We start from the raw sequence: 60,948 nt of genomic DNA on the forward strand, positions 1-60,948 counted from the left end.
TAGGGTGGCTCATCTGCCTCATGAGTGGGTTCCAGTGAGTATGGGGGTGCCCTGCACAGGGACAAAGGGTTAGAATGAATGCTGCGTTCTGTGAGAGTACCATGAAAGGGAGGAGAGGGTCAACAGGCTTCGTGGAGGCTGCGTGTAGTCAAATAGGTTTCAGGCTGAGGCTGCAGAAGTGGTCACGAGAGAGGATGGGATGGTAAGCCCATTGTTGTTTCTTACAATCGGGGAACACAGGGACAAGAGTGTGATCAGTGCCCAGAGCTCCTGGGAAGAGACCAATACTGTGTATGTCAGGTGGAATAACAGGAAGTTAAAGAAAAGTGACATTTGGTACTCAGTTTACCATGAGATGACTCAGCTGTTAAAGGCCAGGCTCACAACCAAAAATATGAAATTAATTCAAATAAATTATTAAAAAAAAAAAAAAAAAAAGAGCTGAGGGAAGAGGCCATTTGTTAGGGGTCACAGGACCTGGACGTAGCTCCAGCAGCTTTGCTGTGTCCCTTGGTAGGGCATAATCTCTGTAATGTCAGAGAGCCTTTGCTTGACTTAGGTTAGCATGTGAACTACTAAAGAAAACAACAACCAAAGGGACCTGTCCATGCCACCCAGTGGTAAAATGTGTGGCTTCCCATTGTGAGCCAGGGTCCTCAGGAAAATAAAAGACGGAAACCAAACACAGTGCTTTTGAGCCTTTGGGGTATCAGGAGCCTGCCCAGTACTTCAGCACAGTAAGAAATGGTGGCAGGTGACTCCTATAGCACCCACTCCCACTCCAGTAACAGGAAGGAGGTCCCCAGGGCTGGGAGCCTCCCCAGCTACTTCCCTGAAGGGCGGGCAGCCGGGTGCCTACAGGGTGGTAGGGTGACTGGTATTCTGTTGATGTTAACATTTGGGCTTTGGAGTGTTCTAGAAGCTTCAGTTCTTGGGGGCTATGGAGGTACCAGATACACAGCAGGAGGTAAAGGACTCCCTTATTCAAGCCTCCCCAAAGCCTGGACACACACACACACACACACACACACACACACACGTGTGCAGGCATGATCTGGGAGGTGTGTGACTCTTCCCCCACTGATCCTGACTGAGCAGCTAGCTTGAGTCACAGCACAGAGAAGAGAATGTACTTCCAAAAGTCCCCAGGATGAGCATGGAGCTGCTAGGAAGGACTGTGTCCTTCCTGCTGTCCTGACAGTTTCTGGTGGATGATCCAGGCTCTCTCCATCTTGTGCTATGGGACTATGGGACTCTGCAAAGTCCTGGCTTTTTTTGGTCAAAGGGTGGCTGTCATCTACAGGTGACACAAAGCCAATGCTTATGTATTCTACACATGTAGACACTCATGGATATGTGTGAATGCCACTAGCAAATGGCAGCATAAACATTAAAAGTCCATTCAAGCTCAGCGATGTAGTGGCACAGACCTTTAGTCCCAGCACTCTGGAGACAGAGGCAGGCAGATCTGAGTTTGAGGCCAGCCTAGTCTATAGAGTGAGTTCCAGGACAGCCTGGACACTCAGTGATCAGCACACTGGCTGCCCCTGCAGAGAACCCAGTTCAGTTCCCCACACAGCAGCTCACAACCGCTAGTTCTGGGGGATTCAACACCCCCTTCCAGCCCCTGCAGTTAATGCATACACATGGTGTACAGACACACTCAGGTGACACACCCACACACATGAAATGAACCAATTCAATTTTAAGAAAAAGACCCTACTGCTAAGGACATCACCTGTCACGGCCTTGATGATGCAGCTGTCTTTTAGCCATTTCTGCTCCTGAAAGTGATTCCTCACCTACATTCCTGGAGTACCCTATAAAACTCATGGCTTACCACACCAGACTATGGTGGTGTCCATGCCTTTGTCTGCCATTAGCTCCCTATCTGTGGTGAGATGCTTCTCCTCTGGTTAGGAATAGAGCTTCACAAACTACCACCTAAGCTACAAGCTACCAAACCTTACTATGTAGCCCAGGCTGGCCTTGAACTCAACAACCTCTGTCCTCAGCCTCCTAAGGCCTGGAAAGGTGGGGGGGGGGGCTGCCTGGACACCTAGTATCTTTTTTTTTTAAATAAATTATGTTTGGCTATTGGATCTTCTTTGGCTTTTAGAATATCAGGTGGAGTCTGGTCATGTAGCCTAGTCTAGCCCTTAGCGTCTTAGCCCAAGAGATTGTCCTGCCCTGTTCCCACAGCAGCTAGGACAAAAGACTCCCTGCACTTTCCCCAGGACCTCCAAACAGGAATGTTTTGGGGGAACACTGTACACCATTCATCCCAGTACTGGGGAGGTGGAGACAGGAGAGAGGATCTTCAAGGTCATCCTTGGCTATGCATCCTTGAAGGTAGCCTGGGCTACATGAGACCCTGTCTCAACATGGAGCTGGTAAGAAGGCTCAGCAGAAGAAGGCACCAACCCTGACAACCAGAGCTCTATTTCCAAACAAACTCCTACAAGTTGACCTCTGAACCCTGCATACCATGGCACAACACACAGACACAGGCACACTCAAATAAGCGTAATTTAAGAAATAAACCAGGTGTGGCAATGCATAGCTTTAATCCCTACACTTGGGAGGCAGAGGCAGACAGATCTGAGTTCAAGGCCAGCCTGATCTACAGAGTGAGTTCCAGGACTCTCTCAGGAAACAAAAACATGGGGGCTGTTCTGAAAAGCATTGTGCCTGAGGATAGGACTAGGCAGCGCACAGCCAGCCACGGTGGGTGAACTGAGTGCACCTGGGGGAAGAGGTCTGCGGAAGTCACCAGCCCTGCCTGCATTGGGACCTTGTTCCCCTGATGGAGCTGGGGGAAGGGAGGTAAGAGTTCCAGGACTTGGGCACCAATGGCTCATTTTCCAGGTCCTCCACAGACACAGCACCCAGAGCTGAGTCACCAACCTCAACACCATGGTGGCTCCAGCAAGTCATTCCTGAGAGACTGCAGGGGACACTGAGGTGCACTAAGATGTGGCCTTCTCCAAAAGGTGCTGACCTGGCTGCATGCTGTGCTGGTGCCATTTATGCAATGGTCCTGTGAGGTCACTGCCACCATTAGCCACACTTCACAGCTGAGGACAGTGTTCAGCCATGGCCACACAGAGCAGCACAGAGCTCTACCCTCCCACAGGCAGGTGCCACTCACTGCAGGACTCAGCCTGACAACTGGCTCTGGCCAAAGATGCTCCAACACTTGGGGCTCCCTTACTTGCTCCCAGCCCTGGAACTCAACAGCTTAAGGCCCACATGATCACCAAGGATCCAAATGAGTGATACATCTCATCTTCCAGCACAGAATGACTGATGCCAGCCTGAGTCACTCTTGCTGGGACAAGTGTCCACATATCAAGGCTACTCAGGGCTGTGTGCACTGAGGGCAAGGGAAAAGAGGAGCCAAGGCAGGTGCATTTGGAGTCCCTCAGGCCCGCTCTATGCCAGAACTTCTGAGAACCTGGGTGTATGGCAGCACCACGGGTGCCCATCCTCAGCCATGGTCTCTATTTGTGTATGTGCTGGTCCTGTAAACCTTACCCCATCACCATAAACACAGGGACAGAACTTTCCTGGCATTGTTTCAGATCATGAAATGCAAGTCTCTTCTCTAGACACTTAGAGATGCAGGGCTGGAGGCAGTGAAGGGCTTGTTCTGCAAGCACGGGGGTCACACATGAGAAGCTAGGGGTGTGCCTGGGGCGCCTTGCTCAGCTTTCCCAATTAGTGGCTCTGCCAGTGACAGGTTTCTACAAATGAGGTAGAGGAACTGGGGAGATTGTGAAGCTGCAGCTACGACACTGGCTGCTCTCACAAAGGACCTTGGTTCAATTCCCAGCACCCACATGGCAGCTCACAACTGGCTTTGGCCTCAGGCCTGGGGATTCAATGCCACTTTCTGGCCCCTGTGGGAACTACACACATGTGATGCACAAAAAACAAAAATGAATGTTCCAAAAGGTAGGGAATGACAAAAGACACAGAAAATCAGCCTACACCTTCCAATACATACCATAACCATTTCTTAAAAATGGAAAAATAGGGGACAGAAATAAGGTATTGGCGGTTTCTCCATTTTCATTTGTGTGTGAATTTTTAATATAAATGCAAGATGTAAAGCATTAATGCAAGCAAAATGTTTCAGTGAATACTCTTAACAGTTCAACTTTATAACAATTATAAATAAACCTGTTAAAATTTTCTGGACAATGCCAGCATTTGGATTTTTTAAAAATAAGTAAATTTCTTATTGACGGTAACTAAATGGTGTTTGTAGCATTTTTATCATACAGTAGACTCCATCCATTCACTATACTTTTCTAACTGAATTGTCCTACATGCAAGTACATGTTTTTAATGTTGTCTCTCTTCTGTGCTGTTCCTGTAAGTTTGCTATTAAAATACATTAAACTATAGAAAAAAAAAATTTAAAAAACACCAGGTGGTGGTGGTGCACGCCTTTTATCCCAGCACTTGGGAGGCAGAGACAGGGTGGATCTCTGAGTTCAAGGCCAGTCTGGTCTACAGAGCAAATTCCAGGACAGCTAGGGCTGTTACACAGAGAAATTGTCTTGAAAAACAAAAAAATAAAAATAAAAAAGTAAAGAAGAAGAGACCCCAGCAGTGCATGAGTGTACACTCCTGACAGGCCCTGGGGACCACCCACTTTAGCACTATGAGTGCTATACATCAAGGGCATGGGTTAGGCTCAGATATATCCTCATTTGCTAGAAGGGACTTGAGCATCAAAGCCTGTGATATCGGGGGCCTAGAACCATTCCCAAGGTGTGACTACATATAGGCTACATTTTCCAAATCTTCTGGGGGTGAGAAGGGTATGTGGCACAGGTGAAGGCCCCAAAACAACCCTAGCAGCTCTGACCTGTGCTCCCTACTTATTTCCATTAAGCTTTGCCCAGAGGGGACATCACATCCCCTAGAACTGGAGTTATGGATGGTTGTGACCCATCGAGTGGGTGCTGAGAAGCAGCCAGTGTGCTAACCACTGAACCATGTCTCCAGCCCCATCTCTTATTTTAGAGTGTCACTGAACCTGTGATAGCTCCACTGGGCTTACAGATGTAACCACCACATGTGGCTCTTCACATGGACGATGGAGCCCTCCTGCTGAGGTGTCCCCAGCAGCAGCACAGAGCTGTTCCCATTCAATGCCCCAGAGTTTAGCTGGAAGGTCCTCAGTGGGGTGGGGCTGAAATGGAAACTCCTGAAGGAAGTGGTCCAGGGTCTGCAAGGAGTCAGGAGGACTCTCCCCAGCCAGACTTCCTTAAGGCTACATTCCATCCAGATGACATCATGAGGCGGGCCTTAGGGTTCCCACAAGGCTGGCCAGGCCAGACCTTGCCTTATAAGGTCTGAGGCTCCTTAAAAAGAGAGTGGGCCTGGTGGGCAGAGGGAGAAGGGAGGGTGACTGAGTGGGGGACGGGTGCCCACCAATGCCCACTGGGAGGGGAGACTCTGGCTTTCTCAAGGAACACCAAGCAAACACTGGCGAGAATCAAGTAGACGCAATAAAAGCTGAAGAGAGACCTAAGTCTGGAACAACACCTGCACTGTGGGAGTGACAGCTGTCACCTGGCACTTTGGGAGGCTGAAGCAGAAGGATACATTCAACACCCAGGTATGAGACATGACCTGAGTTCAGTTCCTGGATCAGTGGTTAAAAGCACTGACTGCTCTTTCAGAGGACCCAGATTCAATTCCCAGTAACTACATGGCAGCTCACAACTGTCTAGCCCAAGGTCTGACTGACACTCTCACCTGGACACACTTACAGGCAAAAACAACAATGCTCATAAGATAAAAATAATTAAAAAAAGGAGTTCAAGGATGGCCTGGGGTACTTGATACCCTGCCTCCAAAAAACAAACAAACCAATCAACCAAGGCCAGGTGTGTAGACCAATGCTTTTAGCTCTGGCACAGGAGGCACAGGTAGTGGGAGGGGTCTATGGGTAGCTACACTGCTCTCAGGCATCACCCTGCCTCAGAGCTTGATGGTCCCCAAAGAACACCAGAGAAAAGCAACCCAGGTCTGTGGCCACCAGCACACTCAGTGGTCACAGAGACAAAGGACAGGAAGGGTCCAGGCATTCACGCATGCCCCAGTGCTACTCACCTGCCCAACTCCTCTCCCATCTCATAGTGGTCCTCGACATCTTCCTGCCTGAATGTGGACATAGTGGCTTGCCTTCCAGAAAACTCTTGGAACAGGGGAGCTGGGAAGACAGAGGGAAGAGGAACTGTTTTCTGGGAATCCCATTTTTCCAGGCTCTGTGCTGGGGAGGTCTGAGTCCTTTCAATATTGACATGCATCACTGCTGTCCTAGGCTCTGAGGTCATCTAAAGCCCCCACCCATAACTTGGTCATGGCAGAGCAAACCTGTCACCCCAGCACTGGGGGAGGGGAAGGCTAGACGATTAGGATTCAAGGGCAGTTTCATATACTTGGTGAGATGGAAGTCAGGCTGGACTTCATGAGACTAGTGTGTGTGTATGTTCCTGAGTGTGTGTATGAGCACGCACTGGGGGTTAGAGAGATGGCTCAAATGTGGGTGCTGCTCTTATCCGAGAGTACCCGAGCTCAGTACCCAGTTCCCATGTCAGCTGACTGACCACTACCTATAGTTCCCACGCCAGGTGACCCTCTGCAGGTCACCTCAGATACCTGCACTCAGACTCACCTCTCAAACAGGTATAGATAAAATTAAAAGCAAAGAAACAATGACATTCAAACAGTACAAATACATAACTATAAAATGAAGAATGCAGTGTCACGGTCCCGGCTGTCACCCCAACACAATCTGGGGTGCATATGAGCTCTACTCTCCACACTCTTCCACACCTTCTGGCTCTTGAGGTCCCTTCCTGTCAATCATGCTCACCTGCACCCCGGAAATCAGGGGCGTCGCTGGTGTGCTGACGCATGCGCAGTCCTAGAGGCCCCTTTCTTGCTGCCGAAGCGACCCGAAACTGCCAAGGCCCTTACGGGCGCCCTACCTGGCTCCCGCCCTCGCCACGTGTCCTCTAGGTCCCCGACACGTAGACCCTGCCCGTCCGTACCATCCACAGTCCGCGAGTACCCGCCCGGCGCCTGCGTAGCCCCCACGACCTCCTCCTGCGCAAGCCCGGAGGAGGCACCTGCGCATGTGCTAAGCGCGCCACGACACACCCCCGCAATGACCGGAAATCAGGAATAATTGGCCTGTCCCTACTAGGAAAAAGGAAGACACCGCCCATTGGTTAGCATCACCACCTACAGGCGGAAGACAAGCTCTATTGGTGGCATCGACTTCTGGTTAAGCCGGAAGATAGCACTCATTGGCCAGCAGCACCAGCTCAGCAACTACGCATGCGCAGCTGAAGCAATGCTATTGGTATACTGGGACTCCTGCTCCGACACAAATTTTAACAAGATATCTTCCTCAGGTCAATCATACTGTAGTTTAAGATGGTTGTAGAAGCTAATTAAGCTCTTTTGAACCCTAAGGCAAGTTTACCGTGACCTGAGGGGTTGGAACAAAGTCCATTCTGTCACCAAGACACAAGGTCACTGTAGTGTGCCAGGAAGTGAGCCCTGCCCAGCGCAGGAAGTCAAGCAGTTTTATTACTCCAAAGCTGTCAGACAGGGCAGGGGCAGGTCATCCACCTCCCAGGAGCGACACACCCACCTCCCCTCTGGGCAACTCCACTCCATGAATGGACCCCATAAACCTCTGAATGAATTTATTTAGACGTTTGATATCTGAGCATTTCCCTCTGAAAATGATAAAGAGCTGTGTCCTGCCCACCCCATGGCCCGCCAGTCCAGCCTGTAGAGAGCGACTCCACTGCCTTGGAATTCCGAAATAAATATAATCGGCATCATGTGTTAGCAATCAACAATGGCAGGGTGGCCCCAGCCACCTCTAGAGCAGCATGATGGGGACAGTCTCAAGGTGTCTTCTGATGGGTGGGCACCGTGCAGTGTGTGGCTTTGCAAGACTGCCTACAGTTTGTCCAGGAAGTTGTCCAGTGCCGGGATGCCTTCCTTTAGGCCTTTGCGCTTGCGGGTCTCAGCCACCACTTGGCTGGGACGGCTGCTGTTGTCGAAGGGGTCCCCAGGCAGGATCTGCCAGTGGTCAAACACACACTGGGGGAAAGCTTGGCCACCAGTGTTGGAGCGCAGGTCAGCTGTGAAACCTAGATAAAAGCAGGAGGCTCAGCAAGAACCCAGACCCTAGGTTTGTGCTTCCTTCCTTGGTATGTAAAATCCCCTCACATCTTGTCTTCCCACCCAGGAAGGGTTTCCAAGTCTCCAGGTTCCCTGCCCACTTATTTTTGAGACAGGTTTCTCTGCCTGTCCGGAAACTTACTCAACCCATTAGATCTGCCTACCCACCACTATGTGGATACACAGATCACTTTGCTTTTTACCCCACTGAACCAGACACTCCAGATAGCAGAGGGTTGGGAACATCAAGGGAAAGCCATGGCACTCACCAAAGGACTCATTGACTGGAAGGTAGGCCTTAACAACAAACATGGGGGTGCCAGCCACCTGGGACTCTTCAAACACATGACCACGCTTCCTGTTCAGGACACCGTAGATGCCACCCACGACTTGCTCTGGACACTGATGGGTAGAAAGCAGCAGTGAGAACTGCTGGTACACACTAGAGGGTGGAGGGATACCACGTAGACAGGCATGTGTACCTGAATCTCCACCAGATAGATAGGCTCCATGAGGCGGGGCTGTGCAGTGAGCACACTGGCATAGAGGCAGCGACGGGCTGTGGGGATGATCTGGCCACCTCCTCGGTGGATGGCATCAGCATGTAGGGTCACATCGTGAACATCAAAGCGCACACCACGCATGTTCTCCTCGCAGAGAGCACCCTAAGAAAGCTGGTAAGTCAGACCCAGCCACACTCCAGCACCCATTGAGAAGCCAAGGATGCATTTATCTACAGAGAAGGAACACCGAAGCCCCAGCCACTCACCTCCTTAGTGGCCCACTGGAAGCCAGCCACCACACTGTCCTTGATCTCATTCAGGTATTGCACACCCTTGGTGATGTCAGTAAGAATGTTGGGGCCAGTGCCATCAGGCCCAAAGCACCAGATCTTGCGGGCTTCAGCGACATCCCACTCATACTTTTCAGCCAGGTATCGTGCGCGAGCCTTGAGCTCCTGGCGAGCAGACACTTCACCCTTGTCAATGTCCTCTGCCAGCCCATCGGGGAAGGGTCGGGCCTTCATGTACAGCCGGTTGTGCTTGTTGGGGGACTTGGACAGGCACAGCACATTAGACTCCTCACTCACTGTCTCCCGGTATGAGACAACAGGGTCAGATTTCTGCAGGAGGGAATACAGACTGTCACAGCTGGCAAGACTTACCAGGCAGCAGCATAGATACAAGGGACCTGCTTCTAGCAGGACCCCGGGTGGGTGCCCACCTTGATGGGGATGCAGGCATGGTCCTCCTCCAGGTCTTTGAGGCAGATTTCCAGGTGCAGTTCACCTGCTCCAGCAATGATGTGCTCCCCAGACTCCTCAATGATGCACTATGGGAAAAGTGGTCAGCACCCTGCCACCACCCAGAAAGGCACAGCCAGCCACCAGCTTCATGGCTGGCACTGCCCTACTCTCCCAGGCTCCCCTCTAATGAAGGCACACCACTGAGCCTGCAGCAGAAAGCTGCCCTCCCCCAGCTTGAGGCACACCTGCACCATAGGGTCAGATTTAGCCAGTCGCTTCAGCCCCTCCACAAGTTTCGGCAGGTCAGCTGGGTTCTTGGCCTCCACAGCCACTCTGACAACAGGGCTGACGCTGAACTTCATCACACGCATGTTATGTGCATGCTCAAAGGTGGTGATCGTGCCGGTCTTTACCAGGAACTGGTCTACACCAACCAGCCCCACAATGTTCCCACAGGGCACATCCTCAATTGGCTCCACATACCGGCCCATCATCAGGATGGTTCTAGAGAGGGACAGAATGTCAACAGGTCACCATGGGAAGCAGCCTGAGCAGGTGTGGGGAGCTCTGGGACTGTGCCCACCTCTGGATGGGCTTCAGATACAGGTCCTCCTTCTTCCCAGGTGTATAGTTGGGGCCCATGATCCGGACCTTGAGTCCTGTTGACACTACCCCGGAGAATACTCTACCAAAGGCATAGAAGCGGCCTTTGTCTGAGGTTGGCACCATCTTGGAAATGTACATCATGAGAGGGCCCTTGGGATCACAGCTTTTAATGCCTGGAAAGGAAGGGCTTCAAGTCACCCTTGTTGCAGAGGCCAGGGGACCCAGGAGCTGGGCATGGATGGTCCTGACACCTACCCATGGCGGCCTCATCATCAGGCGGCCCCTCATAGAGCAGCTCACAGCGATATTTCTGAGCTGTGACGGGAGATGGCAGGTGGATGGTTATCATCTGTAGCAGGGCATCCCCTGCGGGCAGCCAGCGGCGCATCACAGCTTTGAGTAGCGGCTTGCCCTCCTTGTCCTTGTCCTCGCTGTCCAGCTTGATGTCCAGCTTCTCGATCAGCTTGGCGGTCTCCTCCTTTCTAAAGTTCATGATGGCATCAAACACCTGTACCAGAGACAAGTGGGCTTAGGCAGGAACTGGAGAGCTGCTCCCCAAGGCCAAGGGAGGATACCCTGAAGGCCTGTTGCCTTCCTTCTGACAGGCCAGGGCCACAGCTTACCCACCTTAAAGATGGGGTCCAGGATAAGCTGGCAAAAGGTACGGGGCAGTTTCTTTCCATCAGGGCTGTTAGCGGACTTGCTGAATTTGCCATTGGCAGGATCAAAATACCTTGTAAAGGGAGAGATTAAGTTGCACCACATTCCACAGGGATTTTGAGTATTACAGGAGGGAGCTGCAGGATACCCTAAACTTACCGGTCTCCCCACAACTTCTTCATCATATCTTCCACTTTCTTGGCCCGCTCTGCTGGCCCCAGCTGGCCCTCACCCTTGGCCGCAAACTTAGCCACATACATCTCCGCAAACTGTTTCAGAGTAAAAGCCCAGCCATGCAGGCCAGAGCCAAAGCCGACAGTGCCCAGGACAGGGTCAATCTGGGGAGGAGAGCAGTGCTGAGCCAAGAGCATCTCTTATGCCCACACAGCCAAGATCCCCACAGGCTCAGACACAGGCTTTCTTCAACAGACATCAGGTCAAAGTGAAGAATTTCAGTCATCATGTAAACTGCCCAAGGGTTCCCAAACAGCATGGTCGCTAACCCACCCCCACAAGGTGGGCTCCGCACCATGATATTGCCCATGGGTCCACTCTCGCCCTCGCCATAGGTGGAGATGATGACGTTGACATTCTCCACAATGCGCTGGAAGGTCTGGTATAGTTCTTCAGGCTCCAGCTGCAGCTCAAGCAGGGCACGGTCCATCTTATTCATCATTAGCACAGGCTTGATACGTTCAGCAATGGCCTGCCGCAGCACTGTCTCAGTCTGCACACACACACCTGGGAAGGATGAAGGGTGTGAAGACTTATCTTTGACCAGACTAGTAACACAGGGCTCAAAAATACCGTGACAGCTTTCTAGTTCCTATGTGTGTGGATTTCTCTTCCTGGCTCTGTGGTCTCGAAAACCTTGGAATCGGCAGAAGATGCCTCAAGACACACTGCTTTCCTTCTCGTGGCATCATCCGCCACCAATTGTTTAACTGCTTGGTTTTTCCTGCTACATCTAAGACATCCTGACCTCAGCCAGGGACATGGATAAATCCCACTATGTAACCCCGGCTGTCCTTAAAAGGAAGATTCCCACCTGCCTGCTCCATATCAGAAAAGGACCACACCATACCGATCTTAAAACCTAACTCTCACCTGGGTGTGGTGGTGCATGCCTTTACCTCAGCAAACAGAAGGCAGAGGCAGGAGGATCTCTGAGTTGGAGTACAGCCTGGACTGTGGGATGACTACATGAAATCCATAACCAGGTTTTGGTCCTGTGTACCTCAGAGTTTGCCACTTCTGGGCCAGTAGGAGTGGCCCAGGTTGTCATCCCTCTAGGCCTCTCAATGCCACCATCTCCTTACCAGACACGCAGTCCACCACCACGAGAGCTCCGTCAGTGACACGAAGTGCAGCTGTCACCTCTGAGGAGAAGTCCACATGGCCTGGGGAGTCGATGAGGTTGATGAGAAAGCCAGAACCATCCTTGCTCTGCTTGATGAAGTTCAGGTCATTCTCAGAGAGCTCATAGAAGAGAGAGATGGCGCTGGAGGAGGAGACAGAGATCAGCCCAGCAGATGCAACAGCCACTCCTACTCTGCTGTCTTAACCTCCTTAGTCCACTGTGGAGCAGGTACTCCATGGGCCATAGGGCACCTGCTGTCACACCCTTGACTAGGCACCAGTGTAGGCCAGTGATGGTTGAGTGACAACCCACCAACAGCGACTGTCATCACAGAAGGCCCCACCCTCAAACCCACAGCTGAAGCCCACTTACGTGGACTTGATAGTAATACAGCGTTCCTGTTCATCCTTGCGGGTGTCGGTGAAGCGGGTCTCCCCAGCTCTTGCAGAGGCGATGATGCCCGCCTTGCACACCAACGAGTCAGTCAGCGTGGACTTGCCATGGTCCACGTGAGCAATGACCGACATGTTCCGGATATTGGCTTTCTTGTCCATGATGGCACGGATCTGGTCTACTGTGAAGTTCACCTGTGATGGGGGAGGGGCAGTTGAACAGATACTGATAACTCAGCCTTGCTGGGAGCAGCCAATCCCCCACCCACCCCGATGTGGCTGTTGCCTGCCCACTCCAATGCACATGTAGGATCCACAACCATGGCCATCCCCGAGGAGCCTTGGTTGTCATTCATAAGGAACACTGGGCCCCCAGTGTGACTGGCGCCTGCAAGCACAGCACCTTGGAAGGGATCAAGAGTCCACAACCAGCATGTCAGAAAGCCAGCCCTAACTAAACAAACAGTGAACCTGAGCTGGCCTGAGCAAGTGAATCCTATCTCAAGGACACTCTGCTCCATCATTATCCAAAGTTGCCTATCAAAAACATGCCAAAGGAGGCCTGCCACCCCAGAGGCAATCAAGGAGCATCTAGAAATGAGTAGACACCTTTCCTGGCACCAATGACAGCTTTACGGGGCAAGACATACGGGTGACATAACATCTGGCGTGACACACCACTTTGTGCCCACCAAAAGCAAGCCGGGCTCACATGCCGGGATGTGAGAGGCCACTGCCCAGGCTACCTCCAAAATTCATTTGGTTTCAGGGGACCCGAGTCACCATTCGGGAGGGGTCCTACAGCAGGGGACTGACGCGGCAGGTGACCACAGGGACGGAAGTCATCCCACCCGGCTGTCACTTCGTACAGGAACGCTCGCCGTCTTCGGGTCACGAGACTACGGATCCCACGATCGAGGGCGCCCTCTGCCAAATGAGCACCCTCCGCCGCGGGTACACTGGCCGCGTCGCCGAGGCCTGCAGCCCCACTCGCAGACATGGCGCCGGCCGCCCGTCCGTCCACGTCCCGCCACCCAGGCAGCCATGTCTCCTTCCACGTCCGCCTCAGCTGCCCCCCACGGCCACGTCCCGTAGCGCCGAGGTAAGGTCTCGGTCCCCGAGCACCGCCGCGTGGGGGTCACTTACCATGGTGGCGGATGGCGACGGATTCTCACGGGCACAGAAGAAGAACAAGGAGCGCCGACGATGGCGGCGGCTGCGGCGGAAGAGACCGCTGACGTCAACGCCCGCGCTTTTATATGGCGACGCCGGTTGGGCGTGTCACGTGACGGCGCTCACGCACCCCGGGCTTGATTTGCTGGAGTTCCACTGTGGTGTGATCTGCGCATGCGCCGTACTTGTGTCTGCGATTTAACCCTCCAAGAGCCGAAGGGGTGGCTGTGGAGCTGCCGGTTTGCATCTTGCTTGGGCGTTAGACCGCGCTCGACAGTTCCCTGGCTGGGTGCTAAAGGTGAGGTGGCTCAGAACGCAATTGCCCTCAGGATGATTCGCAAAAGGCTTTGTAGATCAATAAAAAACGGACTTTAAAATTCGGACCAGGTCAGTGGGTTGGGCCAAAATCCAATTTCCTGGGTTTGAGGTTGTTATGTAATTTGACACCTCTGGGAGAAAACTGGAGAGAGCGAGTCCTGAGATCATAAAGCTATTTCTGGAAAAGCTACCTATATTTCTTTGTTGCGCCTTTTTTCTTTGGGAAACAGTTCCATTATATAGTGCAAGACTGACCCCGAATCACGGAGATCCGCTTTCTTCTGCTGTCCCAGTGCTGGGATTAAAGGCGTGTGCCACCACACCTGGCCCTTCTGCCAAATTTTTTTTTTTTTTTTTTTTGCTTTCGAGATAGGTTTTTAGGTAGGTCAGGCTGGTCTATCCAATAGGCTGTGTAGATTGTACTTGAATTCCTGGTCATCCTTCCTCCAGGAATGCAAAAACAACAAAGGGCCAGGCATGTTGACATCCCATCCCTTAGGAGGTGGAGGTAGGGGCATCAGGAATTTAGTATTACTCTTTGCTACGTAGTGAATTCCGAGGCCATACCTGAGAGCCAATACAAAGCAAGACCCCTTGAGACGAAGATTTCATTCCATAGCTCAAAACTCAGCAATTCTTCTGCCTACGACTTCCTAGCGATGAGTTGGCGGGCTGGAGCGAGAGCCCCGGGCCCCACCGTCCAAGCTGCTGCTATGCCGCGCAGGGCCAGCAGGAGGCGATGCAGGACCGCGCAGCGCAGCTGTCCCCGCCTGACCCTGGGCGCGCAGCCGCCTGCACACAATAGACGCCCATTGTTCCCGCGCCTGTGTGCTGCATTCCCGTCCGTGCATACCAACTCCCCTAGGGAAGCCGCAAACTGTCTGGTTAAACCGAGGGGACACATATTACCCTCCTAGGCTAGGAGGGAGGCAGGGAGGGAAAGTGTCCCAGCCTAAAACAAATAAGTCGATGAGGCTTTCAGATCTTGACTCTAAAATAAACCGGCACTCGCCTCCCGCACTGTGAGGTCTCTCTCGGCTTTATTAGAACTTGACCTCTGCTTGGCCAAGAAGGGACACCGGGGATAGTGACAGGAGTCAACGATTGGCAGGGATGCAAAGCCGCCAAAGCAATGCAGGCACCAGAATTCAACTCCAGGGACGAACTCCTGGGTTCATGACTCCCTGTCACCAGGGTGGTACATGCACTCTCTGGTTGGCAGCTTTGGGGAGTTGTTTCCACGAGATTTTTTCCCCCTCCACAGAAACAGTGATCCTGCCATACAGTGAGTGCCAGAGATGCTTGACGACCCTATCTCGGGAGAGTGGGGTCTTTACTAGGTGACTTTGCAAATTATCTCATTCATGAATGGAGATTCAGAGGTGAGGCCCATTCCAGTAGCACAGGAGTAACCCTAGGTTCCACCACTCAGCCTCAAAAACTGGCTTTGGCCCTGGCTGTGCAGGTCTGTCTCATTCCAGGAGCAGCAGGAGGCAGGATAATCGGGGCCACAATCATACTCAGGTACATGAGTTCAAGGCCAGCCTGGGCTATGCTGAGACTTTGCTTCAAAAACAAAAGAGGTGACTGGGAGCAGGACTTGGAGGGACGGGCCTGTCATCCCACAGCTTTGTAATGTGAACCGGAGGATTGTGGGAAACTCCTAGCCAACTTGGGCTTTGAAGCTATAGCTAATCTCAGAAATAAGATGATGACCTAAGATTGACCCCAAAACCATGGTGGAAAGAGAAAGCCATCCTGCAAAGTTCCCTGACATTGCAACATGGACATCAGTCATTATGAATAAGAAATAAAAGTAATCAGTCTGGGCTGGGCTCCATGAGGACAGTGCTCGTCTAGCTGTACTAAGTCCTGAGTTCCATTTCAAACTCCACAGAGATCAGGCATGCCACCACACTGAGGTAAGGAGTGGGGTCAGCAGCTCAAGCTCAGCCTGGGTTACAGGAGACTCTGGATCAAAAATACAAGTCATTTGATTTTGGTGTTTGATTTTTGAAAGTAGGGTCGCTGTACACAGCTCTGGACAGCCTGAAACTCATTAAGTAGCTCAGGCTGGCTTCGAAAGAAGAGATACTCTTACCTCTGCCTCCTGAGTGCTGGGATCAAAGGTATGCACCATCACCTCTCGATTAAAACAGAATTAATTTAAAAAGAAATTTCTGGGATGGAAAGATGGCTCAGAGGTTAAGAGTACTGACTGCTCTTCCAAAGGTCCTGAGTTCAATTCCCAGCAACCACATGGTGGCTCACAACCATCTGTAATGAGATCCGGTGCCCTCTTTTGGCCTGCACAGGCAGAACACTGATAATAAATAAATCTTATTTTTAAAAAATGAAAGAAAATTCTGAGACAGGGTCTCACCATGTAGCCTAGGCGGGCCTGGAACACAGACTCCCCCTGCCTCTGGGTCGCTAGTGTTGGGGTTCAAGGCGTGCATCAGACTAAGAAAATACATTTCATTTAGGAGGGGGTTAAATTTGCTCCCAGGGCAAATCCTACGATAAGGGAAGAGAACAGGGCAATGTTCGGGGCTGAGGAGCAGGAGAATGGGCATGAACGGGGTACTGCAGGGATGGGGCCAGATGTACAGGCTCTGTAGTCAGTAGTGAGCCAAGCCAGGTTCGCCTGCAGGATCTGAGGTCAGCAGTTCAGGCTGGAGTGAAGAGTGCAGGAGGTGTAAGGAACAGAGTACTCCGCAGGGAGGTGCCTCTGCGCGTGCGCACCGACGGCAAGGGTTTGCGGCAGTGGCGCCTGCTGGACAGACGTTGCAACCGCAAGGCGCTCGGGTCTGCCTTTCCTGTGTGTAGGGAAAAAAAAAATCTACGCATGGCGAAAAATCAGATTTAAGAATTGGTTAGACGCGGGTGGTGTGAGTTTAAGTTCTGGTTCCGCTTTAATGTGCTATGTGGCTTTGGATGAGTTATTGGATGTCTCCTGTCCTTAAACTGAATAATAAACTTTTTTTTTTTTTTGTGGCACTTGTCAGAAAAAAGAAATAAGTGGGTCTGGGGCTCAGTGGGCACAGAGCCAGCCTAACCTGTCTCAAGCGGCCCATCCGCAACATCACACGACTGGCCAGGCATGGTGGCGTATGTCTGTCATCCCAGCACTGGGGACATAGAGGCAGGAGAATCCTGAGTTCTGAGGGTGGACTGGGCTACAGGAGAACCAGGGTAAAATAACAACAAAAACAAAATAACAAACATGACTGAAGCTGTAGCTCAATTGGTTAGGTACTTGCCACCTAAGCATGAAAATCTGTGTTCAATTCCAAGTTCCCATGTAAAAAGTAGGCTCTGGAGTTCTCCCAGTACCTGCCAACAAGTAACAGGGATACTCCTGCCTTGAAAAAAAAAAAAAGGGGGTGAAGACATCTGATGTCATTCTTTGATTTCTACACACACAAATGTCTGCTCATAAACTCGTACATGCAAATGCATACAACAAAGAAAAAAAAATCCTGAGTGATAAAAATAGGTGAAATGAGGGAGAATTAAGGCCCAGCTGGAGTCAGGGGAAATGTCTCAATGGGTAGGAGCGCCGACACTACAAGAGATCCTGGTTGGATTCCCAGCACCCCTATCAGGTGGCTCAAGGGGTCAGAGTTCATGTGCTTAAAAGTACACACACTCAAAACTACAAGTAAGCCGGGCGTGGTGGCGTACGCATTTAACCCCAGCATTCGGGAGGCACAGGCAGGCAGATCTGTGAGTTCCAACCCTGTCTCGGAAAGAGAAAAATAAATTTTAAAAAAAGTAATTTTTTTTTTTTTTTTAGGAAAAATTTTCCCTAGCTGCTTTTTAAGGTCCCGGGAAAGTGGTCTCCCTCTTCGAGGTCCAGTAATTGGTGCATAATCACTGCCTGCGCAGAGGAAGAAAGAGGAAAAGGGAAAAGATACATCACTTCCGCTATTGGCTCAGTCTGGTCATGAGACCACGTGTCGCTTCAGAATTCTGGGAAATGTAGTCCACTCTGAAAGGCTGCTTAAAACGGAAATTGCTTGAATGAGGTCATTCGAGTGGGGAAGCGTTTGCTGCACACGCGGTCTTGTCTGAATTTGAATTCCTAAACTATGCAAAGAGCCAGGTGTGATGGCTTTGCCTCTCATTGCAGCATGGCTCAGTGGCTGCCTACCTACCTCAGCCAGTGAATGACAGGTTCAGTGAGGAAATCTGTCCAAAAAACAAAGTGGAGCGGGGCAGTGGTGACCTTACTCCCAGCACTCAGGAGGCAGAGCTCCTCTGTGAATTCAAGGCCAGCCTTGTCTACAAAGAGAGTTCCAGAACAGGCTCCAAAGATACACAGAGAAACCCTGTCTTGAAAAACAAAACGAAAGCAAACAAAACTAAAGTGGAACCAACTATTGGTGGCCACACCCTTAATTCCACATGGTGTGAAGCCAGAGTTAGCTGGATCTGTGATTTTGAGGCTAGCCAGATTACTTAGAGAGTGTTCCTGGACACCCAGGGCTAAAGAGAGACCTTGGATAGTGACTCGGGAAACTGCCCCTTCACCTACACCTATTTTTGAGAGTCGCTGTGGTACAGTGTACCTGCCATTTCTGAGAGGCTCCAGGGTCTGTCCTGCCTCTGTCACCTAACTACATGTGACCCACATTTTCACATTACTTGGTGCACAAAATACAGAAACTACTGAGAGTAAGAAACATTGGGTTCCTGCCCCTGTGTGCTCAATCTCTTGGTGTGGATCATAGCCCACTCTGTTTGTTCGTTTGTTTGTTTTTCACAGGGTTTCCCCACCCTTTGGTTGTGCACACCTTTAAACACTCTGCAGGCAGAAGCTGGCAGATCTCTGATGTGAAGGCCAGCATGGCCTTATACAGTAGTTTTTAGTCCAGCCCAGCCAAGGAGATACAGTGAGATCTTGTTTGAAAAACAAAAAGGAAAAAAGAAAAAAGTTGAAGCAAAGCCCACAAAAGCAGCAGACAAAATGGTCTTTGGCACTGGTTAAGCACACCCCACTCTACCATGTAATAAACTGCTCCGATGCTGTTTTCACAGAAGCAAGATACTTGTGGCTCACACCATCCATCATCTTGGCACTGGGAAGGCGTGCCAAGCAGATGCGAGAGAAAGAGAGAGGTAGGAAGAGAGAGAGGGAGGGGGAGATCTTGCTTTAGGGAGTACATTGTGAGCTGGGCAAAGATGGTACATGCCTTTAACCCCAGCACTTGAGAGGCAGAGGTAGGCAGCTCTCTGAGATCAAGGCTACCCAGAATGAGCTCAAGGGCAGCCATGGAAAAACAAATAAACAAACAAAAAGAACAACAAATGGAATACAACTTTGTGTAGCAGAGAGATGGTGTGATGGTTAAGAACACTGACTGCTCTTGCACAGGAACCAGGTTCCGTTGCTAGCACCCATGTGGTGGTTTATAAACATTTGTAACTAGTTCCAGGTGGTTTGACCTCTGTAGGTACCACACACACTTGTGAGCAGACAAAACACACCTACACATAAAATTTAAAAATCTTAAAAAATCAAACAAGTGGCCAGGCGTTGGTGGTGCACGCCTTTAACCCCAGCACTCATGAGGCAAAGGCAGGTGGATCTCTGTGAGTTCAAGGCCAGCCTGGTCTACAGAGCTACAGGACAGGCTCCAAAGCAATAGAGAAACCCTGGCGGGGGGGGGGGGGGGGGGGACACACACACACACAAAAAAAAAAAAACCGAAAAAATAAGTGACAAGGGGGCTGGGGTTCAGTTAGTGAAGTGCTCGCCTGGCATTCATAGACCCCTGGTTCATCCTCCGTATCTTGTAATGGGTGGTGACCCATGCCTGTCTGTTATCCCAGCACTTAATCAGAAACTAAGGGATACATAGGGAATTTCCAGGCCAGCCTGGGTTTGATGAGACCTGGTTACAAAAACAAAAGTTTGTACTCTGTACCTGCAGAGCCAAAGGAGTTTGAAACTGAGTGGTCAGGGTCGGTACAGAACTCTGGTATTTCTTAAAAACAAGACAAAAGGAGGGGTTAAGTGGTCTGCAGGAAAGTGCTACCAGGCACACATATACACACCCAAAAGGAGAAGGAAAAATATCTTTCTTTGGCACAAGTCTCTATTTCCTAGGCTGGCCTAAAACTCACAATCCTCCTGACTCCTCCTCCCAGTTGTTGGGACTATTAATTAGTTACATATTGCCAGTTTTGGGGCTCTGTGGCTGTGCTTCTTGGAGCAGGCCAGCCATATGCACTAGATCCCAGATATGCACCGGTTGAGTGCACACCCCAGTATCACATGGCCAAGCATGCCCAGCTCCTGCTGGCTGACACTCGCGCACGGAACAGCGACACCTGTGGGACCGCATTCGGTTCATCCCCAACTCTTCCTCGAAAAGACCTGCAGCAAGCAAGGGCAGCCATTAAATGTACCAAACCAAGGTGGTGAGACCGTGGGTCTTTAAGAACCCCGCCCTCCAGGAGCAGAAGCGCGGGGGCGGTGCTTACACAATTTTAAAGGGAAAGCTCACTGGGCGGTGGTGGCACACTGTCTAATCCCTACTGTCTGGAGATCCCTGTGAGTTCAAGACCAGCCTGTTCTACAGAGCGAGTTCCAGGACAGGTTCCAAAAAACCAGAGAAATCTGTCTCGAAAAAGAAAAAAGGGTACTGGAGAGATGGCTCAGAGGTTAAGAGCACTGACTGTTCTTCCAGAGGTCCAGAATTCAATTCCCAGCACCCAAATGGTGGCTCACAACCATCTATAATGAGATCCAGTGCCCTCTTCTGGCCTGCAGGGGATACATGCAGGCAGAATGTTGTATACATAATAAATAAATGTTTAAAAAGAAAAAAAGTAGAGCTCAGCAAGAAGTGGGCATGACCGCAGCGCTGCAATAACATAGATGTGGCTGAGCTTGTGGGTATTTGAGAGGCCAGGGAGGGGCTTACGAAAAGGCTGGATATGGGAGCTTGCTTACAAAGCTGACTATAAAGATTTCCATTTCCATCCTCAGGACCCATTTGGTGACACATGGTTAAAGGAGAAAGTAATTCCAGCAAAATCTCCGACGTCCACACGGAAGGCGTGGAATGTGGGCACTCACACCCCTTCGCACTTGTTTTTAAACCTGAGTTCGATTCCTTGAACCCATATGGCGAAAGATTTAAAACCAACTTCTAAATGTTGTCTTTTGTCGCCCACAAACCTATGTGTGTATCCCTGAACATGTGCTCGCTAAATATCAGATCTCATTAAGAGTGGACTTGGCCTTGGGCCAACAAAAATAGGAGGCCGCTGGAGGGGCTTCTACACCCTTAAGAAACTAGGCGTGGGGGGCACAACTTTACTCTCAACACTCTGGAGGCAGAGGCTGGCACATCTCTGAGTTTGAGGCCTGCCTCATGAGTATCAGGACAGCGGGATGCATGATGACCTTGTCTCAAAGAAAAAAGACTAGTTGTTCCCAGGAGTCCAGTTGAAAAGTCAGGGTGCTGGATGGTGGTGGCTGAGGCAGGAGGATCTCTGTGATCACAGAGGCCAGCCTGGCCTTGTGTTCCTGGTCTTGAGTTCCTAAACAGGCTCCAAAGCTACACAGAGAAACACTGTCTCGAAAAGCCAAATAAATAAATAAAAGAAAGAAAGAAAATGAGGCAGAGGACCTGCCAAGTACTTTTTTAGAAAAGATGAGGCCAGTGAGAGTCATGAAGGCATTTGCTGCCAAGCCTGAGGGCCTCATTCCTGAAACCTATATAGTGGAAGGAAAAAACCTACTTTCCTGAACTGTTCTCTGACTTCCACACATGTATACACTAAATGAGTAAATAAATGTAAGTTTATTTTAAAGCCAGAGAGTAGGCATGCAATCGACAAGAGCAAGGAAAATGAGACAGCCGGTAGGGCTACTACGCCTTTAAGACATTAAACTCCTCCCCTAGGGGCGTGGCTAAGGCCAGAGCCTTGAAAAATAAGCACAGAGGCGGGGATTGATAACTCTTCCTTGTGATTGGTGAGATTCTCGGGCGGTGGCACCTGGGCGCGCCTGCGCACCACACATACTCCCGCCCCTCAGACTTGGGGGCGTGGGGGGGAGAAGCCAGCAATCGCTGTAATTGGCTCTCGCGCAGGTCCCGCCCTCCAGTCGAGGGCTGTCACGTGACGCGACGGCTGGGGCCTCCCGGCGCGGGGGACGCTAGTGGCCAAGATGGCGGCAGAGCTGGTGGAGGCCAAAGTGAGTGAGAGGCGGTGGCGCGGGCCGGGGCGGCGGGTGGCGCGGTGCGGACGGCGCCTCGCAGCTACTTTGGAGGGCGCAGTGCGGGCTGTGGTGGTGCGGGTCGGTGAGGGTTCGACCGGGACGCAGGCTGAAGCTGCGGGCGGGGTGGGGGGGCGGGGAGACCGGGGGCGGGGTCGCCAGCTCCCTCTTCGGAGTGTCCCCACCGTCTCCTGTCATTCCATTTCCGACCAGAGCTGAAGGTCCCTACACGGCTTTCCCGGTGCAGGCACTGTCCCTTCCTTTGGGACAGCTCCATTGGGACAGACCTGGGAGGGGTCCCTCTGTGGTCTATCTCTCAAGTCCAAGGAATACAGAGAGGGACTTCTCCATCCTGTCTCTAAAGCAACGAGGACTCAGGTCCGTGTCCCCGCATCATTCCTCCCCTATGGGATAGCATGGGGAAAGTCTGCAGGGAGGGAGTGCCACAAGCCCTCTGATTCTCAGGGTCCCTATGACACCTCTTCCTACTGAATAAGTCAGACTACAGACTCAGTCCAACTGTGAATGAATGAGGGTTCATGTTGGAGTCTCCGAGACACTCCTTCCCCCATCCCCACTGGAGACACTTGCCTATTTACACACTGGCTGTCCCTTTGCCTTCCCTGTCCTCCTGGCTTGTTACTTTGGAGTCTTGGGAAGTTCCCCTGCGCTGTTTCAAGTCCTGTGAACCAGTCCCTGGTTCCCTTCTGGGGGTCAGGTCAGCTATGGGGTACCTCATTCTCCAATAATTCAGTCTCTCTGTACCCCACCTCGAACCTTTACGTCCTGGTGAATCGTGTAGGGTTTCACTGCTCCCTGGCATGGCCCACAGGACCCACCACCCTTTGTTGTTCCACAGCTTGGTCCTCATAGGATCCCTTGATTTACCAAGGGAGGATTTCTTAGGTCTGTTCCTGCCATTTCTGCATTGAGGCCCCACTAAACCGCCTTGAGACATGGCTCAGCAACGCTGCCATCCAGTGCTGTCCTGTCTCCCAAGCCAAGGATTCAACCCACTTGTCTCTCCCACAGTCCGCCTCAGGCATCTTCCCTCCTATAAGGTCATAACTTGTACCCCTTTATTCCTGGTTCTATTGTTACATGGCTCTTCCCTCCTCACTTGGATCTTTAGGGTTATTCTAGAGGCTCTGATTAAAAAGTGTGCCCTTCTCTCCCCCATTCATTCACCCACAATGTACACCATATACAGACGGGATTTTGGGACCCTCAAGATGGGAACATGTGAACTATGCAGGTCCCAGGCCCAGTCTTACTGTTTGAAGTGCCCCTCGTAGCATTCTGGAGCATTGGGGTAGGCTAAGCCTCTGTGCCTATATTTTCCTCAATGGCAGGGACTCTGGCCCCCCTCTGCCTAACCTGCTGGATCCCCAACCCTACCTCTGTTGAACTTGACCCTTCTTTGAAGGTCTAATGGCGAACTAACGCAGGTCCAGGGAAACCCCTGTCATAACCCCTCACAGTGCCTTGAATGTGATGGAGACACCACCATCCTTCCAGTAGCTTTCCTTTAGTCTGTCTTTTGGAGTACAATGGGCTTGTGGAAAGCAGTCATGGTGTTTGTGGATGAATGCACCATTCAGAGTTCCCTGCTGCAGGCATCGGTGCTACTACCTTCATCCTTTGCCCCTGTCTCGGGTCTCAGCTTTCTGAAGATTCTGGGACAGTGACACAGCTGAATGCAGCCACTTCTGCTGCCTGGGCTGTTGCTTCTCAACGAGAGCCCCAAACTGAAGAGACTGGAGCTGTTTATAAACCCAGCCCTGGTAGCTTGTGCCAGGGCGGGAAGTGCACTCTGGGCGATGGATGGAAGCTTCTTCCTGTGCTCCTGTCCTGGTGCCCTGCTGTCCCTAGCAGGCTGCCCAGGGCATAGCAGCTGCTGAGAAATCCGACCCAGACCATATGGCAGCGACTTGACCACTGGGATACTTGCCATCCGTCCTAGGTGACAGGACTCCTGGACATCTGCCAGGGCCACAAAGCCCCCTGGCTCTGGTTGGATCCTTGTGGCCAGCTCTCACTTCAATGTAGCCCTCTCTTCTGGAGTTTTTTTCTAGTACAAATGTGCTAACTACATGTTGTGTATGCTGCATGGCCCAGCATGAGGTAGGAACCCAGCAAGGCAACATCCAGGAGTCCCTGGAGAGTCAGGGCTCCTCAGCAAGAAGTCTAAGAAGTCTGGTAGTCACTGGGCCAAATTCCAGCCCAGCCCATTGTACTAAGAGGCCTTAGGTCATGCTGTAGTACCTGGCACCCCAAGTCCCAGGTGATTTTGGGGGCTCCTTGGGACACTCCTCTTGCCCCCAAGGGCCAAGTGCCCCCAAATGGAATGGATCCCTGGGGTTGGGGCCTCTGGCCTGGTTGGGTGGGCTTTTTGTGTCTTGTAGGTTTCTTTGGGACTCATGGCCTGAGTTAGCTGCCTGTGTCCCCACCTGCCACTTGGGCCATCAGTCAGCCCCATGGAATTCCCTTTCTACCTCCAATTTGCATTTAGTTCAGGCCAGCAGCAGAACTTAACACAGGAGGTCTCAAAGCCTGGCTGGCCTATCTCCCAGGGATGCTTGGGCCTTCCATCTGTAAGGAACTGCCATGCCTAGGTGTCAGCTGTTGTGAGTGCAGGCCACCCACCCAAGGGCCCGGGACCTACTCTGGAATCCCCTGCTCTAGTTGTTGTCATTTCATCTGAGGGACCATGATAGATCCATCCATGGTCCCCTCCATCCTCTGACACTTTGTTACCAGCTTGCACACTGACCTGTGCATCTGCTTGGTTTCAGGGACCAGCTGTTCTCATGTAGACTTATTCTGCTCCTGGGAACCCTGAGTGGGTCCTGGGGGAACATCTTGCATGGCTAAGTGGAGACCAGGGATGGGGTCCAGGACACCTCACTGTAAGAACGGTCCTCATCCACAGTGCCCTGGGGGCCTGGCCTCAGGCTGGCAAGCCATCCCTAGTCTGAGTCAGCACACATAGGAAGTTGGTTAAAGAGGGTTTCACCAATGCTCAGTCCTGACACCTCTTCTCTAGTAATACGGAGCTGCAGCCATGCACCTGCCGTGGCCAGGGTGGGTAGTCCTTCTGTTTCATGTATGTCTCCCACCAGAAGAGGAGAGTTGAGGTCAGGGAGGAGGCTGTGTGTAGGGTGGTGGTGGGGTTCCGGTAGCTGCCACCAAGGCAAGTTAGAGGTTACCTGCTGAGAATTGCTGTGTTTGCCCTTCCATAGAACATGGTGATGAGCTTCCGAGTGTCAGACCTGCAGATGCTGCTGGGCTTTGTGGGCCGCAGCAAGAGTGGGCTGAAGCATGAGCTGGTGACCAGGGCCTTGCAGCTGGTGCAGTTCGACTGCAGCCCCGAGCTCTTCAAGAAGATCAAAGAGCTATATGAGACACGCTATGCCAAGAAGAGTGTGGAGCCCAGCCCACAGGTGCCACGGCCTCTGGACCCCCTGGCTCTGCACTCCATGCCCAGGACTCCCTTGTCAGGGCCCACCGTGGACTACCCCGTGATGTACGGGAAGTACTTGAATGGACTGGGACGCCTGCCCACTAAGACCCTTAAACCAGAAGTGCGTCTGGTGAAGCTGCCCTTCTTCAACATGCTGGACGAGTTGCTGAAGCCCACTGAGCTGGGTGAGTGGTGGGTATCGGCTGGGGGATCCCCACAGTAGGCTCAGCCACTCAACTGTGCCACATGACCTAGTGCTTAAAATACATGCCACAGGGAGGCATGGCAGCTCATATTGGCCATCTCAGCACTTAGGCAGGAGGATGGTGAATTCTGGCCTAGCTTGGTCTACAGAACTAGTTTCAGGACAGCTAGGCTACACAGAGAAACCCTGTGTCAAAAAAAAAAAAAAAAAAAAAAAAAAAAAAGCTATGCGTGGTGGCAAACTCTAGTTATCTAGTTTGGGAAGTGGACTCAGAAGGATGAGGAGTTCAAGGTCACCAAGGTATGGTGAGTTTGAGGCCAGCCTGGGCTACATGAGACCCTAGCTCAAAAGAAGAAAAGCAAATGTAAATGGAGCTCACCACTGTGTTCTGAGCTGTCAGGTTATCAGGCAGCAGAGACCCTCAGACCACCATTCTGTGGGGATGGAGAAGGCATCCCGTGCTGCTTGTGGTATAGAGTAGGGTCTGCCTTGAGCTGTTTCCCTGGCAGGCCTGATAGGCAGGAAGTTCTGGCCTTTTAATGGGCCCTCATCTAGGACCTGGGGCTTTCTCAGGTACCCAGTGTCCCAAGAGACACTCCCTGTCTGCCATTGTCCGCCCTACCTGCCTCTGTCTAGAGTACAGAAGCTGGGCCCCAGTACTTGGTAGGCTCCAAGATGGGCAGTTGCTTCTGTCACCCGCACCCTGCCTGTGGCCTGCTCTCAGGGGACTTCCATTCCACTCCTGCCATCTTCCTGGGTGGCACCCTTCTGCTGTAGGCCACGTCCCCTTTGTCCTGTGACTTGGCAGTATGGTGGGGGTTAAATTGTGCCTCTGCAAGCACCTGAAGAAGGATGGCACATAACTGGCTCTACTCTGTGGCCTTCTCTGAGGGCTGCTTCTGTGACCCAAAGCCCTACCCCCTGGCTTGCCCTCCTTGACACCCATGGAGCTGAAGGGGTCTCATGATAGAACCTTCTGGCCTGGCCACCGTCCCTTCCTGCCCTGCCTCTTCCCCTTAACCACCCCCCCTCCCCAAGGTCTCCATAGCCCTTGGCAGCTTAGGACCAAGCTGACTGACTAGGTATCTTCTTGAGGATGATCCAAGTGCCAGTAGATTGGCCCCGGCCACCCAGCCCGCATAGCAGGTTTCCTTCCTGCAAAGCAAGCCAGCTCTCAATCTGCCCCACAATGCATCACTGCCCTGAACCCCTAGGGACCCTGGTCACCTGATCTCTTGGATGCGTGCTCCCCTGTCTACACCAGCAGCTTGAACAAAGAGGAGTAGCCTGCCCTGCCTGCTTCCCTGCCTGGGCACCCCCTTCCCTGGGTCCCATACCCTGAGGGATTGCTGGAAGGTAGCTCTGATCTTGGGCCTAAGGCTGAGATCCCTCAAGCTCCAAAACCCAGGATTTCACATGCCTGCCCTGCTCTGGCCTGGGCCCTCCCCAACACAAGCTTGTGATGCCAGTTCACAGTGGCCAGCCCTTTGCCCAGGCCAGAATGAGCCCATGCTCCTGTATGAATCCCCTGGAAAATGCCAACTGCTCAGCCTGCACCACCAGGCAGACAGAACCCATAAATCACCCGAGCAATTAGAGGGGGAGGGAGGAGGGCCACAGACCAGCTACAGACCAGAGCATACTGACAGTCCACTTAAAGAAGGCTGGTGACCAGAGAGGGTAAGGGGTTCATGCAAGGACATACAGCAGTCTGAACTGTTCTCCAGGCTACACCCTGCACTCTTGTCTGCAGGGGCCCTGTGGGTTTCTCTCCATCCCCTGGCTAGGCAGGCCCAAGGCAGCAGAACTGACTGAGGACTCTCCCGTCTGTGCCCAGGGCAGAAGTGAGAATGGTGCAGGTCTATGGAGAGGGATGCGTCTGTCACCTGTCCCCCTACCCCAGGGCTGCGTAGCTGTCGGACTTCTTGGGAAAGGTTTCAGGTGGAGCTCCTGAGACTTATCTGGGCTGAGTGAAGCGCTGTGGGAGGAAGGAGTGGTAGGCCTGGACCAGAGGAGGTGGCCAGGGTTGTGACCCCAGGTCCCTGGGATGCAAGCCTCTTCACACACTGCACACAAGCCATCTCCCCTTGCTGTGCATATGAGTCTGCTCCTTGGCTACCAGGGAAGCCTGCTGTTGTTCTTGTTTAGTTGATGTAGTTTTTATGGCAGGGCTAACAAACAATGTAGCTGCGGCTGGCCTGGAACCAGTGGCTCTCAGCCTTCCTAACATAGTCCCTCAGCTGGGCGTTGGTGGCGAACACCTTTAATCCCAGCACTCGGGAGGCAGAGGAAGGCGGATCTCCTTGAGTTAGAGATCAGCCTGGTCTACAAGAGCTAGTTCCAGGACAGGTTCCAAAGTCACAGAGAAACCCTGTCTCCAAAACAAAACATAGTCCCTCATGCTGTGGTGATTCCCACCATGAAATTATTTTGTTGCTACTTCATAACTGTAATTTTGCTACTGTTATGAATATGTTTCCTGGTGGTCTTGTGTGACCCCTGTGAAAGGTTCAAATGACCCCCGAAGGAGTCATGACCCTCCCCACCAGGTTGAGAACCATTGCTCTGGCATCACCCTTGCAGTGCTACGATCACAGGTCCCACCGCATAGCACTTACTGACTGTGGGCAGGCCTGTCCAGTTCCAGAGCCCCCAGTGCTCTGCCCTTCACATCTCCATTATAGTTTCCTCCCCACACTGCCTTCGTCTGTTTTCATCTTTTGCATGATTTGTATGTGTGTGTGTGTGCCATGTTTTGAGGCAGGGTCTCAGGCGTTATCTAGCCAAGACTGACCTTGAACCTCTGGTCAACCTATTTCTACCTCCCCAGTGTTGAACTGACAGTTATGTGCCACTGTACCTAGCATCACCCTTGCTCTCTGATACCCAATTCAGGTCACTGATTTGGAGCAGACGAGCAGCACAGGTGGGCATACAGCCCTTGCTCTGTTCCTGCACACTCCAGTGGCATGGGCTACATCCTCACCCAGCCACCCAGCCCTGAGTCCCACAGTGCTGTCCCCAGTGCTGGTCTCCATGCTGTCCTGACTCAGGACCCCCTACATGGCAGGCTAAGGTACTGTCAGGGAACTGGAGTTTATGGCAGCCATGATAAACACAAGCTCACCATGTTGTCCTGTGACAGTTCCCCTGAAGCATGCTTGGCTCCCACTGTTTGCCTTGGCCCCTCCTGGTGCAACAAGCTAGGCCTGAGTTAAACACCCATCACTATAATCCCTTGTGAGGCTGCCTGAGACTAAGACAGTGACACAGTGTGGCTGTGGTGTTGAGGGGTACCCAGTGCTGGTTCTGGTCACCTTGTGTCTCTACTGGGTAGCCAGTGCCCATGTGCAGGGCCTGGGTGTTTTCTTCCAGGCCTTGAGTGCCCTGTCTGTTTCCTGCCTGCCCTGTTGGGTTTTCGTGATCACCTGGTATTTTTGCCCCACCTCAGGCATGCTGGGGTTGGTGGCTGTGGGTCCCTCAGCAGCTGTGCTTGCACTGTCTAGTCAATGGTGTGGAGGTCTGCCCGTAGCTCATGCTGCAGTGGCCCAGAGAAAGTGAAAGTTGTTGATGGTCGGGGCAGGGGGAGCAGGGCTTCTGTGTGTGTAGCCTAGGCTGGCCTTGAGCTCACAGCCAGTCCTTCTGTTTTTTGGGTTGGTTTTTCTGGACAGGGTTTCCCTGTGTAGCCCTGGCTGTCCTGGGATTCACTCTGTAGACCAGGCTGGCCTTGAACTCACAGAGATCCATCTGTCTCTGCCTTCCCAGTGATGGGATTAAAGGCTTGTTCTACCACAGTCTGGCAGTCCTGTAGTTTTAATCAGGTTCTCAGGAGGTTTGCAGGTTCAAGGCCAGCCGGGTTAAAAAGTGGGGAAAAATGGGTGGGCTGTGGGTACAGAGGCCCTAAGACAAAGGTGGGCCTGGTTTGTAAGGCCACGAGTTGTTCAGTTCCCAGCTGCTACTGCTAAAGAACCTTTGCCCTCAGTATCTTAGACAGGCCACTGCTCTAGGGCCTGACTGCTGGACAAGGGGGCAGAGGCACTGTTGGGGAATCCTCTGTGGCCCCTTTGAGCAGCATAGAGTAGGACAAGCCTCAGTTGGCTGCTATGGTGTGGGGCCCATCCCCTGTACCACAGAAGCCTCCCAGGAGGCTTCCGACCTCCTGCCTAGCCTCTGCAAGCTCAAGTGCCTGCCATGGCACTGCTGCTCCCTCCCTACCCTCCCTCAGGGTGGTTTCTCCAGGCTAGACAAATGTGAGTGTGCCCAGGTAGCCCTGAGCTCCCGCTCCTTCCCTCAGGCCCTCAGCTACACAGCAGTGGTCCTCACTCACTCACTGGCAGTGCCTGTGGCCAGATAGGGAATGCCACCTGACAGGGACAGGGGTTGGTCCTGCAGTACTAGGTGGAGCTCGGGCCTGCTCCCCGCAGCTGTGCCCTTTTGCCTCAGACTGGCCTAGACCTGAGGCTAGGTTTGAATCCAAGACCTTTCTTCTTCAGCCTCTTACATACTAGGGTGGCTGGTGTGTACTTCAAACTGCCTCCTCTCCCTTGGAGGAGGCTGTGTCACATGAACACATGGAGTTAGAGCACTTTGCTGAGGAAGGGACTGGGACCTCGTACACCTTGGATCAGCAATCCGCCTAGGAGCCACGATGACTGATGGAGACTGCAGATGAAGTGCCTTATGCCTTTGGGATTCCCAGCTCCAGAGGGACCCAGATGGCAGTGGTGGGGCCCGCGTGTCCTCTGAATCCCAGGCAGCAGTCTGGCCTCTTGCCCTGTGGCTGGGGAGCTACAGCCAGGTGCCCTGACCCATGTGTGTTTAGTCCCACAGAGCACGGAGAAGCTGCAGGAGAGCCCGTGCATCTTCGCGCTGACACCGAGGCAGGTGGAAATGATCCGCAACTCCAGGTGTGCTTGCCCACCTGTGCTGGGCTAAGACAGTGGGGCCCTGCAGCCTCATGAGCACAGCTTTCCCACATCTACCTCCTCCATGCCAGAAGCTCCCCAACTACATGCATCACAGATGTCACCAGGGCCCCTTGGGCAAAATGGATATGGGTGAACCTGTGGAGGTGCTTAGTGAAGCTCTGACCCTCTGGACTGTCCTGGCCATTGCCTGCCTTGCAGTCAAGACTATCACTGCCCCATTTGTCAGGACAGAGGTCAGGCTGGGATGTGGGCCAGTGGCACTGCTCTCCTGTGTCCACTCACTTACCTGGTGATCATCAGGAGGGCTCTCTGTGCGGTTTGCACTGCCCACTGACTGCTGCCTTGTACTCTGTCCACAGAGAGCTGCAGCCTGGAGTGAAAGCCGTGCAGGTGGTGCTGAGGTAAGAGAGATGCCCTAGCCCAGCCTCTCCTGTGGCAGGCCATCGCTCTGCACATACAACCCCATGCTGCCCACCCCTGCACCTCCACCATTGTTGGCACTTGCACATACTCTTTCCTCTGCTGCTTGTCTTCACAGCCCCCCTGTGTCCCCATGTGCCCCCACAGCCCCGTGTCCCACTGTCTCCCCAGGATCTGTTACTCTGATACCAGCTGTCCACAGGAGGATCAGTACCCACCCAACATCGCTGTGAAGGTTAACCACAGCTACTGCTCAGTGCCGGTGAGTGAGGCCACAGCAGCCTGGGGAGTGGGTGACACGGACGCAGGGAGGAATGGGGACCTGGTGGGGCTGAGCACAGCTCTGTCCACAGGGCTACTACCCGTCTAATAAGCCTGGTGTGGAACCCAAGAGGCCCTGCAGACCCATCAACCTCACCCATCTCATGTATCTTTCCTCGGCCACCAACCGCATCACTGTCACCTGGGGTAACTACGGCAAGGTAAGCACCCTGCACCCAGCACTCCATCCACCTGCACCCAGCACCCATCATCCCACGCTCATCCCATCCACCCTGCATTCAGTACCTGATGCTGCAGCCGCTCTGTCCACAGAGCTACTCCGTGGCGTTGTACCTGGTACGGCAGCTGACCTCCTCAGACCTGCTGCAGAGGTTGAAGACAATTGGTGTGAAGCATCCAGAGCTCTGCAAGGCACTGGGTGAGCACCAGGGGCTCCGGGGCCTGCCTGTGCCTGGCAGGACCTGCTCTGTCCCAGGTTGTACAGCACCCATGCTACATGTAAGGTGGCGGAGGGATTTGGAGCAAAGATGATCAGCCTGGGTTCAAGGTTCTACTCAGGGGATTCTGGATCTTGATCTGGGAGTTTAGGGGTCTGGTCTGTGGGCTCAGAGCCTTATGGTTGACAGGCAAACCTCTTGCCTCCCACAAATCGGGGAGCAAGGGCAGGTGGGCACACTGGGAGGAAGGTGATGCATGAGATTTAAGGCCAGGTTTTGTATACTTACTTGTGACAGTTGATTTTTTTGTTTGTTTGTTTGGTTGGTTGGCTGGTTTTGTTTTTCTAAGACGGTTTCTTTGTATAGATCTGGCTATCCTGGTGCTTACTCTGTAGTGGGCTGGCCTCAAATTCAGAGATCCACCTGCCTCTTCCTCCACCTACCAAGTGCTGGGATTAAAGGTGTGGACTCCACTGCCTGGCTGTGACAAGTTTTTTTTTTTTTTTTTTTTTTTTTTTTAAGACTGGACAATGTGGTTGTGAAAGACAGAGCACCTGCAGCAGCAGCCCACCCATACTTGGCTGATGGGGCCCTCATTGGCCCTGCCATTTCTTTGCAGGAAGGCCTGAGCCGCCTGGGCATCTAAGACTGTTGTTCCTCCCATTTGGGGTTGGCCAGGCTGGGTTCTGGCCTGTTCTGAGTAGGGAATGCCTCTGATCAAATGTCCCTGTGATATAATGACGTCTTGGAGGCCAAGGCCTCTGACCAGGAGGAGGTAGCCCAGGCCAGCTGGGGTTGCTCATACCTGGAGAGGTGAAGGCATGCTTTGCAGGCTAAGGCCACCAACTCTATTGTTTGGTAGCCAGGGTGGGAACAGCAGAGTTATAGGTGCATTGTGTCTGTGCCTGGGCTGAACCTGGTCAATGTCCCTTAAGCTGCAAGGCCCCTGTGTGGAGTGCATCAGGGTTTGTGGGGCTCAGGATGTTGGAAGTGACACCCGGGCAAGGTACTCAGGAACTGCAGGCAGAAGGATCTGACTAGAAGGAGATTTGGAGGCTAGCCTGGTCTATATGAGTCCTGCAGCCTCCTGCAGCTGTGGAAGGGCCCCGCCCTCTGATGCTCCTCATCCCTTTGTCACCTCACAGTCAAGGAGAAGCTTCGCCTAGACCCTGACAGTGAGATCGCCACTACTGGAGTGCGAGTGTCCCTTATCTGCCCAGTGAGTCATCCCCCCATCTGTCCCCAGCTACTCGGGTGGTCAGTTGCTTGTGAGACACTGTCCTTACACCCTGTACTTTCCCTCACAGCTGGTGAAGATGCGGCTGTCGGTTCCCTGCCGTGCAGAGACCTGTGCGCACCTCCAGTGCTTCGATGCTGTCTTCTACCTGCAGATGAATGAAAAGAAGCCCACGTGGATGTGCCCTGTGTGTGACAAGCCCGCTGCCTATGACCAGCTCATCATAGATGGGTGAGTATGACCTGGGCTCTGTTGTGGAGGGAGGGCCAAGCCAGGCTCTGCACTGGAAATACCAGCTGCCTGAGCTGCCCCACCAGTTGGGCCTGTGGCCTCCGTTACAGGACTTGTAGCCTTTGCTGTGGAAAGGGTTATTGTGTCTTAGCTTCATTCTGCCTGAAGTCCCCTCTGCCTGTGACCTTGAGGTCCCAGTCTTTGCAAGTGACCTCCCTATGGAGGCAACAGGCAAGAATCTGCCCCACATCACATATGGAGGGAGGGTCGCACTTCGCCTTGGGACAGGTCAGCTCTCCACTCCAGACACTGGGTCTGCTGTACAGTATACCAGAGACTCCTGGCAGGTGCCAGCCACAGCTATATATCTCTAGAGCCAGCATAGGTGGCCAGGGTCCTCAGAACACTTGCCTGGGCCCCTGGTGTCTTCTACCTATCCTTGGGCTTAGCTGAGGAACTTGAATGTGTCCCCAGCAGACCCTGCCGTGCTCCCGATGAGGAAACTGAGGCTTGGAGGCAGCCAGCAGCCCAACTCCTTCAGCTTGCAGATGGCCAACTTTGCCTTGGGTCCTTGCTGGATGGGGCACTTCCCTGGCGAGCTCTAGCATTGGGTGGAGTGAGTCCTGGGCATGTGGACTGGGCTCAATTGCTCTCTGTTCTCGGCCAGCTGTGGTCCTCCACCCCAAGCTCTCCCTCGCCCTGGGCTCTGGGCACACAGCATCGGTATCGGGCTGGCAGGCTCAGCAGGTGCTTCTGCCCTTGGTGGAACCCAGTGCCACCACCCTGATGTGGTCAGGGGGTTTCCTGGAGGAAGACTCCGATTGGTAGCCAACAAGGCCACTCCTCTTGTGACCCCAGCCCTGGCCTGTGGGAAGTTAGTGAGCTCTGGACAGACCTCAGGGCCCCAGAGGGTGTGTAGCAGTTGTCCAGGTATGTGGGCTGCAGGCAGTGAACTCTGCCCGAGCCCAGCCTTGTCCGCCCTGCTGTTCCTAAGGCTGCTGTCAAAGATCCTGAGTGAGTGTGAGGATGCAGATGAGATCGAGTTCCTGGCGGAAGGCTCCTGGCGCCCAATTCGTGCTGAGAAGGAGCCCAGCTGCAGCCCACAGGGCCCCATCCTGGTTCTCGGTGAGTCCCAGCATACCACCCTGGCAGCCACACCAACTTCCCCAGACTGTTGGCTGAGCACTGTGTCTGTCCCTGTCCCTATAGGCACCTCTGACGCCAACGGCCTCCCACCGGCCTCCAGCACCCCTGGCGTGGGAGGCAGCTTGGGCAGCGCGCTGGGCGGCGTAGGCAGCGGGGCAGGGGCAGTGGGCGGCCTGGAGAACGGGAAGCCTGGCGCCGATGTGGTGGACCTCACACTGGACAGCTCGTCATCCTCAGAGGATGACGATGAGGAGGAGGAGGATGAAGAGGACGACGATGAGGGCCCCCGGCCGAAGCGCCGCTGCCCATTCCAGAAGGGCCTGGTGCCCGCCTGCTGACGCGCCGGCCTCCCCTGCCCATCCCTCCCCAGCTCCTGGCTCCCATACCTCTGGACTCTCCCCTTGGAGGGATTTAAAACAAAAAAACAAAAAAACAAAAAAAACAAAAACAAACAAAAAAAAAAACAGTAAAGTGACAAAAAATGAGAAAAGTACAAAAACGAGAAAAAACGAGCAAATCAACACTTACACAGGCCGGCAGCTTGCGCCCCACCTCCTGGAGCAATCCCCGTGGGGCCCCCACAGGAGGGACCTTGGACACTGGATGGGCGACCGGCTGTGTGGCTGTTTCTGCTTTTTCCTGCATTGAGGCCGAGCACGGAGCGCTGGCCCGGCTGCGTATTTAGTTGAGAAGCCATGGTGGGGCGGCGGGCCGGGGACAGCGGCCACAATGTGCAATAACGTGGTGTCGCGGACCCGCGTGGCGTGGGGGGGTGTCGTTTTCTAGCCAGCTACCTCGGTAACTCCAATTCATTCAGGTTCACTTCCCCACTGGGCGGCCCTGCGGTGGGCTTGGGGCTCCTTGGCTGCCTCCCTACCTTCAGGAGCCTTGCTCTTCACCGTCTGCCGTCCTCCCCACCCGACTGTCAGGAAGCAATACCGGGTCACCGGAGCGGCGGCCTGGCGGTGTCTCCGCATGAACTCGCTGGGAGGCCGGGGCCCTCACCAGCCACGCGGCACTCTTTTCTAATATTTGTATTCTAATTTAATTGTTTTTTAAAAATGCAAATAAAAAAAAAAAAGTAGCTGGTCTTCACTATCTGTGGTTTTTCTGTAGCCCAGGCTAGCCTGCCCAACTCTAGGAGCTGAGAGCTGGAATAGCCTTGTTGGGTAATGTCACTCATTGTCACCAGAAGGCCCATCAAAAAGTTAAACATGGGCAGGCAGACCCCTGAGTGAATACCTACCCACTCAGAAACTGTCTACAAAATGTATGGAAAATACACACTGGAGTACTACTGGATGCTCAGCCAGAGCAAGGCTCAGACGAAACCAATAGAGTGTGGGAATGGTGAGGGCATTGTGCTGAGACAGTGACCATTCAATGTGGCTGGAGCTGGTGATCCATGAGGGAGACAGGGTGATCCTGATACTGAAAACTTTGGCATTTGACAGGGAGTCTTACATGCAAGCATGTGTGAGCATTGTACCCCCCAGACCCAGGAGCCTGCCCTGCTCAGCCCCGCTCTGTGGCTCCAGCCCACTGGCCACGTGGGTCCAAAGAGCACCTGTCTGAGAATTGAGTCCAGCAGGTAAGCACCAGGCAAGAGTCTACCCCTCAGAGCTGAGGTTGTCACCTGTGAGTACACACGTCCACGATGCAGAACTCAGACCTGATGGGTTCCCAACAGGACCTAAGTGTACCTTATCCATTTTTGACTTCACTGTTCTGGACATAACCTTTGGGAGGACAGCTGGAGGCCTTCAGCATCCAGAGGTGGATGCTGGACCCCACACCCACCCCATCCCCTTTCCCCAGTGACAGGGCCCCAAGCCCCACTTCCTCCTGGGAACAGGAAGTTGTCCACAGCCAGCTGAGGTTTCCGGGCCCCCTAGGCCTGATAAGGTCACTGGAGCCCAGATGGGGGCAGCACCTTGGTGGGGGAGGGGTGGGGGGGTGGGACATCCTAATGTCCAGGCACAGCCCACCCAGGGCCTGCAATGTCCACGGGTCATCTCCTTTCCCAGGAATGGCCTGGAAAAATACCACTACCCACCCTGGGACCCTCTGGGTCCCTCTGTTAGGCTCCACCCATAGGTCATGTGAAACCGGGCAGACTGGGTGTCTTAGAGACATCCCCCCTCCCCCATACAAGACAACACAGAGACCAGGCAAGGAGACGTCGTAACAGGCTGCATTTAGTGGTTGGGTTTTCTCTTTTATGTACAAGAAAAATGAATTCTATTTTTTTGGATTTTTCATAACCTTTTGTTTGTTTTTTATTACTTTTAAAGCTTGTCCCCCCACCCCCAAAAAGTGCATTTTTTTTTTTTAAATCAATTGTTTGTTTTCGTTCTGCCTCTCACACTTTTTAATAAAGATTCTTACATCCAGTCAGTGGAATGTCTGTTCTGTGCTCCGGACCCCTATGCACCAGGCCTGGGCCCCCAAAATCCAAGGCACCTCGTTCTGGGCCTGGGGCAGGACTCCCCTGGCCCTCTGTCTCCTGAAACCCCTTCCCCCACCAAGGTAAGTCATTATTTAGTGCGAGCTAGTTCTAAACTGAGATAATCGTTCCTGGGGTGAGGAGCCCCCAAGACCCCTGACCCGTCCGGTGCCAGCCACCCAAACTCCGGGAAGGCTGTTTCCTCAGCTTAAATAACTTTTTAAAATAAAATTGCAAATATAAATATCTTTCTTTCTCAAAAAATAGGATTTTGCTCTCTTTATTTTTTTGTTGGTTTTTGTCTTTTTTTTTGTTTTTGTTTTTTTCTATTTTTCCTTTCAGCCTGTGTCCCCCTTACAATCCCTACTGCTTGCACTGTGGACATCCAGGAGTCCCTGAACAGCCAGCCTGAGATCCACCTGTACTGCAAGGCTGCTGTCACAGCAGCAGTCTTCCCTGGCCGCCCACCCAGGGGACCCACTGGAGCACCCTCAAGGAAGGTCAGCAAACAGGGTGACAGACAGGGTGGTGGCCGGGGGTCCTCCTGAATGACCACCCCCGGGCACCCACTTTGGTTCTGCCCACTTGAGACCAGCTTGGCAGGGCCAAGGCTGGGCCAGCTCTGCCATTTACATTCATTGGTTTCTCTATATATAGATTTTTTTTCATTTTTTATTATTTTTTTGCCTTTTTATTTTATTTTTTTCTTAATCTCGAAAGGCCGGTAGGGATAGGAAGGCAAAGAGCAGCAACTATTCAGCAGGGGAGGCCTATGCTCAGGTCACAGGCTGGGGACAGCTGCAGGCCGCATGCCCTCCCCAATCCTGGGGTCCCCGGAAACCCCCAGGCTGGGCCCTCTCTGTCTCACACTCACACACATGGAAATTCACCATAATGGAAGTAACAAATTTGGTGTTTGTTTTTTTTTTCTTTTCCGATTTTTTTTTTGTTATACCAGGCATTTAAAAATAAAACCACACACACACACACACACACACACACACACACACACACACACACACACTAAACCCCCCAAACCACCAAATAAAAACCCTTCTACAGCACCCTCCTCCGCTTAAACCTCTAGTGAATTCCACAATTCTCTTTGGCAACTTTTATCACGGCCTTAATTTAAAGAATAAAAATTTGTAAAAATCAATCCACATTCTATATACAGTATGTGATTGCAGTATATGGGGAGCAGGGAGCGGGCCTTGGGGGGGGGTGTCCCAGCACTGGGCCCATGCGGTGGCTGTGGCCCCCCAGGACGGGCTGACGGTTAAGGCAAGGTGGGTGTGGGTGGGCAGAAGCTGAGCGCGGAGCTAGGGGTAAGGGATTAGTGCAATTCCCGAGGGGGTTTGCGTTGTCGCTGGCGGGCTATGGGGCACCCCCCACCACAGTCCCCAAGGGCTCCACCGGCCCCAAATCTGGTGGCCACTGGCCAGGATGACGTGTGATTAAGTTGGTTTTATTGCGAGGATGGAGGAATGGGGGGCTGCTGGGCCCTGCTCGGGCACAGCATGGTTCCCGGGACCGCTCATGCGGGAGTGGGGTGAGAGGGAGGCCAGCACCACTCCACCCCTGGGCCTGCCCCTTCTGCTGGCCCCAAGGGGGGGGGGGATCCTGAGACATCTGGGAGGAACTCGCAGGTTGGGAGGGGATGAAAAGGAAAACCTCTCTCTGCTAGAAACTGGAAAGTGGCCTTCTTATGTGGCTTCCCTTTAAAACCAAAGAAAAGGTTACTTTGTCAACAAAATAGGACACAGGGACACCTCCATGTGCACCGGCACCCAGCAGCAACGTCCCCCAACCCCGGCCCCTGTCCGTGGCCTGTGGCTCGGTCACACCGGGCCTTTGGGGGAAAGCCGGAGTTCGTGGTGTGGGGGATCAGGTGCCAGCCCCTAGGTTACAGTCAGTGCCTTTGAGTAAAAAGAGGGGGTGCCTAGGAGGGACTACGACACGGGAGGGGGGCGGGCAGGGTAGCAGGGCCTGGCTGGTGGGAAACCAGCCCTCTCTCGGGACATCCCTGAGCTGGGAAGCAAACTGGCGAGCCGGAGGGGACAGTGGCTGCCCAGGCCTGTGGTCTCCAACAGAGACAAGAGAAAATCAAGTGAGCTGGGGACAGGGAGGGGGCCTGGCAGACTCGGGTCCCTAGGTCCCTTCACACAGAGGATGCCTTCCCCACCCTGAGTCTCGGGAACACAAGTGGATTCTACTGGAGCAATGGGTTGGGTTTCTTTTATTTTATACAAAAATAAATTGACTTACTTTCCACTGCTTGCTTGCCTGCTCTCTCTCTCTCTCTCTCTCGCTCTCTCTCTCTCTCCAATTTTTCATAGAAGCTGGGTGCAACTTGTAAACATTTCTTAAGTTAAGAATGAAAAGTACCCGTTCAGTTACAAAGTGCCAAGATCCCCACATGGCTGTCGCCGCTTTTGCTTTTTTTTTTTTTTTTTTTTTTTTTTTTAATGTTCTGCCTTTGTGTTTACTAAAATCCTGGGTTTTATTGCTGTTTTGTGATATTAAGCCTCTCTTGCCCCCTCCCCCCATCCCTGCCTGAGTCCCTGGGGTCCCCTCTGATCTTGGCTACATTCCCCCAAACTGTTGCCGGCTCCTCTGAGAAAAGAATATTTTATATATATCTCTCTCTATATCTCTATATAAATTGTCTTTAAGGAGGAAGAAGGGAAATAGATCTAAAAAGTGCTTTAAAAAGTGGGGTACGGGGTGAAGGGGTTGGCTAGCGGAGACGGGAGGGTGGGGGGTCACCCTGAGCAGTGGCTCTGAGGACCACGCCAGGTTTAAGTGCCGTGAAGGAGGGTGGCGGGACCCCAGCGGCCCCCCAAATCCCAGCTCCAGCCACCCAGGTTGGGAATAAATAGACTTGTATATCAGTGGTGGCCAGGGTGGGGTGTGCAGAGGTGCGAGGCCACAGGCGAGACGGGAGCGGGGAGGCCGAGGGGACACCCCCCTCTTTAGTAAGTGCCCTGAGGAAGGAGGGTGGGGAGCCGGGGACCATTTTAACGTCCACTTACTGTGGACAGAAAGCATTTAAGGTCTGTCTGAGACCCCTAAAACCAACCAGCAAGGAGCCGGGCACCTGTCCTGGGGGTCCCCATCACCTTCACCTTATCCAGGAGCAGGCAGGGGACCCCCGGGGTGGGACCCCACGCGGACAGGGCGAGGAGCATGGGGGCGGATGGGGCCACGTCCTAAGAATCTGAGAAAGGCAGGCGTGCCCGCAACGGCCATGGATATATACACGCACACAGGTCCGCGCGTGGATGGATGGAGGGCGTCTGGACAGACAGCTGTGGTGCTGGGGTGGGTGTGGTTTCTCTCTGTTCTCTTAGTTTGTTTTGTTTTTTGGTTTGTTTTGTTTTGAATACAAGTCAGGTTGCAAAGTTACCCTCTGCGGCGGATACCGCGGGGCCACCTGCACCATCGTCGCCACCGCTGCCCGCTACATTCAGGCGGCCTGAGCCGTCGGGGCTGGCCTCATCCTCGTCCTCATCCTCGTCCTTAAAGTGCTTCTCCTGGCCATTGCGCGGGGTGTCGGGGAGCCCGGGGGGCACAACGGCCCCAGTGGGGACATCGGGGGGCACACCCCGCACGCGGGGCTTTCGGCCACGGCGCGAGGGGACCCCGTTGCAGCCGTCCTTCTTGAGGTGTCTGTGCAGGTGGTCGGAGCGCACAAAGGTCTTGCAGCAGCTGTCGCACTGGTATGGCCGTAGCCCCGTGTGCACCCGCATGTGGTTCTTCAGGTCGTAGTTGTGTGCGAAGGCCGCGCCGCACTGCTGACACAGGTACGGCTTCTCCCCCGTGTGCTTCCTCATGTGCACCTTCAGCTTGTCCTGCCTGTGGGCGGGCGGGGGCACAGTCAGCGGGTACCCGGGAGCCCCTAGCCCCACCCCAGCACCTCTGCCAATGCCCACACACGGCGTCACTGCAATCCCTGGAAAATACTAAACTAAATAAAGTGACCTTTTTCCTTCCCACAGCTGGCAGAGACCAGTGAGGGTGAGTGAGCCTCTTCTCACCAACATTATTGATTCACTGGGCACCTGCTCAGGTGCCAGGCCCTGCAAATGCCACCAGGGAGAGGGGGCCCAGGACCACAGTGGGTGTTCTGGCTAGAGAGATGGCTCAGCACCTGAAGGCTAGACTCACAACCTAAGAGTTGTTTACTGGAGAGGCACACATCTTCAACCCCAGCACTAGGGAGGCAGAGGCAGGTTTGTGAGCTGGAGCCCAACCTGGGCTACAGAGCCAGTTGTGGGACAGCCTGGTCTATACACAGAGACCCCCATCTCAAACAAAAGCTATACATCCCAAAGGCATGCATACATCCTACCCAGGCCACCCTGCAGAAACCCCCACACCCCTACACTCCTGAGACAGAGCCTGTCCCGGTCTCCTGGGGGCTGGGATGACAGGCTTCATCACTGCCTCAAAGGGGAAAAGAAGGGTAAAGGTTCTGCAAAGTAAGCAGAGTCCCTTTGCTACTGAGCAGCCTGAGGCTGCACCTACTGAGTTAGTCACTTTATCCCACCCTCTACCTGACTTATGTGACATTTCTTAGCTCTGTGTCTGTCCTTTCTGAGGACTGACTCCCCATGTGACCCAGGCTGGCCTAGACTCCACACTCTTCCAGCAACCCCGAGAGCTTCTTTGACCCTGAGGACTGATAAACTCCTATTCAGCCCCCATGGCCCCACGCTGGGTGCCCCTCTGCCTCTGCCACTCCCCAGGGACCCAGCTCCTGCTTGGGCTATGTCTCTGGCACGGCCCAGGCTGCCATCCCTGTACCCTCCATTGCTCCCTACTGCTCTGAAGGACATGGCCAGTGGTCTTCTGCTCCAGACCCTTGTCTCTCTCAGCTGTGCCAAGAGGACATGGATGAGATGGATGAGATGAACCTCACCCCATCCTGCATACTTCCCTCCTGAGATCGGCACCCAGTGTAGGGGGTTTCGGCTGTCCCCCTACATAGGCCCCACCTCCCCAGCACCCCAGTGGTTAAAGTTTTTCTAGCTGTGTATGGAGATTTCCCCAGAAGGCTCAGAGGGGAGAATTGACTGGCCTAGGGTTGCACAGCAGGACAGGGGCCACACAGAGGCAGGGTGGGGGTGGGAGGCAGACCCAGTTACAGCACCCAAGCCCTGGCATGGGTAATTATAGCCCCGGCTGCCACAGGACTGGCTTACTCAACACTCATTGTGAGTCACAGGGGCCCCGGGCTCCAGGCCTGGAGGGGGCGGTTAAGGGGTGGGGAAGGCCCCAGAGAAGGGGTGAGCAGGCAGGCCATGGGAGAAAAGGCCTCACCAGGCATCCCACTTTGGGCCTCAGTCTCTCTGAGAGGACCAGCCAGCCCCAAGCTAGAGTAGAGCCAGGGTACACACCTGGTGAGAAGGGACCTGTGTTGGATGGCAGCTAGATGGCCCAGGATCTGAAGCAGGGGTCACGTACCCCAAGACACTCCCCGGGGGAGGAGCCTACCCACCCCTAGTCTCACCCACTGAAGCAACTGCCTCTCACGGTGCTCTTTGTCCCCACCTGGCACTCCTGGGCACTGGAGCCCTGCCACACCCATCTCTCTTGCCCTCTGGGGAGGGGGCCAGGGTGCTGAGGAGGGGGTCGGGTGGGGTCAGGAAGTTAGGACAATAGATTCTTTTTTTCAGGCCAGGTAGGTGTGGCTGGAGAACCCCAGGGCAGGGGGTAACGCTGAGTCACTGGGCCTGGCTGCACCCCTGCCTGCCAGTCACCTCCCCACCGCCACACACACACACACACACACACACACACACACACACACACACGGGCCTAGCCTGCCCTGGGTCTACACAGCTCTGGACTCCCCAGCCTCAATCACAAACAGCACTGTGACTACACCTGAGCTCTCATCTCCACACCTACAGCTTGGGCCCAGAGACTCTCCAAGCTAACTGGCCCCAGGGCCTTTGCACAGCTGTTCACTGCTTGAGTCCTTCCCCTGCTCAACTGAACAGTCTCAGGGAGGCCTAGCTGGTGGCCTTATGGGAATCTGGACCATCTGTCCCCAGCAGCATCCCTGCATCTGACAGGTGCCGCCTAACAACCACTAGCTGGAGCCGGGGACAGTGGCACACGCTTTCCCCAGCACTTGGACAGCTGAGGCAGGAGGATGTCTGCCAGTTTCAGGCCCACCTGCTGTACACCGCAAGACCCAATCTCAAAAAGCGAAAACACCATCAAGCCAGTGACCAACTAGACAAACTGGCAGTCTCTCACTCAGGCGTGGGAAAAGAGCAGGCCAAGGAACTCAGAAGGTGCAGGGCAAGGCCCGGGCACTGCTCCCCAGTCCCTCCCTCCCACCGTCCCGTCTGCTGCAGGGCTCACCTGGTAAAGCGAACCTTGCAGATGTTGCACTCGTAGGGCTTCTCGCCTGTGTGTGTGCGGATGTGGCGGGGCAACTTGCCCGCGCCCTGGATCACCTTCTCACAGATGGGACACTTCTGGAAGGCCTTGGCCCGGATCTTCTTCTCGCCCTTCTGCGACCAGGCTGGGTACACATCGCCCTCATGAGCACTGCTGAAGTACTTCAGGTAGTAGTCCATGACGCCCTTGTCGTCCGCACGGGACTCCTCATCGCTGTCCCCTGCCCGGCCCACCGACGACATCATCTGCTGCAGTAGTGTGCTGGCAGCCAGCCCATCCACTTCGGCCGGGTCTCCATCCTCGCCCTCGGCTGCACCGGACAGGAAGCCTGGGGAGTCGCCGGGCTCAGGGGCCGCCTCTGACAGTGATGTCGCCTCCTCTTCCCCAGGCCCTGCGCGACCATAGTGGCCGTTCTGCGTGGCGACCGGTGGGGCGGCAGGAGGCGGGAAGAGCCCTCCGGCCTGGGTGTCCTCGTCCCGCTCGGGCCATAGCCCCGGTGTGCTGTCACCCTCGTCCACATCGCCTGTGGGGGGACGCTCGGCCGGGGGTCCTGGGCCATAGAAGTCCAAGCCATTGCAGTCGCCCGCAGCCACGGCGGCCACAGCTGCAGCCACAGCGTCCTTGGTGGCATCCAGGTCGTCGTCAGGGCCCCCGAAGCCGGACCATGGAAAGGCAGCAGGAGGCAGGCTGTTCATGGGGTTGCTGCGGAAGAACTCCAGGTACTCCTTAGCACGCAGCAGGTTGCGCTGGTCCGTGGGTCCCGCCCCGTCGGGCTGGCCGCTGTCACCAGCGTCGTCGGCAGCCAGGATCTGGCGCTCTAGCAGGTCTGCACACACATGGCTCACGGCCGGGATCTCCAGCAGCCGCGCTGCACTCAGGATATCACCCACATTGGCCGTGCTGACCGTGAGCGTGGCCGTGTAGGCGAAGTCCATGAGTGCTGTCAGTGCCTCGGCGCTCACAAAATCGATCTCGTATACGTTCTGCTGGTCCACGACAGCGCCTGATGTGAATAGCTTCTTGAAGTACTGGCTGCAAGCGGCCAGCACCGAGCGGTGCGTGGGGAACTCGCGTCCCTCCACCAGGATTACCACGTCGCACAGTAGACCCTGCGTCCGCTGCTCGTTCAGGCCACTCAGGATGTCACTACTATGGTCCGGGAACGGAATCCCGATGGGGCCGTCCACGCCGCCAGCCATTTTCCGCGCCGACACCTGCAGGGAGGGGCGGCCATCAGGAGAGGACTCTCCCAGTCTCCCCAGCCTCAGCTTCCCCAGGGGAACTCCTGCACCTCCCAGCCTCGGTTTAGTACCCAGAACCTGGTCGTGGTAGAGGAAGAGGCCAGAGACGGGCTGGGGACTCCCTGTGCCTGCAGACCAGTCTTGGGTCTTGAGGAGGCCCCCAGCCTGTCTCTCCAGGGGCCTGGGAAGGAAAACTACCTGCCCACACCCCACAGTGAGGCCAGGCCTACTCTGGATCTATACATTTGGGGTGCCCCCAGGCCAGACCCAGCCAGTGAGTAATAGGGAAAACTTTAACTAGAGCCAGGCCATGGCCCCCACGCAGGTCCACCTTGCTTGCTTGATGGCACTCAGCATGCACCAGACCTCAGTCTCCCCACCTGGCAAATGGGCAGCCGTCTAGGGAGGAGCCTGGCAGGGGGGTACCTGACTATCCCACACGTCCCCACCCCTCCTCTTCTCTGCCCCCCCCCAAGCTGTGACTCATCTGCCCACAGCCTTGTGCAACCCTGGCGCTGTCCCCACCCCTTCACCCTCTCCAGGGAGCCAGACTGCCCTTCACCACCCAACAAGACCCACATTCCTCCAGACCTTCCTACCTGCCACTGTAAGGCCTGAGGCCACTGGACGTTGTCCTCAGAAGGGACAATGCCCAAGCCACACCCTCCTTAGCCTCCTGTCTAGGCTCCTCCTGTCCCCTGCCTGACCTGGCCATTACCCACAAGTTCAAGAAGGAGGCACCGTTCATAGTGGGTCTCTCCCCATAAGAGTGGCCGTGACAAGAGTCCTTTGTGCCCCTCAGCCGCCACCCACCCTCTCTTCCCGCCCCACCAGCTGCTTGAGCAGAACCCACCCCTCACCCCCGCACAGGAGGGAGGCTCAGATGTGACTGCAGGGACTAGGGGGCCAGAGGGGGAACCCTACGCCAGGCACAGCCCTGGGAAGCCTCGAGGAGCCCCCATTGGTGGCTTCCACCCCCTGCCACCATCTGCCGTCTGGCCCCGGGCCTCAGGGAACATGTGGGCAGACAAGACAAGCCTGTTCCCTCCCTCCACAGCTTGCCACTGAGAGGGAGGGGGCACATGACCCCAAAGATCTCCCCCAGCCGGGGTGACCCAGGTCCCTTTAGGGGATGGTGAAAGGTGTCCCTCCAGGGGCCCCCAGGGCCTGAAAAAGTCCAAGTGAGTCAGCCTGGCTGTCGCCTTGGGCACAGCCACCCTGGCTTCCCACCAGGCATAGAGCTCCAGGGCCAGGGGCTGCCGAAGCCCTATTTTAAGTACAACGGCACCCCGGCTCCAGCCTGTGGGTCGTGGCTGGGCCAGGCCTGGGAGACACAGGATCACAGAAGCCAGCCCCTGTATCACATCACACACACCCCCACTGACAAACGTGACAGGCCCAGAGAGAGCTGGGCAGCTCAAAGAGGCCACCAGCAGGGCCCTCCTGTCACCTCCTCAGAGTCTGGGTCCCAGGGCCCCTGCAGACAGATGACCCGACTTCTACCCAGGGACAAGCCCCATGTGCCTCGCCACACCCTAGGCCTCAGTACCACCTGGAACTCTGGGGGCCTCAGGCAAGGAGCAGGCACTGAGACCCAGCCTTATCTCCTGGGTTAGACAGGGTGTCAGGAACCCAGGCCAGGCACCTGTAAGCCACATCCATCAACCAAGAAGGAGCTGAGGCTGCCCAGCTCCAGGGTTAGGACCCCCTCGGGGAGACCTTCCCACACTGACTGGGGTCCCTGCATGACAGCTCCTGCCTGTGCCTGCCTCCATGGGATTTCTGAGGCTGTTCAGTGCTGAGTAGGCCGCCAGGCAAGGAGCAGGCCCTGGCAGGCCCCTTCTGGGTTGGAGAGGTGGGGCACCCTCTCCTGGGGCCAGGCCATATAGTAGGGTCACAGCAAAGGGTCAGATGAACCAAAGACCCGGGCCCACACCCTGCCCCACCCACCTGGCAGGCTGACACACCCAGTATCAGGGGACAGCTGCTGGTCCCACCTCTAACCCAGGGTTACTTGCTGCAGCAACTTTCCAGACTACCTGCCCTCCCTTTCTTCTGAAGGTTCAGGAACTGACCAGGTGCCCCTCCTTCCTACCTTTCTTCCACAGCCCTGACAGACTCAGAGACACCGCAGATAGCCAAGGTCACACAGCACCCAGGAAGGCCCCAGGGACTGAGGAAGGGCGCTCAGGCGTGGGGACAGGCCTGAGCAAGGCTGGAGGTGGGGGAGGGATGGAAGTCTAAGTCTGGGGTCTTCCCAAGGTCACACAGGTGAAGACAAGGACTGGCCTCCAGGTCCCACCCACAGGAAGGAAGAGGGGGCTTCTGGGAAGGGGTTGGGAAGAAAAATTGGCACCCACCACCTTCCTGCTCGCTTCAGGGGGTGGGGCCAGCTAATGAGGGGTCAGACTCCACCCCAGCCACCTTCCACCTTCCATTGCCAGGGTTCCTAGATGAGCTCCTGCCAGAGGCCACGCCCTTCTAAGCCTCAGTTTCCTTGAGAACTCTGGTCAGCAAGTATCCAGCTGAGGCCTGAGCCCAGATAGCTCGACCCTGCTGCGGTGACCACCAACCATTAGGGATATGGGGCTTCTCACAGTTGCCTTCACTAGGCCCAGAGAGGCTAGGCAGCAGCCCCAAGGTCACACAGCAAGTCTGGCTGCAGGTGCAGCCTGCCAGGCCCGTGCCTGACGGCCCCCGCCCCCTCCCAGCCTATGTTGCAAGGTTGGTCCCCACGGGTTACAGAGCCCTGACCTGATGCCAATGCTCGCCTGGCCTGGTCCCTGGGCCTGGTCTAATGGGACAGGAATTCAGTGGGGGTGCATGGGTGGCCCCCTGCCCGCCAGTCCAACTCAACTAGGTAGCAACAGAGGACCAAGGCAGGGCTCGAGCAGGCCCTACCATTTACTGTGCATGTATTGCCATAGTGAGGGGGGCTTCCTGCCCGGGGCCTTAAAGGGCCAGAAGCAGGAAGGCAGCCAGCCCAGTGGGAAGTGTGTGCGTGTGGGGGCGGGGACAGGCAGGCCTGTGGGGAGCCCAGCTCCAGGGTGGGGCCCAGGCCCACCCTGTTCCCACGCTCTGAGTGCCACTCATCCAGGAAGGCCAGAAGTAAGGCCTAGGCCAGTTCCAAGTGGAAGCTACGATCTTCTCTGAAGTGGAGGGAATGAGGTTCCTGATGCTGGGGGCAACCAAGACTGAGTGAGGGGACCCTGTCCCCTGCTCCCGGAACTGAGCCTGGCTGTACCTGTTATCCAGGATGCCCACAGAAAGCAAGTCTGAGGGAACCTAGCAGGGCCCTCCCCCCTGCCAGTCCCTGGGTGGCCCAGGGTCTTGCAGAATACACCACATCCCCCCCTCAGACACATCCTGGCTCAAGGTGGCCCCAGCCTGTTTCCCGTCAAACCAGAAAGGTGTGGGTGGGGACGGCCACTGAGTGGCCCAGCCCCAGCCTGCTGAGGGGACAGATGGAGGGGCCAGTCCTCAGGCCACAGGCCTGATGGTAGATGTTTAGAGGCTGGACCCAGAGGTGGTGGTGTTGGAGAGGGCTGACCCAGTCACATCCCACCTGAGTACACAGAACACTCCCAGGATAGGGTCTGGAATCAGGGTCCCCTCCCTCAACACACAGGGGGATGGGGTCAGAGGGGAGGCCACCGGTGCAGGGCTACTGAGCCAGCTGGAATTTGAACCTGGTTGGTCTTGCCTAACTTGTTCTTCCCAGGGCGCCTCTCCCCTCCCCCGACACAGCCCCTAGGGAGATCAGGGCACAGGGGCCCTGGCCTCTGCGGAAGCAATGGGCCAACATCACCCAGGGGGTGGCAGGACTGTGGCCCCTCTGCCAGCTGAGTATGGTAGAGCCGCTCTCACCCACCAGTGGCTCCAAACATGTTCCAGGTTGGCAGCAGAAAGTCCGGGAAGAGGACACAATCAGGGAAACTGAGGCAGAGGGGGTAATGTGGCCCTTCTGGGTGGGTGACAGGCCCTACCCCGCTTGCTCTCCTGCAGGTCCTGTGATGATGGCCTTGAGTCAGGAGCCTGAGGCAAGGCCAAGGTGGCTCAGATGGCAGAGACCCACACCAAACTCCCAGCAGACCCTGGGGTGCCCCGAGTTGGCCCCAAGGAACTTGAAATGATGCAGAGGAACCTCGTGGGGACAACAGTTGAGAGTCAGCCCATCCAAAGACACTTGTGGACCCTCCCCACTGGGAAGGTGAGTTCAGAAGAAACCACAGCTCCGCCAGATTTGGGGACCAGGTGTGGAACTGTGGTATTGTGATTCTGGGGTTGAGATGCATACAGCCCACCAGGTGCCCAGCACACAGGGTGGCAGATACATGGGATCAGGGGGAAGGACTAGGGTTCCAACTGTGTGACCTTGCAGTCTTGCTATCCCTCTCTGGGCCCAATGTCATGGGCAGACTCCCAATGATGGTGACAGGTGTCAGTCACTGCAAACAGGCTCCAACACCAGCCTCTGAATCTCTTGGAACAGACACCCCTAAAACATTCCAGGACTTCTGGAAAGACCCCTACACTCTGAAGGAGGACCACTAGGGACATGACCTTGAGTTTATCCCGTCTTTTCCTTGTCCCTTTGCCCCTCAAAGGCCCTGGCTCACAGGGAACCTCCCCCCAACCCCACTCCAAGCCTGGGTTTCCTTCTATGTGACAAGGACCAAGCTATGGGTCACACAGCCTCAAGGAAAAGAACAGAATGCACCCAAAGGTACAAGGACGAGGAACTCCTGCCCAACAGCCGTCCCCACACAGGGCCACACAGGTCCTGCCTCTCAGGCCTCAGTGTCCCATAACACTCCTGAGACCCAAGGTGTGTGGCTGCCCTTTCTGGGGCCAGGAGGAGCTGGCTGGCCTCCACCATGGCCAATCTCAACTAAATAATAAATACCCCCCACCCCCAAAGTGACCGGCAAATTAAAATTTCAGTGTCCTCGTTGGATCCTGTTTCCTGCCTCTCTTCCAGTGCAGGCTGTCCCTCCCTCCCTCCCCCAGGCCGTCTCCACAGCGATGCCTGCCGGTAAACAGAGCCCCGAGCCCAGCCCCGGAGAGGTGCCAGGGCCCAGCTGGGGGAGCCACTCGACTTCCTCTGGGAAAGGTGTGGGGTGGGGAGGTGACCCTGGGATGAGCAGATGTCCCTCGACTGGGAGAACCCCCTTGCAACCTAGGGCCTAGCCTGAGCGGAGGGAGAGAAGGGCCTGGGGACCTCTCCCACCACAGCCCTGCCAATTGCAAGTAATCATCTTGATGTCTGGGGGACTCCCCCCTCCTCAGCGTGGGAGCGGCCACTCAGGGTGACGCCCTGGGCCCAGGCTTGGGGGAAGATGGGGGGGTTGGCTTGCTGACACAGAAGGCCGGAGTCACCCTCGCCGGGGGTAAGCAGCTGTGGCAAGGAGTGGGGGGAGACACAGGGTTTCCGCCAAGTCTGTCACCCAGGGGTGCTGGGCTTAGTCATCCACGGGTGCTGAGCTAAGTAGGTCTGCTTGGAAGGGGAGGGAAAGGAGAGGAGGGAATTATGGAAGCCATCTGTCTCCCTCTCACTTCCGCCACTTAAGGAGCACCCTTGGGTGCCAGGCCCAGGTGGGGAGGACGGCGGGGGCGCACGTGGTGGCGATGGCGACGAGGAGGAGGAAGGGAAGAGAGGAAAGGGACGGCGGCCCTGAGGTCGCGCGGCTCCTACCTCCTTCCCGGGCGGCGCGCGGGCCCCGGCGACCGTGACGATGCCTGCGGCGGGCTGGCGGCTCCAAGCCCCGGCGGGCGACGCTGAGCCCGGCCCCGCGCCACCCTCCGCCGCCGCCCGGCCAATCCCCACCCGGGCTGGGGGGAGGGCGATGCAAATTACCCCGGATCTGGGTCCGCCCGTCACCTCCCCCGCGCCCGGCCCGGCCCGCGCCAGGCCGCGCATCCCCGGCCTCGCCTGAAGCCCCGAGGCCCCGACACCACACCCTCCCCCGGGGAGGGAACGTCCTGTCTTATGGAGGAACCTTTCTGCTCGTCCCGGAGCGTCCGGAACTAAACGGAAAGGAGGAAAAAAATAAAATAACGAAACGGGGGGGGGCTAGGGACGGTTACACAACAGGAGGGGAGGGGCGGCAGCCGGAAGCTGAGACCGCCACCGGCCCCCGGCGAGGGAGCCGCGGAAGCCCCGCCCCTTCATTAAGAACCCGCCCCTCGACGCAGGCTCCGCCCTGACGCAGGCTCCGCCCTCATGCAGCGCCGCGCCGGACGGCTTGTCGCTTCCATTGGCCCTCTGGTCCGTCGCTCACCGCCCCTCCTCCGCAACGCCCCTCCCTGAGCCGCCGCCATCGCGGGTCATTATGGGATTTGCAGTTCAGACTCCCTGACATCCTTCCAAGACGCCAAGCCCTGAACTTAAGAGAAAGAACTACAGCGCCCAGGAGAACAGCGAGAGGCCGCGCCCGCCCCCGGGACACCCCACCTCTTCCCCCCCCCGCTCCTTTTTTTTTCCAAAGCCCCCCTCCCTGTATTTTAGCGCCCTCCCCCCCTCCTCCATGGAGCTCCATCCTGGCCAACTCTAACCTTTGCGCGGAGTCCTGGGTAGCCCCCCGCCCCGAGCCCCGCTTGCCCACGACCACTCGGGAAGGGGAACGGCGAGCTCCCAGGGCCCTATTGCAAACTTAGCACGCGACGCGCCCCTCTGTCCCCACCTCCGCCCTCGGTGCGGCCCGGCTCCCCTCCCCCGCAGCCCGCGCGCCGGGAGCCCCGAGGCCGTGCAGCACCAACTGGGAGGAGGGGAGCGGGCGCGGGCTCGTGCCCTTCGCCCCGGAGGGACCCGAGCGGAGCACCCCCTCCCAAGCCTCCGGCTGTGGCCGGGCACCTCCTGGTCTCCAGGTCCCCGGAGCTGCGGAGGCACCCCAGATCCCTCATCCAGCCGGTCTCCACTCTGTAGGGCGCTCCGGGTGCGCACTGCGCCCCCGGCCGCGTCCCCACCCTGCAAGAAAATTTAAAAAAAAAGTGGGGGGGAAGAAAAACAAAACCCACCTTGCCCGAAGAGGGATCCCCTTCAGCCCGTCGGCTTTACCTCGCGGGGACCCGGGCCCGGAGGACGCGCGATCGGGGCTGCCCGCGGCGCGGACCTCGCTCGGGCGGGCGGCGGCGTCACTGCCCCTACAGTAGCCGTACAGTACGCAAAGCCCCGTATGATGCTCGCGACTCCCTTCCTGGTTTGTCCGAGGGCAAGAGGGGTCCTCCCTCGTCTTAAAGGTGCCGCAGCGCCGGCACCCCCACGCCCAGCCCGCCCCCCCGACCGCCGCGGCCAGAACAGGCTCTGCAGGTCGGCTCTTGCCACGTCCCGCGGGGCTGCGCCGCGAGAGCAGATCCGGCTGCGATTAGGGATTTGGGGGTGCCGGGCGGGTGGGGGGCGCAGCCCCGACCCATCGGCCCCTCCCCTGGCAAGCCCGTGACCTCTCCGCCCCGTGCGCGGCGCAGTGCCAGGCTGCTGGCTTATCTACGGCCCGGAGCACCCCTGGGTGCTGGGGGCGGGCAAGAGGGGCCCCTCGGGTGCAGGGGGTGGGGGCCCCAGATAAACAGCCCCGGCCTGTGAGCGCAGGGCGGGGTGCAGGGGGCGCGGGATGTGCCCCCGACGCCCGGGGCGGGGCGGGTTGGCAGCGGGGGCGGGAGTGCGGTGCGCACCCCTAGGACCCGCTGCTGGGGCGTGGGGGGCGCGCTGGCCCGGGAAGCTGAGGGGAAGGCGAGGGAGTGACGGTCCCCTGACTCTACACCTCTCTCCTGGGCAACCGGGGCGATGGCAGGATTCCTCATCGCCCTCCCCTGGGTCTCAGTTTCCCCAAGTGTTGCAAGGGACCAGAGGGAGAAGGAAGGGGCTGTTGCAAGGACCGTGAGGTTGCCTCGAAGCTCCGGCTTTCCATACCGTCAGCCTGGGCTTCAGTTTACCCAACAAGTGCAAGCAACCCAGGAGAGGAAGAGGGGAGTATTTGCAAGCACCAAGAGTCTGCTTGTAACCTCCGGGTCCTCCAGCCCCCACCATAAGCCTCAGTTTACCTAAACTGCGAGGGACCCCAGAAGCGGGGAAGCTGTTTCCAAGTACAGCTAGCTTGCTTCAGAGAGTCGGGTCTCCGTCTACACCCTTCTGAGCCTTAGTTTACCGAAAGCCGTGCCAGGGACCCCCCAGGGAAAAGCTTTCAGGGCCTCGAGTTGGCAGCTGAGCTGGAGGGGGGGTCCCTCCCTCACCGTTGCCGCCAGCCAGCAAACCTGCCGCCCCGCGATTACATAAAACAGTCGCCTCCACCCGGCTGTGCCAGGGGCGTAGCGCGGGGAAGGGGTTGGCGAGGGGCGGGGAAGGACGGTTGTTTTCCAGGCCTTGTAATTTTCCCCGCAGCCGGCTGGCTGGCCCGCCTGAGGTGGGGCGTGGACTCGGACCCTTGCCGGAACGTCGCGCGACCCTGGAGCAGAATGGAGGGAAGTGGGGAAGCGCGGGTCCAACCCAGCTTTATTTCTTGTTTTCTTCTTTCACCCCCTTGTCCTTTTCTCTCCTACTTCCTCTCTGGTCGTGGGAGAGGTCCGGAGAGGGAGGGGAAGGGAGAGGAGGGAACTAGGGACATCCCGGTTCACCAGGCCTGTTGGGTTCGGGCTCCGCTGCTGGAAGACCTGGCTATGGGTCCGCGGCTTGCGGGAGGGGGAGGAGCGGGAGTGAGAGCGAACTCCAGGCCTCAGTTTACCCTTCTGCACCGCGTCTGATGGAACGCATGGGATATCGGCCTCCAAATATCCAGGTCTTACTTTAGGATATTTTTCATTCATTTTTATTACTGTTAATCAATATCATCGATATTTTCCACAGGCTATCCCAACATGTTTGGTTTTTTTTTTTTTTACATCAAAGCATCGACCCCTGTCTCTAGCACATGTATATAAACCGAATTAAAGTATGTTCCACTGAGTGTGGTGTTGCATGTCTTAGATCCCAGGACTAGGCAGAGTCAGGTGGATCTCTCAGAGTTGGAGGTCAGTCTGGTGTGCAGAGTTCCAGGATGAGGGCTAGGTAGTGACACTCTGTCTCAAAAACACAAATAAAAAGTACTTTTGAATACTCAAACAGACTGGATTGGTGTTTTGTACTAATAAGTTGCCTACTAAGGGGAAACCCAGGAGGTCCCCACAGGGGAAGTGGTAGCCCCGAGCCAGGCAGTGACACCAGCCAAGAAGGTGGGGAGGACTCTGGGCGGCCACGTGAGCCCAGCCTGGGGTGGGGGACCAGGAACCTCAGAGGCTAGAGGGAGCCCTTCCTCAGGCACCCTGAGCGCCTAGTCTGTCCCATTCTGGCACAGCCAGAGGGGGTTGAATTACAGGTGCTGCCCAGAATTCTCCCATGGACACTTTCCACGCCCTTGGCTGAAGCTCCTCCCACCTACCTCGGTTTCTCCAGAAATTAATCAGTGCTGGGGACTTACAGGGTAGGATTGAATTCAGTCTTGCAACTCCAGATGTCACCTCAGACTGGCCCATCCCTAGGGTGCTAGACAGACCATCATCTCCTACAGAGCACGCCTCAGTTTTCTGATGAATGCTGAAGGGGTCCAGGACCTGAACTTCACTCAAATCAGTGGGCAGAAGGACTGGAAGATAGAGAATGTGTTAGCTTGGGCAACCTGCAACACCTCCCAGCAATCAACAGAGTGACAAATGGTGGGTAGCACCACACTTTAATTCTGAGGCAGTAGAGACAGGAGGATTTTAAGAGTTCTGAGGTTACCCTGGTCAACATAGCAAGTCCTAGGCCATATAGGACTACACAAAATAAAATTAATTAATTAATTAAAATCGATCCTGCACTTGTGAGGTAGAGGCAGACAAATCTGTGAGTTTGAGGCCAGCTTGATCTAGAGTCCGTTTCAGAACATCTAGGGTTATACAGAGAAATCCTGTCTCGAAAAAAAAAACAACAAAAAACAAAACAAACCTAATCTAAATCTAATCTAACGTAGTAACAGTTTGGGTGAGGTGGTAAGTAAGAAACCTAGTAGTCCCCAGCTTCTTAAAAATCTGATCCTGCCTTGGCTACATGAGTCCCTAGCTCAAAACTAAACAAAACTAAATCAAACTGTCTAAGCTGAGTCTAAAGGCTCATGTCTGTCCCTTAATCACTCCAGAAGGCTAAGACAGGAGGGCTGCCTCAGTGACTTCAAGGCCAGCCTGGGCTTTAGTTCTAGCTCTGAATAGGTGGAGACAAGAGGATCAAGCATTTGGGGCTAGCCTTGGCTACTTAAAAATCCTTCACAAATACACAAAAAAGCAATATAGCATTGCCTGGCATATGCACACACACACAAAACAGCCGGGACACACTTGAAAATACAAGTGAGGCCAGTTAGTGGTGGCGCACACCTTTAATTCCAGCACTGGGGAAGCAGAGGTAGGAGGATCTCTGTGAGTTCCAGACCAGCCTGGCCTACAGGACAGCCAGGGATACATAGAGAAACCCTGTCTCAAAAACCAATAATAATAATAATAATTAATGCAATTAAGGCATAAATTGGAGTGGGGGGACACAGTGCTCAGGGTCTGTGGAACATCTAACTCCTTTAATTATTCATGAATTTTGAAGCACTGTAGACAGAGCATAGGCCCTGGGACATGCATGCAAATGGTCTACTTCTGTAGACCAGGTTAGCCTCCACCTCCTTATATAGTGGAGGATGACCCTGAACTCGTGAGCCTCCTGCCATCACTGCCTGGTTACACTCCTTTTTTAAGGAATAAATACAATTGATGGATGTGTGTGGAGGAAGCAGGTAGTGGGGTTGGTGGGCAGCTAGAAGAGAAGCATTCTGGGAGCATCCTGGATGCACACAGGGATTGTGAGAGAATGCTGCGGAAGATGCCCCAGGTGATTCTGTAGCAGTGTGTTTTTCCACCAGTGAGGAAATTGTGGCTGTTGTCAGCTGTGATGACTTAGGTGTTGTGAAGTAGCTCATATGTATGATATATGATATATACATAAAGCACAGAGAAGCTACATCACACAACACTCAGCTTTGCTCTGGGACAAGATTTATTTTTATTTTATTTGTTCTTTTTTCTTTCAATATAGGGTTTCTCTGTGTATCCTGGCTGTCCTGGAACTCCCAGTGTAGACCAGGCTGGCCTTGAACTCATAATTCCACCTACCTCTGCCTCTTGAGTGCTAGGATTAAAGGTGTTCACCATCACTGCCAGGCTAAGATTTTTTTCTTTTTTGTTTTCTGGGTTTTTGTTTGTTTGTTTGTTTGTTTGTTTTTTTGGAGACAGGGTTTCTCTGTATTACTTTGGAGCCTGTCCTGGAACTAGCTCTGTAGACCAGGCTGGACTCGAACTCACAGAGATTCAAGTGCTTCTGACTCCCGAGTGCTGAGATTAAAGGCGTGTGCTACCAAGCAGGCTAAGATTTTTAAATGGTCATCTATCCAAGTAGGTAACCATCCCACAGGCAGAGTGTGTGCGAGTGCAGAGTGACGGAGGCTGGAAGACATTTTCTTATTTATTTATTGGGTTTTTATGAGTCTCCTTATGTGGTCCATACTCTCCTGGAGCTCATGTTGCAGAGCGGGGAGATCTCAAACTCAAACAAAAGGCAGGTATGGTGACACATGTGCCCGTCATCCCAGTACTGGGGAGGTGGAGGCAGGAGGTCATCCTTAACTATCTACTGAACTTGAGACAGCCTTGGCTACATGAGACCCTGGGGAGGGGGATCTATCACTTAGCATTGGGCAGAAGGTAGAGAGGGCTGCGTTTAATTCTGGCTGGTTCCCTACATGCACTGGCAAATGACCTCTCTTCCTTCTCTACAATGGGGTGGGGCCTCCTGCCCAAGATCCTAGAGAACATCAGTCATACCTGGGGACATGAGAGACTGGAAGCTCCGGGCAAATTGTGTGGAGGACAGAGAACCTTGTGGGGTTCCCTGAAGGGCCCAAGATGCATCAGAGCATATGTCCTGGCCCAGCATCCACAGTGCAAAAAAGCTGACTGGAGTCTAACTTCAGTCTCGCATGCTGCAATTGTCTTTTGCTTAGTTCCTTTCCTAATCAGGGTCTTGGGCTACTCTCCCCCATCCATGCCTGGCAGACTGCAGCCTCCCTGGAAGGAAGACCTGAATTCTCCCATTTGAGGTGACCAGTGGATATTGAAGAAGGCCCCCTCCAAATGTGAGGTCCATCCCCTTGTACCCCGATTATGCAAGTCAGGAGCCGCCCTGGGGCTGCCAGGCGGGTGGTGTGGGAGAGGACGTGGCGGCAGGGGCAGTTGTCCCCACTGGTTGCTAAAAAAAAAAAAAAATCACCGCAGTTTAGACAACACCCCCACCTCGCAATGGCCTGCCACGTGGGCCGGCGTCTGTGGTGCTGTCCCCTGCCGCAGGCTGCAGGGCCTAGGCTCTGGTTTCATTTCGCTACAGCAGTTTCAGTTTCAAGCTCTGGAGAGAGAGGGACCCTGAGGGAAAGAGCTGGGACAGCAGAGAGGGGCGACAGGTGCAGGGAGCCCGCCCGCGGGCCGGTCCGGTGGCCCTGAGCTCGCCCATCTTATCCCCCTCCCCAGCCTCAGCCTTCCGACCCAAGGTTAAGGGGTCAAGGTCAAACTCTTCCCACGTGGCATTGAACTGAAGGCACTTGTCACCTGAGGCTCATGGTCGCCCCCATGAGCTAGTGGGGTGCTGGGAACAACCACCCAGTGACTTATCTAGGAAGTGTGGCTGATTACCAACCCCCCCCCCGAAAGTCCCCTCCCCACCCAGTGGGAGAGGCGTGGCAACGTCCCTAGCAGAACAGGATGTGGGTCACCAAAGTGTCCCAGCTGGGGACACTCTCCATCCACAGTCCAGGCTGCTCTGGACTGCTCCCCGGCGGCTGGGCATTCCAGGACGGCCAAGGCTACTAAAGAGATCCTGACTCCAAATACACACACACACACACACACACACACACTTACACAGAGATACACACATACACGGAGACACACACAAGCCACACACACTCACTCTGCATCCCGCCCCGAGGGACTCAGCACCTGCGTCCCAGACAGTGTTTGCTCGGTCCCGCCCATCCCACCCCACCCCAAAGTCCTTTCCTGCAGGTGGGGACCTGGACTGGTCTGCCTACCTGGTCCCCGGCCTTGGGGACAGACACACCCCTGGATAAGCCTGGCAAGCAGCCAGGGACAACACACTCACGTACCTGGGCGTCCTTGCGCCCCCACGGGGCCTGATCGCGCCTAGACAGGTGCTGTGTCAGGTGGGCAGTTGAGCTTGGGATCGAGTGAGTGGGCGGGGCTTTGCTAAAGGGCTCTGAGGAGGAGAGCTCACTCTTCAATATCTAAACACTCTTGGTGAACACATTTTCACACGTCCTCAGGGTAGCAAGACTACTGATTCCAGAACATTCTGTCACCCTCAGTGGAAGCCCCAACTCCGGACCCCCAGCACAGATAGGCATGAAGACCTGAGTTCAAATCTCTGACACCCACAGAAAAAGCTGAGCGTGACACCCACTGTCCCTGCAACCCCAGCAGTAAGGAAGCAACAGAGACAGGAGGATTCTCAGGACTCACTGGCCAGCTTGGACAGATGAGTGAGTGTCAAGTTCAAGGAGAGATCTCTCAAAAAACAACTTGGAGGGTCAGAAGATGCTTGCTCCTCAGGTTAAGTCACTTGCTGCCAACCCTGGGGACTGAAGTGCAAGCCCCTGGAGTCACATAAATACGGTGATGCTCACCCTTAATACCAGCACTGAGGAGGCAGAGGTGAGTATGTCTCTGTGAGTTCAAGGCCTGCCTGGCCTACATAGTAAGACCCTGTTTCCAAAACACAATAATAAACACAAGTGCCCTGCCTGTGGTGGCTCAGGCCTTTAATCCCAGCACTTGAGGAGGCAGAAGCAGGTGGATCTCTGTGAGTTCCAGGCCAGCCTGATCTATAGTTAGTTCCAGTATAAGCTCTAGATTTACAGAGAAGTCCTGCCTCAAAAAACCAAAAACACAAAGGACACATGTATTCAGATATACATCCATACCTAAGAAATGAAATTGGAGGTGCAGCTCTGTATTTGTCTGGCATGTACAAAGGCCCTAAGGTGGTCTATGCCCTGTACTGCAAAACAAGTGAGTTAAGTAAATAAATATGTTCACTATAGGTTTTCATAGTAAACTGTCCAGTGCAGGAAACAGGACCCCTGCCCCTCCTAGCTGGCTGGCTCCACTTTACCCGCAGGAAGAGCTCTCAGCCAGGATTCCCAGCTAAAGCAAGGACAAACAGGGACTGCTGGCTGGGGCTCACTGAGATGTAAGGAGGAGGATGGCAAGGTGAGAAAAGGGTGGCTGGAGCTGGGGCTTCCTCCTGCATTTCCGGCTCTTTCTTGTGGGCTGTGGATCTGAGACAGCACACCTCTCTTGAAGTCCCAACCATGAGATGTGGGCTGCCTGCTCTCTGCACCATTTTCTTCCAGGCTCCTTGACCTGGGTCACAGCAAGCCCAACTCCATGTAGCTGAGGCTCTGAGAGCCCCCACCCCACTCAGCCTGCTTCCCTGAATGATGGGTCACAGGAACCCATGCAGTAGAACAGCACAAGCAGAGTGAAGCTAGTGACACAGGAAGGGGGGGATCCCCGTGTCCCCTGTGTATGGGGAACCCAAGGAGAAGTAGGGACTGTGTAGCAAAGAACTGAATCCCTAAGAGGCCATGCAGATGGCTAAGCAGAGGAAGGTGCTTGTGACCTGAGCTTGAGATCTGAGCTTTACATGGTGAAGGGGCTCCCAAGAGTTGTCCTAATAAATAAATAAGATGAAATAGCAATAAAAATATTAAAAATAAAATAATAAAAGCAGGGTTAGGGATGAAGTAGTAGCCCAGCAGATAGGAAGGACACATACAACTCAAAGGACCCAAAATTGGTTCAGAGCACCTGTATCAGGTTGCTCAAACATCTGTAATTTCAGCTCCCAGGGTCTAATTCCCTCTTCTGGCCACTACAGGCGCGCGCGCGCGCACGCACATGTGCACACACACACACACACACACACACACACACACACACACACACCTACCTACCTCTGAAAGGATCTGGAAGAACAATATGGCAAAAGTTTCTCAAGGCCCAAAGGAGGAAACTAGTTGAGTCTGTGGGAGGGACACTGGCTCAGGACAGCTGCTTAGGGACCCACGCCCCTGGCCAGATTTTTTATAAGTTCTGATGCAGGAGAAATACAGTTCTGTGACTGTAACCTGTAGACTTGCACATCAGTCACATTCAGGGTCCACTTATGGATGAGACACGTGGTGCCATGATGTAATTTCCTTGGTTTGTTATCTTATGTGTACACTGAAGCCAGCGTTGTAGGCAGAGTCTCCGGAGTGCAGCCCAAGTATTCCTCCGGGCTGCCTGACTGGTGAGCACAGGGGTTCTCCTGCTGCAGTCTCCATGACACTGGAGTTTTAAGAGTGTGCTGCCATGCATAGCTTTTTGCGTGGGTGTTGGGGATCCAAGACTGCTCAGCAAGCACTTCATGGCTGAGCTAACTCACCAATCCCTGTTGTTTATTTTCTGAAACAGGGACTCACTCTCTGTAGTACAATCTGGCCTAGAATTCAGGACAATTCTTCTGCCTCTATCTCCCAAATCTTGGAATTACAAGCTAGCATCAATAGCCATATAGATGGCCCTTCCTGTTGGTGATACAAGAACACTGTCCACCTCAGAGCCAGGACCAGCACCACACCCCACACCTTTTGAGGCAGTGTAGAATCAGCTGTTCTGGGACTTGCTCTCAGGCTGGCCTCAACTCAAGGGAGCTATCTGTCTCTGCCTCCTGAGTGCTGGGTTTAATGGTGAACACTGGAACACCTACCCACCAGCCCCAAGTAAAGTCCCATGTATGATGGGAAATGTCATTCTGTAAACATATTTCTCTTATTGGTTAATGAATAAAGCTGTTGGCCAATAGGAAAACAAGATAGGTGGGACTAGAAGATAAGGAGGATTCTGGTAGTAAAGGGATTCAAGATGTAGAGACTTAAGAGGTCCCGAGGACCCTCTCTTCGGTAGGATAAGACCACGTGGAAACACTTAGATGGATAGGAATGGGTTAATATTTAAAACAGAGCTAGGCAATAAGAAACACTAGTAAGAGGCCAACAGCTTTATATCTGTGTGTTACTTGGGGCTGACACTGCTGTGGGACCAGGATGGTGGGGGAAAACTGCATGTAATACATGTAGCCAAGGTTAGCATCCAGCTCAGTATGTAGCTGGTGAT

At 54.6% G+C, this 60,948-nt stretch overlaps 4 protein-coding genes and 1 non-coding gene across 8 annotated transcripts in view; 1 reads left to right on the forward strand and 4 right to left on the reverse strand.

Annotated features, from left to right (window-relative positions):
* The window catches only part of Dapk3 (death associated protein kinase 3), an 11,452-nt gene extending 4,290 nt beyond the window's left edge, over positions 1–7,162 (reverse strand). Inside the window, 3 exon segments of the mRNA XM_051177278.1 lie at positions 6,133–6,232; positions 7,077–7,119; positions 7,121–7,162. Coding sequence (XP_051033235.1) covers positions 6,133–6,232; positions 7,077–7,119; positions 7,121–7,162 — 185 coding nt within the window.
* A 562-nt stretch (positions 7,163–7,724) lies between these two features.
* On the reverse strand, positions 7,725–13,785 carry Eef2 (eukaryotic translation elongation factor 2). Its single transcript, XM_051177243.1, has 14 exons — positions 13,637–13,785; positions 12,471–12,685; positions 12,058–12,239; positions 11,268–11,479; positions 10,898–11,076; positions 10,706–10,811; positions 10,334–10,586; positions 10,056–10,251; positions 9,718–9,976; positions 9,451–9,558; positions 8,996–9,349; positions 8,709–8,891; positions 8,496–8,628; positions 7,725–8,195 (listed from the first exon to the last, which is right to left on the reverse strand). Exons 1-14 carry the CDS (start codon positions 13,637–13,639, stop codon positions 8,002–8,004), a joined length of 2,577 nt encoding a protein of 858 aa, XP_051033200.1. The 5' UTR covers positions 13,640–13,785; the 3' UTR covers positions 7,725–8,001.
* LOC127216820 (small nucleolar RNA SNORD37) lies at positions 11,142–11,205 on the reverse strand. Its single transcript, XR_007834047.1, has one exon. It is a non-coding gene; the product is annotated as a small nucleolar RNA SNORD37 (small nucleolar RNA).
* An 8,250-nt stretch (positions 13,786–22,035) lies between the features above and the next one.
* Pias4 (protein inhibitor of activated STAT 4) lies at positions 22,036–35,650 on the forward strand. Of its 3 annotated transcripts, none has more exons than XM_051177269.1 (11): positions 22,037–22,196; positions 25,460–25,865; positions 30,708–30,792; positions 31,173–31,214; positions 31,405–31,495; positions 31,587–31,715; positions 31,798–31,933; positions 33,098–33,171; positions 33,260–33,420; positions 34,415–34,545; positions 34,630–35,650. In XM_051177269.1, the coding sequence occupies exons 1-11, from the start codon at positions 22,170–22,172 to the stop codon at positions 34,902–34,904; spliced, it is 1,557 nt and encodes a 518-aa protein (XP_051033226.1). In that variant the 5' UTR covers positions 22,037–22,169; the 3' UTR covers positions 34,905–35,650. The 3 variants fall into 3 exon arrangements, with proteins under 3 accessions (XP_051033228.1, XP_051033226.1, XP_051033227.1); XM_051177270.1 differs by having other exon boundaries at positions 31,828–31,933; XM_051177271.1 differs by lacking the exons at positions 34,415–34,545; positions 34,630–35,650 and adding an exon at positions 33,898–34,408 and having other exon boundaries at positions 22,036–22,196.
* Positions 35,651–36,744: 1,094 nt separating this feature from the next.
* Positions 36,745–52,233, reverse strand: Zbtb7a (zinc finger and BTB domain containing 7A). 2 transcript variants are annotated; one of them, XM_051177252.1, is made up of 3 exons: positions 51,688–52,233; positions 43,391–44,643; positions 36,745–40,870 (listed from the first exon to the last, which is right to left on the reverse strand). In XM_051177252.1, the coding sequence occupies exons 2-3, from the start codon at positions 44,626–44,628 to the stop codon at positions 40,405–40,407; spliced, it is 1,704 nt and encodes a 567-aa protein (XP_051033209.1). In that variant the 5' UTR covers positions 44,629–44,643; positions 51,688–52,233; the 3' UTR covers positions 36,745–40,404. The 2 variants fall into 2 exon arrangements, with proteins under 2 accessions (XP_051033209.1, XP_051033208.1); XM_051177251.1 differs by lacking the exon at positions 51,688–52,233 and adding an exon at positions 50,366–50,790.
* Positions 52,234–60,948: the final 8,715 nt, after the last annotated feature.

Source organism: Phodopus roborovskii, unplaced genomic scaffold, assembly GCF_943737965.1.
Source record: "Phodopus roborovskii unplaced genomic scaffold, PHOROB, whole genome shotgun sequence".
NCBI classification, from domain to species: Eukaryota; Metazoa; Chordata; class Mammalia; order Rodentia; family Cricetidae; genus Phodopus; species Phodopus roborovskii.

Excerpts from the sequence above, each read along its gene's own strand:
- Zbtb7a (XM_051177251.1), bottom strand. The coding sequence starts at position 50,590 with ATGCGCGGCCTGGCGCGGGCCGGGCCGGGCGCGGGGGAGGTGACGGGC. Across the intron at positions 44,644-50,365 it reads GCGCGCCGCCCGGGAAGGAG|GTGTCGGCGCGGAAAATGGC; the intron begins GTAGGAGCCGCG and ends CCCTCCCTGCAG. Across the intron at positions 40,871-43,390 it reads TGCAAGGTTCGCTTTACCAG|GCAGGACAAGCTGAAGGTGC; the intron begins GTGAGCCCTGCA and ends GCCCGCCCACAG.
- Eef2 (XM_051177243.1), bottom strand. Across the intron at positions 9,559-9,717 it reads AATCTGACCCTATGGTGCAG|TGCATCATTGAGGAGTCTGG; the intron begins GTGTGCCTCAAG and ends CTTTTCCCATAG. Across the intron at positions 8,892-8,995 it reads TCCAGTGGGCCACTAAGGAG|GGTGCTCTCTGCGAGGAGAA; the intron begins GTGAGTGGCTGG and ends CAGCTTTCTTAG.
- Pias4 (XM_051177269.1), top strand. The coding sequence starts at position 22,170 with ATGGCGGCAGAGCTGGTGGAGGCCAAA. Across the intron at positions 31,716-31,797 it reads CCTGGGGTAACTACGGCAAG|TACCTGATGCTGCAGCCGCT; the intron begins GTAAGCACCCTG and ends CCCTGCATTCAG. Across the intron at positions 33,172-33,259 it reads GAGTGTCCCTTATCTGCCCA|CTGGTGAAGATGCGGCTGTC; the intron begins GTGAGTCATCCC and ends TTTCCCTCACAG.